This window comes from Pantherophis guttatus, chromosome 4, assembly GCF_059756535.1.
Source record: "Pantherophis guttatus breed Tessera chromosome 4, ASM5975653v1, whole genome shotgun sequence".
NCBI lineage: Eukaryota > Metazoa > Chordata > Lepidosauria > Squamata > Colubridae > Pantherophis > Pantherophis guttatus.
In genome coordinates this window covers 158,344,040-158,413,607 of record NC_142066.1, presented here as the reverse complement: position 1 = coordinate 158,413,607, position 69,568 = coordinate 158,344,040, and the positions used below count along the sequence as shown (strand labels likewise).

The following is a 69,568-nucleotide window of genomic DNA, read 5'->3' as shown; positions in this document are numbered from 1 at the left end:
GAGGTACTGCTAGCATTACTATTTCAGAACCTGACTGCCAAAATTCTGAGACCTGTGTTGTTTGAACATGTCCCGAAATCCGTGCTTCCTGGATTCGAACCTGGTTTCTGCCCAACTATGGTAAACTCAACTCCAGATGCTTTTGGGGGTCTTCTCTTCCTATCCGGGGGGGATCAATTGCAGTCTAACCCACCAGATTTGGGGAAGCCACGTCGGGAAGTGGATCCCAACCGTTTTTACCAGAGGAGAACGTACAGGCAGTCCTCGAGTTACGACGGTAACAGAAACAGCTGCCCATCATGGTTGTAACTCCTGATGTAGTAGGTCATTAATGTGCCCGGGGCCGATTTTAAGGTGGTTAGGTGAATGCTGTGGTCATTGAGGGACCACCTTGGTTGCAAAACAAACACTGTCGTCGTTCAGAAAAACTGTCATTAAACAAGGTCACGGGACTGTTGGAAATTATCATAAACACCGCTCAGGTGTTAAACGCCCAAATTTGGTCATGTGATCGGGGGGGGGAAGGCCATCATGCGAATTTTGAATATAAGTCGTAAGTAAACACCTCCCCTCCCCCCCGATAGGCCCATCAGAACTTCAAACAGTCACTGAATGAACGGTTGTAAGTTGAGGATGATGCGTCCTCCCATGGTTATGGGAGCAGCGTGGCGCTCCCATGTAACACCCTTTCTGCGCGAGCTGCACTGGCTCCCGGTGGTCTTCCGGGTGCGCTTCAAGGCTTAGGACCTGGGTATCTACGAGACCGCCTTCTGCCACCAATTGCCTCCCACCGACCAGTACGCTCCCACAGAGAGGGGTTCCTCAGGGTGCCGTCGGTCAAACAGTGTCGACTGGCGGCCCCCAGGGGGAGAGCCTTCTCGGTGGGGGCACCCGCCATCTGGAATGAGCTCCCCCCGGAGATACGGAAGATCCAAGACTTACGCACCCTTCGCTGCGCCCTCAAAACATTCCTATTCCAGCAGGCCGGCCTGGCCTAACCTCTTTTTTAAACTGTTTTTAAATTTTTTAAATTTTATATTTGTCTTATAAATTTGGGGTGTTTTAAATTTTGTTTTCTGGGCCAAATTATTTAATTGAATTTTAATGGTTTTTTAACATTTGTATTATATGTATTTTATCTTTTGGCTGTTCACCGCCCTGAGTCCTTCGGGAGTAGGGCGGTATACAAATTCAATAAATAATAATAAATAATATTAATACGACCACAATGGAGCCCAAAATTTCAGCGGCTGAACAAGTCAGTTGCTCAATGAATTTTGCCCCATTTTTACGACCTCCCTTGCCGGCATTGCTAAGGGAATCCCTGTGGTTGTTAAGCGGTGGTTGAGTGAATCCGGGTTCCCCATCGACTTGGTCTGTCAGCAGGTCACAAAATGGGATCGCATGATCTTGGGACACAGCAACGGTCGTAAATCGGAGTCGGTTGCCACTTTTGATCACATGACCTTGGAGAAACTACAACTGTTGTAAGTGTGAAAAACTCTTAAGTAATTTTTCAGTGCTGTTGCAACAAGTCACTAAATGAATTCTTGTAAGTTGAGGACTATTGATAAGCCCCTAATAGGTCCATCTGAACTTCAAATGGTCGCTAATTGAGCGGTCGTTAAGTTGAGGACTATTTGTATAGGATGGGGAGCTTCAGGATAGCTGGTCTGAGACACAAAATCTCTCACACTTAAGAGTAGTCAAACGACCCAACCCCAAACCCACAGATGACAAAGACGTCAGGGAGAGACACACCGAACTGACATGTTTTGCCAAAGAAGGTGATACAAAAACCAACAACCACCCCCAAAACTGTAGCCACAGACCAAACACCGGACGTCACACAGAAGAAAAGCTGGTTTCTCACAGTCACTTTGGCCGACAATTGAGCTCAACAACAGGGCAATTCATAGCTAACTCAACCGATATTTACAGATACCTTGAAAGAAAAACAACCAACACCACCACAGCGATGGAGGGCAGATCTCTGCAATCTCGGAGTGTGCAAGAACTGGGGAGCCAGGCAACACAAAATCCTGCTGGGACATCACACTGTGAAACCACACAATGCAAGTGCTGGGCGTCAAGTGGAGAGCTGCCAGGACCACTGGCTTAAGTTTTTTCTCGCTCGGACGCGAGCCCTCGGCAAAGAACCAGACACGGTTTCAAAAGTAAAACAGAGAAGACGGACAGACACACCGACTAAGAACAAGGACTTGGGAAATGGGTGCGGGTGGGTGTTTCCAGTTCTGCGGAGGTGTGGGAGGACTGGGACCCCCATCTTGAGTGGGCAGGATCGAAGGACAATCAATTTGCTTTTTGCTATGGCCCATCACCATTTTGCCAACCTCTGGAGTACGTTGATATGTGTGTGTAGAGGGTATACGTCACAAAGCAGATCGTAGGGCAAGTGGACGTGGCAAAGAAATGAGTGGAATATGAGGGGGGTCTGGAGAGAGCAACGCGGGGTATTTGCAGGCCCTGTCTTAACTCCCCCTCCCAGGCATGCAAGGAGGCGCAGGGTGGGTGGGCTACAAGACCTTTGCAGCCCACTCAAGTGCAACTGGCACATGACTCTTGCACAGGAGCAGCACACAGCTTATGTGTTGGCATCCAGCAGGTGTGCCCAGTGCAGGACGGAGAAGGCAATCAACGCTCCTGTGCTCCCAAGAGTCCATTACCCCCCCACCACCCCAATGGGGCACTCCCTAAGGGCTGGCACATCCCTTTCAGCTGGGCACGGGCAACGCTACGGCTGCTCGGGTTTCAGGCCCATCAGCCCTGCTTGCGTTCCCAACATCAGGTGGTGCACGGTGGGGTTGCGGGTGTGGATTTTCTGGTGGCAGTTCAGCGACTCCTTGTAGCGGAAGTTCTTCCCGCAGGTGGCGCACTGGTAGGGCGTCTCGCCCGTGTGGACACGCCAGTGTTTCAGCAGATGGTCCCGCCGGATGAAGCTTTTCCCGCATTCTGTGCACTGATACGGACGCTCGCCCGTGTGGATCCGTTGGTGACGCACGGCTTTGGAGAGGTCCCGGAAATCCTTGCCGCAGTAGGTGCAGGTCAGTGGCCCGTCTCCCTTCCCCGCGTGGAGTTTCTGGTGAAGGAGCAGGCTCACCTCCAGCTTGAAGCTCTCCTTGCATTGGGTGCACGTGTACGGACGCTCCACCATGTGGTTCCCGGGACATTTCACTGCGCCGGGTTTTGCAGTTGGGCTCCTCTGCGGCTCAGGGCGCTTATGCACTTTGGGACGGGCAGGAGTTGGGGCCCTGTGGATAGCGAAGGGAGTGAGCTTAACCTCCGGGTTTCCTTTAAGCTCTGGCACAAAGTAAACCCCACTTCCGCCATGGGTCTTCTGGTGGCTGGCGAAGAGCTGCCTGTCTACAAATCCTTCTCCGCACTCGCAGCAGATGAAGGGGCCTGTCTGAGCTTCGGCTGACGTGACCGAATCCTCTTTCTGTGTCTCAGGCAGCCCCTGCACGGACCACTGGAGGGGCTTCTTGGGCAGGGTAACGGAGACAGGCTGGTTCTCGCACAGCAGCTCCTCTCCGGGACCCTGGAAAACTTCCGTCCACTTGTGGGGGAAGAGGTTGTCCACATCATCCTCCAGCAGCTGAGGAGCACCTGGCGAAAAACAGGACACAGGTGACAGAGGAGGGATGCGCCCAGCAGGCCTGTCTATAGAGGTAAGGTCTCCTCTCCCTTCTTCTGCACGCACCATGCTGCCATCTCCTGCTCGGATTATCATATGAGCTGAGAGATCGGCCAGGATGGAGTTCCTCAACCTTTCCGGCCTTGAAGATTGAGAGGGGATGATTCTGCACAAGTTACTGGCAAACTTAAAAAAAACTTAAAAAAGCACCCGAAGGCTCCAACTGGTCCAGAATGCGGCCACGCGGGTGGTGACAGGAGCAATGTGGCGCTCTCATGTAACCCCCCTCCTGCGCGAGCTGCACTGGCTCCCAGTGGTCTTCCGGGTGCGCTTCAAAGTTTTGGTTACTATCTTTAGAGCGCTCCATGGCTCAGGACCAGGGTACTTACGAGACCGCCTCCTGCCACCAATAGCCTCTCACCGGCCAGTTCGCTCCCATAGAGAGGGGCTCCTCAGGGTGCCGTCGGCCAAACAATGTCGACTGACGGCCCCCAGGGGGAGAGCCTTCTCTGTGGGGGCACCTACGATCTGGAACGAGTTCCCCCCGGAGATATGGAGGATCCAAGACTTACGCATCTTCCGCCGCGCCCTAAAAACGTTTTTATTCCAACAGGCTGGTCTGGCCTAACTCTCCCTTTTTAATTGGCTTTTAAACTGGCTTTTAAATTGGGTTTTAAACCTCTTTAGATAAATTTGGATGTTTTTAATCTTTGAGCCTAAATTACTTAATCTGTTTCTTAATAGTTTTTAACTTCTATATGTATTTGTATTTATTATGGCTGTTTCACCGCCCTGAGTCCTTCGGGAGTAGGGCGGTATACAAATATGAAAAATAAATAAATAAATAAATAAAAACAGTGAATGCATACACACCTCAATTTGCATGCACGGCGTATACGCGCATCCACCGCTTATGCAAATGGAGCGTGTGTGCACGTGCTCTCCTGCTGCTCACACAGGTGGGGATGCGTCTGCACCTATCACTTCTGCGACCTGGTTGCAAACACCTCACCGTGGCTCCGAGGTTGGTAACCCCTGGGGGGGGGGACTTCCTTCCTGACCACTTGGTGTGCCCTTCACTCACACATTTTCCCAGCTGGGCAAGTCACATCTAACAAGACACAGAAAAAGGCCATCTTGCCTGGTGAAAGAGAGTGCCGGGTGAGGACCGTCGAACCACCAATTCCAAATTCCTCCTCTCACTAAACTCATTGTCACAATGGCCACCTCATGCCTGCGCTTCGCATTCATTGTCAGTTTGTCACGGACCCTGGTGGGGGGGGGGAAGGGTGATAGGGAGGGGGAAGCTTGGAGGAAGTGAATCACATACCTCTCAGAAACCCTACACACTGTTTTGGACGATGGGGGGAACCAGCTATGGGAAATATCTGGGAGGGAAAAGTTATACCTAAGGATTTGGCATGTGAACCTCAGATCTGTCTTTGCTTTATTGTATTTCGCTTGTCCTTTAGTAAACTATACCTTTGGTGTGTGAACCTCAGTTCTGGCTTTGCTTCAAATAGGAGCTGGGGCTGATCCGGCGTTCCTGATTCCCAAAGACAGCCGGACACCACCCTTCTCTGGGAATGTTCCCAAGTGGTTTTCCAAATGTTTAACTGGTCACCTCCTCCTCCCTCCTTCCCCGGTGTCCCGCCTCCTCTCTTACCCATGGTGCACTCCCCAGGGATTTCTCTGTCCTCTAAAGTCCCCATGCTTTTTACGAGAGACAGATCTTCTTCCTTAATCCAGGAACTCCCACGGAGAGCAGAACTTGGTGATCCTGTTCAAGGGAGAAAAGAGAAGGATCATCACTCCTAGATCCCCATATTCCACTTCCCGTCTCCGTGTTCCATTAGCTAAGTCAGCATTTTTGAAATTCTGAGAATGCAAAGTGGGTGGATTTCAGCTCCCAGAATTCCCCAGCCAGCATGCTTTAAAATGATTGGATTTCAGCTCCCAGAATCCCGCAGCCAGAATAGATTAAGAGGGATGGACTTCAACTCCCAGAATTCCCAGCCAGTATGCTTGAAGAGGGGTGTGAAGTGGCCCCACCCACCTGGCCGGTTCCCCAATCCGGACTCTTCACGGGGGTCGGTCTGCTGTCCGTCCCTGCTGTCGGTCTGCTCCGAAACCTCTCCTTGCTCAATCCGGGCGAGGAGTTCCGGTTTGGAGATGGCCGTGTCTGCGGAGGAAATGACAGCATCACAACCGTTCATTTAGGGACCATTCATAGTGACGTCCCTGAGGAAAATAACTTATGACCGTTTTTCACACTTATGACCCTTGTAGCATCCCCATGATCATGTGATCAAAAATTTCAATGCTTGGCAAACTGACTCGTATTTATGACGGTTACAGTGTCCCAGGATCACGTGATTCCCTTCGGCAACCTTCTGACAGGCATAATCAACGGGGAAGCCAGAGTCACTTCATCACTTAATGACGCTGTTACTAACTTAACAACTGCAACTTAACAATTCACTTATACACCGTGGCAAGGGATGTTGTAAAATCGGGACAAAATTCACTGAACAACCGTCTCGCTTAGCAAAGAAAATTTTGGGCAGAATTGTGATTGTATGTTGAGGGCTAACTGTCTACTGGACAACTCGCTTTGGATTCAGAAGACATCAGAATGGGGAATGGAGGTCGATGGAACCCCAAGATGGACACCCAGGGCCCATTTCCGAGTAAAGATACACAACCATCCTGTGATGGGAGAACCCAGCCACAACACCACCGAGCCGCTACGGATCTGTGCTCCGATCTGCACGCAGCCGCCTGGCAAGTTTGAGTCGCGCAGCTGATCACTGTGGGCCCAGCCCTGACGACCAGCCCGCTCTTACCGACGGAGACCACCGCCTGGTAGTTGTGCATCATGATGTGGCGGTACAGGTCCTTCTGGCTTTCATTGAGGCCCCTCCACTCTTGCTCCGAGAAACTGCAGGCGGCGTCATCAAACAGCAACGGGACCTGCAACAAGGCAAGGACACGGAGTCATCAACAATTGGGATCAGAGTTCAGCAATGTTTGCGGTTTTGCGGCGGGGAGGAGAGGGGAGATGGTGCTACGCGAGTGGCCAACAAACGTGCACACAGCTCATTTGCACAAGCAGCGTGCACGCGCGCCAGCTGCTCATTTAAATGGAACAGGCATGCGCTCGCCCACTTCTCATGCAACCGAGGCTGCAAGGTGCACCCGTGTGGTCGCCAGAAATTTCTGCTGCTCGGTTGCAAACCGTTTGCGACTCACAGGTTGTGGACCCCTGATTTAGAGGAGGGGAGAGCAGGGAAAGTCATCAAATTTGCAGACGACACCAAGTGGGCAGGAATAGCCAAGCCTCCAGAAGATAGGCTCAAGAGCAGGGGTGAAATGCTCCCGGTTCCGACCGGATCGCCCGATCCGGTAGCGATGGCAGCGGGTGGTTCGGAGAAACAGTAGCAAAAATCCCTGCGCCCCCCCCCCAACATGCTCAGCTGAGCTGCAGGATCATCAGAGGCTTTTTTTTTTTTTTACTTTTAAAAGCATTTTTTCTACAATCTCTTCCGACGAAAAAATGCTTTTAAAAGTAAAAAAAAAGTCTCTGATGATGGTGCGGCTCAGCTGGGATCCTCAGAGGCGTTTCAAAGCATTTTTTTCTGCAACCTCTTGGCCGAAGAGGTGGTGAAAAAAATGCTTTGAAAAGTCTCTGAGGATCCCAGCTGAGTTGCGTAATCGCCAGAGGCTTTTCAAAGTATTAGAAAAAAATGCTTTGAAAAGTTAAAAAAAAAAAATGGCCGTGCCTACCCCAGTCACATTACCCCCCACACACACCACGCCACGCCCACAGAACCGGTAGTGACACATTTTACATTTCACCCCTGCTCAAGAGCCAAAAAGATATTGAAGGACTTGAACCCAGGGTCCTATCCAACAAGATGGAACTCAGCGATGAGAAAAGTAAGGTATGTGATTCAACAGTAGTAACTGCCAGAGGGGTCCAGGAGTCCTAGTAGACAATCACTTAAATATCAGTCAGCATTGTGCAGCAGTTGAAGTCTTCCGTTCTTAAAGCAGGCCGGCTGTGGAATTCTGGGTCTTGAAACCCACTCCTCTTAAATTTGCCCAGGTTGCGAAGACAAACTCTATTAAACACTCGTGTTGGCTTCATTCGCACCACACCCTAAACTCAGGGGTGGGTTCTAAATATTTTTTACTACCGGTTCTGTGGGCGTGGCTTATTTTGTGGGTGTGGCTTGGAGGTCATGTGTCTAGGCGGGCGTGGCTAGCTGGTCAGAGTCATTTCTGGAAGGTCCTCGCACTTACGACCAGTCCTCGCACTTACGACCCAACTCATTTATTTTTTTATTTTTTTATTTTCAATTTATATACCGCCCTTCTCCCTGAGGACTCAGGGCGGTGCACAGCCAGAATTAAAAACATGAAATACGAATATTAAAAACAATTAAAATCTATATAAATTTGGCCCAAAATTTAAAAAACCACAAACCAATTAAACATTTAAAAATTTAAAAAAATTTCTTCCTAAGCCAGCCCGGCTTGCTGGAAAAAGTGGGTTTTAAGGGCACGGCGGAAGGGACTGAGGTCTTGGATTCTCCTTATCTCTGGGGGCAGCTGATTCCGGAGGGTGGGTGCCCCCACAGAGAAGGCCCTCTCCCTGGGGGTCACCAGCCTGCACTGTTTGGCTGATGGCACCCCGAGGAGGCCCTCTCTGTGGGAGCGCACGGGTCAATGGGAGGTCATCGGTAGCAGCAGGCGGTCTCGAAGATACCCAGGCCCGATGCCATATTTGCAACATATGGATGCAACATATTTGTTTGCTTTTAACACTGATCAGCTGTAGGGCGGCCCTTTGAAGCCCCACAGCAAGAGTTTAGACAGTATTTTTCCCTCTAGTCATCAGCTGGGACTCAGGAGGCAGCAATAGGTTGGGGGTGGGACCAAATAAAAGGAAAGAATAACGTGGGTGGGGGGGTGGGAGGCCGGGAGGGGAGAACCGGTTCGGTGACGTCATATCGTCACCGCTACCGGCTCAGCCGAACTGGACCGAACCGGGAGGAACCCACCACTGCCTAAACTCCCGTCAAGGACGTCACCCTGCCAGCACGGCAAAAAAAAAAACCCCGGCAGTGGTTGACCGGCAACTTCCATTATTCCCTGACCAATCGTCAGGCTCCCCAACCCCCACAGGACTCAAACCCCGCCACCCCTCACCTTAGGGGCCTCCCCCTTGGCGCCTGGTGGGAAACGTAGGATCCAGAAGTTACGGTTCTTCAGGAGGTTCTCCATGTTCTCCAGGCGCCGCTGGAGCTGCCCGTATTCCTGGATCAGGGTGCCCAACGCGGCCCACTTGCTCTCCAGCTGGTTGCCGAACTCCACCGCCGTCTTCTCGCAGCCGTCCAGCTTGGTCTCGGCCATGCCCATCCGGCCTTCCAGGCTCATGAGCTGGGCTGCATAGGCGTCCACCTTGCCCTCCACCGCTTGGATTTCCGCCACCACCGTCAGGGAGAGCTCGGCCGTCTCGGGGAGGACGTCTGCCGTGGGGTTTTCCTCGGGGAGGCCGAGGGGCTGTGCCGTTGCCGGGTGGTGGGAGTCCATGTCCCACTGAAGGCCCTGTTGGCAAACCGGCGGGGGTCACCAACCCGGAAAGGATACAGCCAGTCCTCGACTTACGATCTGTTCGTTTAGTGACCGTTCGAAGTTTATTTATCCCTTTGTTCTATTTTGATCCCACTTGTATTAGTTGGGAAGTCATTCCAGGCAGAGAATAATCCTGAATAATCCTTCCTCGGCTAATTTTCCCATTAACAGCAACCATGTGAGGTGAGACTAGAACTCCCTGTCTCCCTGCTTCTAGCCCCTCCACCAAACAGCCTCTCAATTGCAAGCGATGCAAAAGCCAGACTTTTCCAGCAAAAGCAGACATTTTGAAGCACCTGCAATCCTCTTCTGGCACCGGGTTCGAATTCCAACACCCCCCCCAGGAGATGAGGGGGCAATCCTTTCGGGGTGCCCCTGGACCCCATCTCCTGCCCAGTCCAACCACCAAACCCAGATTCCAAGCTAAGAGGAAGGCAGACCTTGCAGGACACCCCCCCAATCGCCATCACTGGACAGGTGGAAAGGGCAGCACGAGGCGATCGCTTCCCATAAACTGAGCAATACAAGGGGGCAATTCAAGCTTGGGAGGGGTCCAGGTACCCCCACGCCAGCCATCAAACCCAAGATCCAAACCTTGAGGTGGCCAGACCCCAACAGGATTTTCCCCCACCCATCACCACCAATGGACAGGTGGAAAGGGCACCACGAGGCGATCCCCACCCAGCAAGTGAGCCTCCATCCAAGCACGGGAGGGGTCCAGACCCTCCCCTGTCCAAGATCCAAACTTCTGAGTGGGTGGATCTTGCAGGACACACACCCACACACCCAATCACCACCATTGGGCAGGTGGAAAGGGCACCACCAGGCGATCCCCATCCGGCAAGGGGGCAATCCAAGCTCGGGAGACATCGACCCTCCCTCAGATCCAAACCTAGAGGCGGGCAGACCTCGAAGGAGCCCCCCTCCCCTTCCCAGCATCCCTGGGCAGGTGGAAAGGGCACCACGAGGAGATCCCCGCCCAGCAAATGAGCCTCCAGCGAAGCTCGGGAGGAGTCCAGACCCCCCCAAACAGACCCAGGATGGGGGATTCATCCCCCTCCCGGCTAGGAGACCCCGGCCCCTCCCTTGGGGTGGGAGTGGGGGGGTCAGATCTCCCCCCCCCCGCAAAAGGGACTCCTCCTCCCCCCTCCAGCCCCGCCCGGACTGCGGCAAGCCCCCCCCTCCGCCTCCGCCTCCGCGCTGACCTGGGCGGGGCTCCACTCGGCCATGGCCCGGCGGCAACGGTCGGCAAGCGAGGCGAGGAGGGGACGGGGCGCGGCGTGGAAAGGAGCGGCCGGGGCTGCGGGTCGGCTGCTGGGCGATCGGGGCGCCAGTCCGGTCCAGGAAGCCGCGGGCGCCGCAGGAGCAGCGGCGCCGCTTTCCCTGCAGCGACACCCGACGGCCGGAGGTCGGCACTGCAACCTCGGAGAAGCGCTGCGCTGGCTCCGGCGGGAGAGGGAGAGCGGGGGGGGGAGGGGAGACGCGGCTCCCCACCTTTGGGGGTCTTCGCTTTTGGGGTCCCCACTTCTTAATCAACACTTTGGGGTCCCCCACTCTTGGGGTCCTCCACTCTTGGGATACTCACTTCTGAGTGTCCACTTTTGGGGTCCCCATTTCTGGGTCTCCTCTTTTGGGGTCCCCACTTCTTAATCAACACTTTGGGGTCCCCCACTTTTGGGGTCTTCGACTTTGGGGTGGCCGCTAATCTTTATTTTGGGGTCCCACTTCTTAATCTCCACTTTGGGGTCTTGGCCTTTGGGATACTCACTTCTGAGTGTCCACTTTTGGGGTCCCCATTTCTGGGTCTCCCCTTTTGGGGCACCCACGTTTAGGAGGAGGGAGGGAGGAGGAGGAAGGGAGGGAAGAGGAAGGGGACAGGACTGGAGGGGGCCCCTCCTCCCCTCCCCTCCGTATCTCCATCTCCATTCTTGTCCCAGCCTCCCCCCCCCGCACCCCCCCGCGGGAGAACCGTTCCGTTGCGTCGGTTGCAACTGCGGGAGACACAACGGCGCCCCCTAACGGCCAAATCAGCCGCTCCACGCGTGGTGGATTCAGGGGGTCTTTGGGGGCTGAATTGTCCCCCTTTCCGACCCCTCCCAGTTTGGAAAAAGGGGGAGAGAAGCAAAGGCGGGGGTGGGTAAGAGGGAGGCACCCCTTCCCCTGGGGGTCCCCAAAGGGGCTGGATCAGGCCCCCACAGGAGTTGGGGAAGCAGCTTATCTGGTCTCCCCCCCCATTCGAAAGGTGAGTATGAGGAGAGGGTCTTCGGGTCCTGCCAAAGCTTTTCCTCCACCGCAGAGAGACCCCCGCTGCCTCTCCCCAGCTTTGAAATTTTATGAGGGGTGGGCTTCAACTTAAAGCATGTTGATGTGGCAATTCTGGGAGTTTAAGCCTCTTAAAGCACAGCTGGTTGGGGGATTCTGGGAGTGGAAGTCCTCCCCTCCCAAAGCATAGCTGGCTAGGGAATGCTGGGAGTTGTAGTCCTCCCCTCTTAAACTTCAACCTGTTTCTTTCTTTCCATCCTCAGTGCTTCAGCCTCCAAACAACCACCCAAGCCCACCCACCCTCATTTCCAGAAAAACACCCGGGGTGGGGGGCTCTTTCCCACCCTCCCCCGGCCCGCCCACCCACCCAGCCGAGAAGGTACTGCCAGTTCCTGAATGAACCATTGTTCGCCTGCCCCGCCTCTCGGCGGGCACCCCATCCAATCCCGGGCAGGGAGAGATGCTCGAGAGACAGGCAGGACCAATCGGTGGTGGGAATGTAGCCTGGCAGAGGCTGGGCAGGGCGAGGGGAGGGGTCCCGGGGGCAGGCCGGGCGAAGGGGGCCGAGCCTCCCCATGGCCTGTCTGCCCTTATCTTCCGGCGACCGAGCCAGGCCAGAGGGGTGTCTTTGGGGCCTCCCTGCCCGCCAGGTGATGCTCGGCTTCCAGCATCCTTTCTCCACCTTCATCCCTCCTTCATCCTCCGAAGGGACCGGTCCGTTACCGTGAGCAACCGGCTGGAGAGGTGGAAGGGAACCAGGCCAGGCCAGGCCGAGCCAGCTACCACCAAACCCCTCGTCCCCAGCCACACAGACTTGGTTGAAACTCAGGTGAGGTCGCATTGCATCCACCTGGGGAAACATCAGGGATATATGGAACTGGGCGCTGGGTTTGGGGAGAAGAATGGAGCATGTGCAGAGTGCCTTCCTGCTTCTCTCCCCCTCCCCCCCATATCCTGGCATCCAGCCCAGGGATGGGGAGTGGGAAGTGGCTCTGGAAATTGGGAGTGCTCGCAACAATGGAGGTTTTTCAGAAGGGATCCGACAGCCATCTGTCAGGAAACGTCTCCTGCTTGAGAAGGGAGGGGTGAACTGGATGACCTCCAAGGTCCCTTCCAACTCTGTTATTCTGGACATGGAAGGGAGCTTCTGGGAGGGCCAAGCTACTATGCCCATTGTCCCCAGCCAGTCCAGTGGAATGAGTGGAATTTAAGTCCTGCCTCCTGCATCAATAATGCCTGCTAATTTAAATTCCCCTGCTGGCATGCTTTAAGAGGGAAGGACTTCAACTCCCAGAATCCCCCAGCCAACTTGGTTTAAGAGGGAGGACTTCAACTCCCAGAATCCCCCAGCCAACTTGGTTTAAGAGGGAGGACTTCAACTCCCAGAATCCCCCATCCGGGATGCTTTAAGAGGGGAGCACTACAACTCCCAGAATCCCCCAGTCAGTATGCTTTAAGAGGGGAGCACTACAACTCCCAGAATCCCCCAGCCAACTTGGTTTAAGAGGGAGGATTTCAACTCCCAGAATTCCATGCTTGTTTGGGAAATCTGGAAGTTGCAGGCCATTCGTCTTAAAAGTTGCTAAGCTTTTTCCTCGTGGATTTCCCTTGAACTTTGAATGGTCGCTAAACGAATAATTATAAGCTGAGGACGACATGTGTAAATTTTTTTAATATTCCTATTATTTGTGCGTCGCGCAATGAGGCAGGGTGGTCCCTCAACATGACAAACCAATAAATAAATGCAGGCAGTCCTGGACTTACGATGGTTCACTTAGTGACCGTTTGTAGTTACAACTGGCTTGAAAAAAGGGACTTGCGGCCATTTTTCACCCTTGTGACCGTTGCTCCACAGTTACCTGATTCAAAATTCAAACTCTTGGCAACCGACTCGTAGTTATGATGGTCGCGGCCTTCCTTGGGGGGGTGGGGGGTTTCACAGGGTCTATTTTTGCGACCTTCTAACCGGCAAAGTTGAGGGGAAGCCGAATTTGCTTCCCCGCCGTGCTACATACTAAACAGCTGCAGTGTTTTGCTTAACGAAGGTGGTTGTAAAACGAGACAAAAACTCATGAAACGAATGCCTCGCCGAATGACCGAAATTGTGGGCCGCAATGGCGGTCGTAAGATGAGGACTACTGGTAGAGAGACATTCGGGGATGCAACCGGTGTGACTTCTCCCTTCTGCCGATATGTGGGGCCAAAGTTGAGGGTGTCCTCCTTCGGTTCCTCGCAGATCCGTCCGGCTTCTGAGGAGTCCCGGCATCCTGGCTGAGGAGCCTGCTGCCATAGAAGATCTTGGCGATACCTCCGACGAGGCGGTGAGGATGATGAAGGAGATGGAACGGGACCCGGAGAACTGCAGCTACCAAGGAGTTGGTGGGTCTCTCAGCTGATTTGACTCTTCAAATGTCTTTTTTATTTTTGGCGCTTCGCAAAAATGGTTCAGACCACGGCCTGATTGAAAAGATATGTGCCAGGTGGAGAAACGTGGCTTAATTTGGAGAGAAGAGAGGATTTGCAGCTTGGGATTGAACTGGGGGGTCATTTTTACAGACATTTCATGACCCAACTAGATAACAGCATCAGCGTTAAAAGGAAAGGGGGTTGTGGAGAGGAGGATGACTGTGGGGCAGGGGTGAATGCTCCCGGTTCGGATCGGATTGCCCGATCCGGTAGTGATGGCGGCGGGTGGTTCGGAGAACCGGTAGCAAAAATCCCTGCGCCCCCCCACACCATGCCCAGCTGAGCCGCACAATCATCAGAGGCTTTTTTTTTTAACTTTTAAAAGCATTTTTTTCTACAACCTCTTCAGCCGAAAAAGTGCTTTTAAAAGTAAAAAAAAAAAAAAAAGCCTCTGACGATCGCGCAGCTCAGCTGGGATCGTCAGAGGCTTCTAAAAGCATTTTTTTCTACAACCTCTTCAGCCGAAGAGGTTGTAGCAAAAAAAAAAAAAACGCCTTTAAAAGCCTCTGACGATCCCAGATGATTTGCCTGATCGTCAGAGGCTTCTAAAAGCATTTTTTTCTGCAACCTGTTAAGGTTGTAGAAAAAATGCTTTTAAAAGTAAAAAAAAAAAAAAAAGGCCACGCCCACCCAGTCACATTACCCCACCAAGCCACGCCCACAGAACCCAGTAGTAACAAAATTTAGATTTCACCCCTGCTGTGGGGTCCTTGGTACTCTCTGAGCTGAGTGGTTGTCTTGCAGACATTTCATGACCCAACTAGGTAAAACCATCAGTGTTCGAAAGGAGGGGGGTTTGTGGAGAGAGGAGGAGGAGGAGGAAGGACTGTGAGGTCCTTGGAGCTTCTTGGTTTCTTTGTAGACATTTCATGACCCAACTAGGTAACTAGGCCTTGGGGCGGGGTGGGGTGGGTGTCTCTGAGGTTGATGGGTTTCTTGCGGACATCTTGTGACCCATCTAGGGAACGTCATCAGTTCTAGAAGGGAGGAGGAGGAAGAAGGACTATGGGGGCCTTGGGGGTCTCTCTGAGCTTGGAGGGTTTCTTGCAGACTCAACTAGGGAGCTTCATCAGTGCTAGAAGGAAGTGGGGTTGCAAAGAGGAGGAGTGTGGGGTCCTCGATGCTCTCTGGGGTTGTGACTCAACTAGGGAACGTCATCAGTGCTGGAAGGAGTAGGAGAAAGAAAAAAAGGGAAGGAAAGGAAAGAGGGAGGGAGGAAAGGGAAGGGAAGGATGGAGAAGGAAAGAAAAGGGAGGGAAGGAAGGGAAGGAAAGGATGGAGAAGGGAAGGAAAGGAAAGAGGGAGGGAGGAAAGGGAAGGGAAGAGAAGGGAAGGATGGAGAAGGAAAGGAAAGAGGGAGGGAGGAAAGGGAAGGGAAGAGAAGGGAAGGATGGAGAAGGAAAGGAAAGAGGGAGGGAAGGAAGGGAAGGGAAGGATGGAGAAGGGAAGGAAAGGAAAGGAAAGATGTGGAGGAAGAGGAGGAGGAAGGACTGTGAGATCCTTGATAGTCTCTGAGCATGATGGATTTCTTATGGATGTTTCAGGACCTAGGGAGCTTCCTCAGTGCTAGAAGAAATGTAGGTATGTGGAGAGGAGGAGGAGGAGGAGGAAAAGGACTGGGGGGTTCCTTGGGGCTCTCTCTGAATTTGGTGGGTTTCTTACAGATGTCTTGTGACCCAACTAGGTAACACCATCAGTGCTAGAAGGGAGGGTGGTTTGCAGAGGAAAGAAGAGGGGGAGGGGGAGGAAGAGAGGAAAGGAGGGGGAGGGGCGACCGTGGGGGTCCTCATGCTCTCTGAGCTTGGTGGTTTCCTTGCAGACGTTTCATGACCAAACTAGGTAATATCATCAGGCTCTGCCCCTCACCAACTCTCAGAAGGACAGGAAATTCCCCTTCTTCTTCTTCTTCTTTTCCTTCCCCAGAAGAGACCTGGCAGCCGAAAATCATTAAGCAGGAGGAGGAGGAAGATGACGGGCTGGAGATGCATCTTAACCAGCTGGAGGCTGCCACTGCCGCGCAATGTGCCACCAACGGACTCCACCAGGGTGCGCAAAAACCGAGCAGCCCCGAGCCCATTCTGCTGGGTTCCGGGGCCGCCAACGAGGAGATCCTATTGGTGGACTACCGAGCGAGTCCTTTAATTCGGGGGTGCAGACCCCAGCTGGGGGAGCTACCCCACTGGTGCCTGGAATGCGGCAAAAGTTTCAGCCTGAAATCTGAGCTGGAAATTCACCAGTCCAAGCACACCGGGCAGAATTCCTACATCTGCGGTGACTGCGGACGGAGCTTCATGGAGCACATGGCGCTGTCAGGGCAGGGCGCTTGTGCCGCGGGGCACCCCTTCAGCCCTTCCGGGAGCCGGAGAAAGGGACCGTCCCTGCCTGGTGAAGCTGGGGTTCAACGCAAGGAGCGTAAGGAACTGTCTCTGCAGGAGAAAGTCCGTGTTCTGGAGATGCTCGAAGGGCCCAAGGTCTCGCAGAGTGAACTGGCCAAACGATTCGGGGTATCCCAGCCCCAAATTTGCCGTATCATCAAGAACAAAGAACGCATCCTGGCCGAATGGGGTAAAAACGCCAACCCGAGTCGCAAACGGAAGCTGGAAGACAAAGGCCCGGCTGGCGGCGACCGATCGTTCTTGCAGTGGTTCGAACGCAGCTGCGGACACCCATTCTCCGCCGAGGGGAAACTTTGGCAAGAGAAAGTCACCTTCGGAGGCGGGGAACCAGGCTTGGAGACCAGCCTCCAGTGGCCAAACAGCTCCCCGGCCAAGCCGAAAACTGGCCCCAGGAGGTCCCTCCCAGAGAAATGGAGCCGGGAACTTCTGGAGGAGGAGGAGGACGAAGACGAGAATCGCTGGGAAAGTACAACGCTGCCCTGTATCCTCAGCCACTACGACCTTCCCAACGTCTACGCTTGTGGAGAGACGGGGATGCTCTTTAGAGCGACCCCTGAAGATCTGGTGGCCCGGAGAGGCGGCGAAGCCCATGACCAGCTGACCATCTTGCTCTGTGCCAACATGGACGGGTCGGATAAAAAGGACGTGTTGATTGTGGGCAAGGCTGCGCGGCCGTTTGGTGGCCTTCAGGGATTGTCTTCTGCAACCTACAAGACGAACAGTAGGGCCTGGATGACCCCCACCATCTTTTCCGAGTGGCTTCAGAAGTTCAACGAGGAGATGAAACAGCAGGAGAGGCGGGTGGCGCTCTTCGTCACGCAGTGTGGCGTCCATCCCTATGCCGAGCTCTCCAACGTCCAGATGGTCTTCATGCCTCCTCACCTCGCCTGGCTGCCTCCCCTGGAGCAAGGGGTCATTCAGAATTTTAAGTGCCACTACCGGAGAAGGATGTTGACCCATCTCTTGGTCAAGGACCACGGCAAAGTCTCCAGCCCCACCAGCAAACTCTCCAGGTTCCTCACCCTTCTGGATGCTGTCCACCTGTTGGTCCAAGCGTGGTCGGAGGTGTGTCCTCAAACCATAGCAAACTCTTTCAAAGCGGCGGGCTTCAGCGCAAATCCCCGCCTGCTGACCCCTCCATTGGAAGTAGTCCAAGCGTTGGGCTGCAAGGATCAAGACCAGTTTGAACAGTTCGTGTTGATGGACGAAGGGTTGGAGTGTTTTGGAGACCAGGAGAGCGTGGACCCAACAAAGGAGGTCCCTCAACCCCAAGAACCCATCTCGGGGAGAGCAGAAGAGGAGGAGGAGAAGGAAGAACCGGCCCTCTTCTCCTGTCCCTCCAAGACCGACATCGTGGACAGCTTGGCGAAGCTGCGGCGCTACCTGGAGTGCCACTCAGTGTCACCCAACACCTTCCAGACGTTCTACCAGCTGGAGGACCTGATCCACGCCCTGGCTCTTTCCGACATGCAGTTAGTCAGAGCCAAACCCTGCCAAGACTGACTCCCAACATAGACCTTGAACTGACGGAGCACTCCGGATCCTGAAACGGGTGTCCAGAAATCCACCAAGGCGTGCTTTTTGGGCTTCTGGACACCCTGTAGAGTCTCCAAGTAGTTTTTGGCATGTAGTATCGAGTGGGATCCTGCCGTTTTCCTACTGAGAGTTAGAAGCCTGCAGAGAAGAACAGCAGAGTAGCAGGTTTCTAGTGAGAAACAAGGGGGAGAAAAATAATTTCTGGACGTAACTGCCCACCCACCTTCTTGCAGAGAATCTGGGGAGGGGGTGGTGGACAGCAGGGGTCTTCTATTTGACCCGTCCTGGCTTCTGTTTACACACCACGGGAGAGTTTGTTCTGTGTGTCCAGTTGTGGTTTCTAGACCATGGTTCAGCCTAGGTACCCCTCGCCGATAGTGGTTAACAGCAGGTTTGCAAATGTAGAAGTGTGTGGATAACAGAAAGGTCTGGGGATTCCCAGGGGAGGGGCCAAGCCATGCCACACCCCCACATGCACATGATGGGAGTCAGTCCCCCTGCAACGGATGCAAAGGAGAGCCTCTGCACCCCTCATACAAGGGGCTCAGGGCCTCTTCCTCAGTTGTACGGGACTCCGTAGGTCAAAGGTGTGACATCGGCCCCTCGGCCTGTACAGGCAACATAACCCTGTAGAGAAGGAGTATCACGATCGGCGATGTTGGGGGGACTTAAGGCTTACCAGTTGGGGAAAGGGGATGTTACAGGTCACAAGGTCCGAAAGGAAGTTCTTCTGCTGAGGTCCTGAAGGACGCGGTGATCAGGCTTAGGACGCCACAGCAAATTGGGGTGATGGAGGTCGCTTAATGCCAGGACGGCAACAACCGAAGCTGACCCACTGCTCTGGGGAGCTTCTGTGGGACCTCAACCTTGGGGTGGTATTCCATCTCAAGCCCTGCTTGGCCACCAACAGTGGAACAGACCACCCCATGAAAGAGCTCTCCTTGGAGGAGGATGAAACCCAGAGGCCACAGGAGGGCAACAGCGACACTGAGAGGGAAAAGCTTTCGAGTTTCCCAGAATTCCCCTGCTTTTGGAGAATAAGAGGGAGGGGTGTAGGTGCTCAGTCTTGGCGTCTGAAGGGCTCTCACTTTGCAGATGGAAATGGTCTTCTGACCGGATGCCAATAAAGTGTTCAAAGGCTGATTTCCGTAGTGGGTGTGTATGTACGTTGGGGTGTGGCTTTGCCCACATAGACACAAGGGCAGCCCCATTCTGCATCACAGTAGTAATTGCACGACTTCGTTGTCACACTCAGGTTTGCTTCGTTCTCTTCATAGCCTCACAGCCACAACACAGATTTTTATCCATCCTACCTACCTACCTACCTACCTACCTACCTACCTACCTACCTACCTCTATCTATCTATCTATCTATCTATCTATCTATCTATCTATCTATCTATCTACTTACCTACCTTCCTATCTCTATCCATCCATTATCCCTCTACCTACCAGTAACTAATCTACTATCCATCCATCCATCCAATTCATCCCTCCTTCCTTTGTGTTTCTATCTGTCTTATCTCTCATCTCTATCATCTGTCTCTCCACCCATCCCTCATTTATCCATCCAATTCATCCCTCCTTCCATCTTTGGCTTTGTCTTCTATGTCTGTCTATATCTATACCTACTTACCTATCATCTGTCTCTATCCATCTCTACCAAACTACTGTCGATCCATCCATTCAATTTATCCCTCCGTCCATCTCTCCTTTGTGTCTGTCTTTGTCTTTTCTCTCTCAATCTCTCTCTCCCTATCTCTCCATCCATCCATTCTCCCAATTCATCCCTTCTTCCATCTGTCCTTTCTCTGTGTGCCTACTATCTCTTGTTCTCTCTCTCACTACCTACCTATCTCTCCTATTAATCTATCATCTATCTCTTCTATATATATATCATCTATTATCCATTGAATCATTCACACATGTACATAAATATGTACCTATTATATCAATCTATACCATTTAATGAAAAGAAGGACTAGGGGTGACAGGATAGCAGTCTTCCGATATCTCAGGGGCTGCCCCAAAGAAGAGGGAGTCAAGCTATTCTCCAAAGCACCTGAGAGCAGGACAAGAAGCAATGGGTGGAAACTAATCAAGGAGAGAAGCAACCTGGAATTAAGGAGGAATTTCCTGACAGTTAGAACAATTAATCCGTGGAACAACTTGCCTCCAGAAGTTGTGAATTCTCCAACACTGGGAGTTTTTAAAAAGATGTTGGACAACCATTTGTCTGAAGTGGTGTAGGGTTTCCTGCCTAAGCAGGGGGTTGGACTAGAAGACCTCCAAGGTCCCTTCCAACTCTGTGATTCTATTCTATTCTATTCTATTTATCCATTCCATAATCCGTCCAACCTTCCTTCCATCCCGTTCCTCCATCAATTTCTCTTTTACCTATCTATCCATGCATCCGATCATCCCTCCCTCCCTTCTCCCCATCTATTCATCCAATCATCATCTGTACATCTATACACAGCTGTCTGACTCCCTTAACAAATGCCGTGATTCACTTAACAACAGTGGCAAGAAAGACCGTCAAATGTGACAAACCTTTTTGCAACCGTCTCAAGGACTAACTGCATTATAGTGTTCAACTGGTGACAAGGTTTTGGGGTTTTTGTTTTTTTTAATTCAAGGTAAACCAGCAAAAAAAATTGTTCCGAACAGAAGTTAACAAAAATTTATTGTCTCCGAATTCCGAGCTTTCTTTCTTTTTAAAATCAAACAGACTTTTGCAATTTGCTTCTTGTGAGTTATAACGGTGTTTGCAAACGTTTTAACAATCCCAACTCAACAACTTTCTAGATCAGAGGTCTTCAAATTTGGCAGCTTTAAGACTTGTGGACTTCAAGCTATGCTGGCTGGAGAATTCTGGGAGTTGAAGTCCACAAGTCTTAAAGCTGCCAAGTTTGAAGACCTCTGTTCTAGATTATCATGTTTCTCAACTTTGGAAACTTTGAAGGGAAGATGGACTTCAGTTCCCAGAATTCCCCAGCCAGCACGTCTGCCCAGGGAATTCTGGGAGTTGAAGTCCACCCATCTTAAAAGTTACCAAGTTTGAGAAACATTGTCCCGGGGCACTGTAGGCAATGAACACTTACAAAATCCCAACTATTATTCATATATGCAGATTTTTTTTTTTAAATAAACGAGACATATTCATTAGATCGTGCCCGAATCAAAATAAATCTTTTTTTTCCAGCAAAAGAGCAGCTGATAGAACATTGCAAGACCCCAAAAAACAGATTCCCACTGCAAAATCTGGGCTTATTCACGCTTGGCACCAAGGACTTAATGTTGAACCGAAGAGCTGGAGGGAACTCAGAGGTCATCTAGTCCAACCCCTGCCCTGGTGCAGGACTCCATCGCCGTTTCTCTACCTGATGCATCAGTTGCTGTTGTCTGTCGTTTAATGAGCCCGTAATCCCTTGCTGGGTGGAATCAGGGCAACTGAATGAAGCTATGCATTTACTGGCCGGATGCCCTTCCTGTTGCCAATGTGGGTTTTTGCAGCAGATATATTCTCATTGTGCCCAGAGAATTATCAGCCTCTCCCTAGGATCGAACTCATAGCCTCCTGATTGTGAGGTGAGAGGAGCTCCACCTCTAGGCCACCCCACCACTCTACCTGATGCTTCAATGAAGCTTTGAAATCTGCGTTGAAGTGACAGTGTTTCACCACCGTTGCCCCTTTAAGACATGCGGACTTCGACTCTCAGAATTCCGTGCTGGCTGGGAAATTCTGGGAGTCAAAGTCCACACAGCTTCGTAGTGGAGAAGCGCTTCCTGAAAGGGACAAATCGAGAAGAGAGATGGACTGTCTAGCATTCCTAGTCTTTATGGACTTTTGTGATCAGGATCCACCTCCTCAATTGCAATGGGACCCGAGACCCAGGACCCAGAGCAGCGACGGACTCAGGAGTACCCTGGTTGCAGACGGGCTGATGGGCTGGAGTCTCCCGACTCTGACAAACCTGGTTAAGGGTTGTGACTCAGGACAGAATCTGTGTTTTACATCCCTGCTCCTCACTCTGTGTAGGGTTCATCAGATGCTGGACCTAAACCGGGCATTTTCTCTTATGACAGTGGCTCACAACCTTTGGGGCCACAGTCCACTAACCAGGCCTTGAGCCATTCGGAATCAGGGAGTGGAACTGGCGGGCAAGCGTGCACATAATCCTCACTTGCTCGAGCAGTAGCCGAATGCGCACATGTGCACTTGTCCACCGCTTGGGTGGAACCACCCCCTCTCCGCCCCTCTCTCAGCCAGTTCACAATGCAGGGAAGTTTGGGGAACTCCGTCTTAAGACGAAGTTCTCCTTCGCCATGTCCTCTGGCCACGGAAAAGTGGAAGAACGAGAAATACACTTGTGCTGTCCACTTTCTTCAAACTGTGCAAAAGGTTTTCTGCCAGCAAGGCCCTTCTCGCCACCCCCTCTGCAAGTCTGCTCTTCGTCCAACCAGCATCAGAGATGGTGTCACCAAAAGGTCCCGCCTGTGCTTTCAAACTCGCATCTTGTTCAGTACGGAAACGCCGCCCTCATTGGTGGCTCTTCCGATGTAAGGCGAGATATTTGGACTGCGTAAATGTCCTGCTACAGTCAGTGCACACAAAGGGTCTCCTTGGGACAAGGGTGGGGAGATTCTGGTTCACTCCTGCCGCTTTGTCCACAGGCTCGGAGTCCAGTGGGGTCTTTTTCAGCTGGATGGGAAGTGATGGACTTGGGCTGCCGTCCCCAAGACCCTTCCAATCCTTATGGGTCCGGAGGTGAGCCTGCATGATGTTTTCATCGCGGAAGTGCTTCTCGCATTTGGGGCACTGATACGGCTTCTCCTGCATCTCGCGTGCCTTCCTGAGGGCTAGAGCTTCGCCGTTACTCTCCGCGAACAGGTGCTGCTCGCCACGGTGAACTCGCTGGTGGCTCTTGAGGTGCTGCAACTGGCTGCAGGTCTTCCCACACAGCAGGCAACGGAAGGGGCGTTCGCCCGTGTGTATCCGGTGGTGGATGGTCAGCGTGGTCTGATTACGGAATGCCTTCCCACATTCGTGGCAGCCGTACGGCCGTTCACCAGTGTGCACCCGCAAGTGGTTGATCAGTGGCTGCTTCTGGGCGTACCGCTTGCCACAGGTGGTGCACGCGAAGGGCTTCTCGCCCGTGTGCACTCGCCGGTGAGTCTTGACGTGTTGCCTTTGACCGAAACACTTCCCACACTGCATGCAGGAGAAGGGCCGTTCCCCGTCATGTACCTTCAGGTGGGACAACAGGGTCTGTTTGAGCCGGAAGCTGCACCCGCAAACCGAACAGGAGAATGGACGTTCCGTCAAGTGTGTCACTCGATGCTTGCGCAGGTCCTGCTGCCGGTTGAAGCTCTTCTCACACTGTGTGCAGCCGTACGGCTTCTTTGGACCCGAGGTCACCCCCAGTTGGTGCAGCAACTGCAGCTGGGCGGTGAGAAATTCCGTGGCCTTAGGGAGGGAACCCAGGTCGGGAGGGTCCTTCCTGCGTAGATGGGTTTTGAGGTGACGTCTGAGGTCGCTCTGGGCGGGGAAGGCCTTGGGGCAGAGGTGGCACTCAAACGGGCGCTCCCCAGTATGTGTCCGGATGTGGATGGTCATGGCCACATTTGTGAGGAAGGTCTTATCACACTCGGGGCACTTTGGTGGATTTGTCTTTGGCATCAACCATGGGAGACACCCAGTGTTCGAATTGGACCCTGTGGATCTAGTCTGCCTCACTGGGGTCTCCGCTCGCAGCTGTGGGGTCTTTTGCCTCCTCTTGCCCTGGGGCACGCACTGCCTGATTGGCCTCTCCACTCCTCCTTCCTCATCTTCAGCCATCAGGATCACATCGCCTGCTGGGAGGACAGTAGAAGAGACAAACCCACCATCAAGTCAGCGCTGCAATTCCCAGCACCCGCCATTTGGGACGAGAACACAATTCTAGGAAAGCTGGTACACTCCTAACCTTTGCATCCTGTAGCCCAACAAAGAAGAAAAAGGACAGGGAGACGGACAAGCAACTGAACCCGGGATGGATCACCGGAAGCATCGCGGCGAGACAGTCGGGGAATTAGCGGGCTCCGATGAGCTCCGCGAAAACCCAGACTGACAAACCGCTGTCGAGCGGTCTTTGGACCAGAATTGTCCTGTAGGAACGGGGAAGAAGGAGAGGCACCTTGGAGACTGAGAGGAACAGGGAAGTTCCTCGAAGGTCAGAGGAATCTCTCTCTAAATCGGCAGTGGGGGTGGCAGCCATTGCAGCTGTCACGAAGCTGGGGCAACCAGGCCAAGCAACGAGCAGGAGCGGTGAAAGGAACGGAGTTTGAAGCTGGATGAGTGACAGCCAACCCAGATGAAACAACAAGACTAAAATGCTTTTAAATTTGGAAAAACCCCAGCGAGAAATTGGCTGCTAAAAAGCACAGGGGAAAAAAAGAGGAGGTCGGAAGCAGAATTTAAAGGGAAAAAACCCGAAAAGAAAATTGACTTTTGGAAGGAAATTATTTGAAGAACATCAAAGATTAGAAGAAATAACCCTAAATATGGAAAAAGGATTGGAAAACATAAGCAGATCCTTTTTTCCTCTTTTTTGAAGGTTAAGATAAACAAAAGAGAACTGAAATAAGCTCCTGTAACAGAAGTGTTTTTATAAATTGAACAAATATAAAGAAAAAAAGAGAGAGAAGAAAGTATTGCTTAATTGGGACTGGACTAGATTGAGTGGATATTTTTAAAGTGAAAGAGAAGAAAAGAAACTAGTAAAATTGTTAACTGAAACAAAACACCATGTTAAATTACCTATAAGAATTGTGGATTGTAGAGAGACATCTTTAGGAGGAAAAAAACGGTGCAACTTGTAACTTTTGTTTTGGAAAATTCCGAACTCTGTTTGAGATAATAGTGGTGAGAACTTTGGGGAAGGATTTTTCTGTTTGCAAACGGCTTGACTTTGGAGGGAAGAAAGAAAAGAAAAAGAGATCTTTAATGAGACTTTTAAAATTGGAATAAGACTAATTTAGAAAGAGTAAAATGGAGCAAGAAATCAGAGAGATGATTATAATGATGTATTCGACTTTGAAATGGAAATAAGGGAAATGAAGACATTGTTGCATGGAAAATTGAAATCTGAGAACTTCATAACTCAGATAGAACACGTTCAATCTGACAAGGATTTAAAAATAGAGATACAAGATGCAGAGATTGAAAACAAAGAAGAAGATAAAGACAATGTGATTAACTATGTAAAATTAACTGAACATGAGGACAGTAACAATAAAAAGGAGATTTTTGGAGATTATATTGAAATTAAAAATATGGGAAAGATAAAGAGGATAGGAAGGGCCTGGTAACTCAGCAGACTGATAGCATTGTGATTAACACCAGCTGTCTGCAATTACTGCAAGTTCGAATCTCTCCAAGGCTCAAGGTTGACTCAGCCTTCCATCCTTTCCAAGATAGGTGAAATGAGGACCCGGATTGTGGGGGCAATAAGCTGACTTTGTATAAATATACAAATGTATGAAGGCTATTGCTTAACGCATTGTAAGCTGCCCTGAATCTCCGGAGAAGGGCGGCATATAAATCAAAAAAAAAAAAAAGAGAGAGAGACAAAGCTGGATAGAGAGATGGAATAGAAAAAACACAAAAAACTTAGATGATTACACTGGGATTAACAGTGGAATGACAAAAAAGAGAGAAAAAGGTTGGAAAATACTAGGAAATAAAGGGCAAAATAGAAGAGCCCAGGACTTTGATTTACAAAATGATTACATGGAGGTTAACAATGGTAAAACAAGAGAAAGAGAAAACAATGGGACAGATAGGGCAAAATAGGGGAACTCAAGAAGTTAGAACACAAAAGAAAAAACGGGGAAAGAAAAGGGTAAAAGTAAAAAAAAGGAAGAGAAAGGAAGATAAGAGAAGATGAGAGAAGAATATGTTACGGATACTTAGAATTGAATTATGGATTGAAGCTAAAATATTTGAAAATTAGATTATGTAAAAAGAAAAGATATTAACGGACATAATGAATTAATTTTTATTAAGATGTTGGATGGTATTATTTGAGAAAATTGATGGGTATAATAATTGGAATATCGTTTAAATACCTATAACAATTGTAATAATCTGAATATTCTCAACAATACATTTATCTAAGCAAAAAAGAAAAGAAAATTGAAATGATATAGGATTATGATTTAATTAAATGAGACTTATTTAATTGGCTTTTATATAAATGGTATTGTTAAATAGACAGAATTTAGGGAAATAATTGGGAATTGTATTATGTTGTATTATTTGAATTAAGAACTTTGTTTAATTGTTAAATTGGTATATTTTTAAGATTAGAGATAAGATTTAAATTTGATGAAGTAATAATTAAATAAAGATTTAATGAATAGTATATGAAGTAATAAAATGTAGGGAAGTTTTAGAAATTGAAATAAGATTCAGAAATATAAATATGTTTGAACTGTATTGTTAATAGTGAGAATTTAGGGTGAGAATTGTGAAATGTATTATGAGGTATTATTTGAATTGAGATTTAAGGTGGATTAATAGAAGGGTAACCATTTTGATTAAGTTAATATGAGTAGCTTACTATAAAATGGTAATAGTTGAGATATGTGAGCCAAGATTAAGAAATAAATGTTATGGCAAAAATAGAATATATAAAATTGTGTTAAAGATGCAACAAATTTATGACCGGATCAATGCTCTGTTCTGAAAAGATGTATTGCATGTTTTGTCTGTGTGTTTTAAAAAAATAAAATAAAAAATTTGCAAAAAAAAAAAAAAAAAAAAGCAACTGAACCTGGGACCAGGAGGCCCCTCCAATAACAGAAGACCCCACCCACTAAGAGACCACTCCTCAACAATTTTTAGACGCACGTGCATTTGGGAGGGAGGAGCGTGAGTCTCAGTGGCTGCAGGTCCCAATGGCTGTTGATTAGCCCAAAATCTCTAGTCCAATGATGGCAAACTTATGACATGTGTGTTGAAGGTGACACGCTGTGACATTTTGGGTGACATGCTAGAGTTCAACAAGACCTACAACAACATCTACAGGTCACCCTTGACTTACAACAGAGCCTTGGTAGTACAGTGGTCTAAAGCACCCTGTTATTAAGACCAGCTGCCTGCAATTACTGCAGGTTCGAATCTCGCCAGGCTCAAGGTCGACTCAGCCTTCCATCCTTTCTAAAGTAGGTAAACTGAGGACCCAGTTTGTGGGGGCAATAAGCTGACTTCGTATAAATATACAAAAGGATGAAGTCTATTGCTTAACGCATTGTAAGACGCCCTGAGTCTCCGGAGAAGGGCGGCATATAAATCAAATTAAAAAAAACAAACAAAAAAAACCCAGTTCTTTTAATGACTGTTCAGGAAAAAGTGACTTATGACCAGTTTTCGCATTTATGACTGTTGCAGCATCCCCATGGTCACGAGATCAAAATTCAGACTTTTGCAACTGATTCATATTTACGACCGTTGCTTTATCCTGGGGTCACGTGATCCCCCTTTCCGAGCTTTTGACCAGCAAAGTCAATGGGGAAGCCAGATTCAATTAACAACTTGTCATTAATTTAAAAGCTGCAGTGACTGACTTAACTGTGGCAAAAAGGGTCGTAAAACGGGACAACCAAATTTACGTCACAAATGTCTCGCTTAGCTACGGAAACGTTGGGCTCAATTGCGATTGCACGTTGGACTACCTCCGTATATCAACGGTGTTCTCCCCATTTCTCTACAGCTGATCCTCACCTTATGACCCCAATTCGAAGCAGAACTTAACAGCGGCAAGGATTCACTTAACAATGGGGAAAAGATGTCGTAAAATGGAACAAAACTCACTTCAAAATTAATTGAAATGCATAAGAACAGAAATTTTGGGCTCTATTGCGATTGTACGTCGACAAGGACCCGGAACTCAAATTTTAGACACTAGGGTGAGGAGGGAGTAATCCTTACCCAGCGACGCCACTAGCTCATAAGTTTCCACCATCACAGCTTGGTAAAGGTCCCGCTGCCAGTCGGTCAGGCGGGCCCACTCGGCTGCCGTAAAGTATACAACTACATCCTCAAAGGTCACCTACAGAAGAAGCGAGAGAGTGAAACGCGCTAAAATATCTGCCCTAGAATGAGATTTGTGCATCGCACAAAGTTGGACCGCACCCCAGATTATTTCCCCCCGCTGTCGAGAACGCTAACACCCCAGGATGACACAACCAAGCGGCCGGATCGCCATTGTGACCAAAGGGCACGCAATTCCAAATCTTGTCAGTCTACCGCGTCTGCGACACAGAAAATATTCGTTCACGCGTCCCGACAAGGAAAGGAGACAACTGTCTGTCCAAACTTTGTTGACTTTCTTCCAAATTTGGGGAAATGGACTATTATGATTATTACGGGTAGTCCTCGAATTACAACGGTTCATTTAGCGACCAAAGTTACAATGGTGCAGAAAAAAATGACGTTCTGACCGTTTATCACACTTAAGACAGTTGTAGCATCTCCATGTGATGAAATTCAGACCCTCGGTAACGGACTCACATTCATGACGGGTCATACTGCCCCGGGGTCATGTGATCCCGTTTTGAGACCTTCTGACAAGCAAAGTCAATGGGGAAGCCACTTAACCAACGCGTTGCTAACCCCTGAGGTGATTCACATGACAATGGTCATAAAATGGGGCAGAACACTTCATTGCCTCGCTTAGCAACAGAAATGCTGGCCTCAATTGCGGTCGTAAGTCAAGGACTATCTGTATAGATTAGTGTTTCTCGGCCTTGGCAATTTTACAATGTCTGGACTTCAACTCCCAGAATTCCCTAGCCAAAATGGCCGGTTGGGCAATTCTGGGCGTTGAAGTCCAGAAATCTTATACGTTGCCATAGTTACAGATGAAGGAAATAAAAGGTGTCCAATTAAATTCTTCCATTTATCCATGTCAGTAGTCTTCGACTTACGACCACAATTTGAAACCAAAATCCCCACTAAGTATGGTGGTTGCTAAGTGAGTCGGGTCTGATTTGACCCCCTTTTTTCCTTTGATTGTTAAAACAAATCACTACAGTTGTTAAATGAATCATACGGTCATTAAACAAATCTGCCTTCCCATAATCATTGTGCTTGTAAGAAGTTGGCGTGTGAGGTCGTAAGTGACGATCACAGGACTCCGAGATGCTGCAAATGGAAATACAGGGGATCCTCGAGTTACGATCACAATCAAGCCCCAAATTTATCTTGCTAAATGTGACCCATTTTACGACTTATTTTTCATGGTTGTTAAGTGAATCATTGCATTTGTTAAGTGAGTTACACGGTCGCTAAGTGAATCCGACTTCCCCACTGACATGGCTGGAGAGAAGATTGCAAAAGAGGTTCATGTGACCCCTGGACACCTCGACCGTCATAAGTATGAATCACTTGACACACTTCTGAATTTGGATCACATGACCGTGAAGATGTAGTATGGTTGTAAGTGTGAAAAACGGTCATAAATCCCTTTGTCCAGCATCACTGTAACTTTGAACGGTCATTAAATGAACCATCATAAATATGAATCGCTTGACAAGCATCTGAATTTTGATCCCCTGGAGATGCGTAAGTTTGAAAAACAGTCGTAAGTCTCTTTATTTTCAGTATTGTTGGAATTTTGAACGGTCACTAAATAAAGTGTCATAAGTCGAGGACTAGATGCACAAGCCAGTTGCAAAGCACCCAAATTGTAATCACGTGACCAGGGAGAATGCTGCGACGGTCATAAGTTCGTGGAGCAGTTGCACATCCCTTTTTTCAGTGCCTCGAAAGGTCAAATGGTCGCTAAACGAACCCTTGGGAAGCCTGCTCGTGCTGAATTTTTGCAAGTTCTTCCAAGTAGTCCTCACCTTAGAACAATCCGCTTAGTGACGATTATGTCACTTAGTTACGACGGCACAGAAAAAAGCAACTTGTGAACTTATGACTGCAGCTGCATCTCCGTGGTCACATAATTTAAGTTTGGACGACTGACAACTGACTCATCTTTATGACGGTCGTAGTGTCCCAGGATCACGTGATCCCCTTTTTATAGTCTTCTGACGCGTCAATGTGGAAGACGGATTCACTTAGCGACCGGGTGACCAACGTTAACGACTGCAGCCATTCACTTCCCAAACGGGGGACGGAAAAAGCCGTGAAATGGGCTGACACTCCCTTAACAAAGGCCTCGTTTAACGACGTAACTTTGGGGCGCCATTGCGGTCGGGCGCCAAGGACGACCGGTAAACTGAAGCCCAACAGGAGATAATCCACTCCATCCGGGTAGCCAGTGCGAATCCTGACGGTTGCCTCAAGATTTCCCTCCCCCCAAACAGGAAGATTCAGGGAGGGGGCCTGCCCTGCCCCCCCCTCCCGCCCCCCCCACCAACCCCACCTCTCTTGCATCCATTCTCAACCGCCTTTTCTCTGGAGAGAGTGGCAAGTTCAAATCCCACCCTCTTGAAAAAGGGGAGGGGGCATTTCTCCCCCTAAACTGGAAAAACCCTTGTAACGAAAAACAGCAGTGAACTGAAGCCCACCTCCCCCCACAAAAAAAAAAATCTGGTAGGATCCAGAGGGTCAGTTCTTCAATAGGGTCTCCCCCTCCCCTAAATTGGAGGGGAGGGAGAACTCTCCCCCCTCTGCCTGCCTAGGGGAACCCCCTCCCCAAGTTCTTTGACCCCCCCAACCCTCTTCCCCCAACCTTTCCTTCCCAAGTCTAGACCTAAAGAATTAGAAGGGGGTCTGCAGTGTGGAAGCGCCCCAAAAGTCTCAAGGGAGACCCCCCCCCAGATACCCCTCCTCTTCCCTTGCAATGAAGCCCCCAGCCCCTCCTCCTCCCCCAAAGGACCCTTCCCTGGAGGGTTGATGCGGGGAAGCTGGGCGGGGGGGGGCGGCTCTTGCAGCCAGTCCCGGGCATTGAGGCGCTCTGCATATGCTCAGAGGCACCCTTGCCAGGAATTCCTACCGGTGTAGATGCAAGCCCCTCAGCCATCTCGGCCCAGGATAGAAGTGGAGGAGGAGGAAGAAGAAGAAGAAGAAAAAGAGGAGGAGGAGGAGGAATAAATAGAAGAAGAAGAGAAAGAAAAAGAGAAGGAGGAGGAGGAGGAGGGGGAAAGGCAACGCCCCCCTCGGAGCATGCGCTCTTGCCCGCTGCCCCAGCTTTGCTCCCAGGCTGACAGCCCCGCCCCCTTTTCAAGGAAGCGGAGCGTGCTGGGAAATGTAGTTCGAAGAGGGTGGGCTTCTGCCACTCAAGCCCCAGGAAGTCCTCCCTTCTGATTTATTTTATTTATTTATTTATTTATTAAATTTATATACCGCCCTATTCCTAAGGGACTCAGGGCGGTGAACAGCGAACGATAAAAATACATGTAATACAAAAGTTAATAATAAAAAACCAATTAAAATATACTAAACACTCTGGTCCTAGATAATTCAAGACATCCCAGTTTAAAATAAAATCAAAAAAGCAATATAAAGGGAAAGTTAGGCCAGGCCGGCCTGCTGGAACAAGAATGTTTTGAGGGCACGGCGGAACGTGCGCAGATCCAGAATCTTCTGTATCTCTGGGGGGAGCTCGTTCCAGATGGTGGGTGCCCCCACAGAGAAGGCTCTCCCCCTGGGGGCCGCCAGTCGACACTGTTTGGCCGACGGCACCCTGAGAAGCCCCTCTCTATGGGAGCGCACTGGGCGGTGAGAGGCTATTGGTGGCAGAAGGCGGTCTCGTAAGTACCCCGGTCCTAAGCCATGGAGCGCTCTAAAGGTGGTAACTAAGACCTTGAAGCGCACCCGGAAGACCACAGGGAGCCTGTGCAGCTCGCGCAGGAGGGAAGCCACATGGGAGCGCCATGCTGCTCCCATAACTACCCGCGTGGCCGCATTCTGGACCAGCTGGAGCCTCCGGGTGCTCCTCAAGGGGAGCCCCATGTAGAGAGCATTACAGTAGTCCAGGCGTGAAGTGACGAGGGCATGAGTGACCGTTTTTAACGAGTCCCGATCCAGAAAGGGACGCAACTGGCGAATCAGGCGAACCTGATAAAAAGACCTCCCGGCCACAGCCGTCAAGTGTTCTTCTAAAGACAGCCGTGAGTCCAAGAGGACGCCTAAGTTGCGAACCCTCTCCGTGGGGGGCAATGACTCGCCCCCAATAGTCAGTGATGGCACCAATTGACTATATCAGGATGTCGGAAACCACAGCCACTCGGTCTTGGATGGATTGAGCCTGAGTCTGTTCCTCCCCATCCAGATCCGTACAGCCTCCAGGCACTGGGACATCACTTTAAGGGCATCATAGGGGTGATCCGGGGTGGAGATGTATAGCTGAGTATCATCAGCATACTGATGATATTTCACCCCAAAACCACGGATGATCTCACCCAGCGGCTTCATATAAATGTTGAACAGAAGGGGTGAGAGAACCGACCCCTGTGGCACCCCACATACAAGGGGCCTCGGGGTCGACCTCTGCCCCCCTGTCAACACAGACTGCAACCAATCAGAGAGAAAGGAGGAGAACCACCGCAACACGGTGCCCCCCACCCCTAACTCTTCCAACCGGTGCAGCATGATACCATGGTCGATGGTATCAAAAGCTGCTGAGAGATCTAACAGGACCAGGACAGAGGAGCAACCCCTGTCCTGGGCCCTCCAGAGATCATCTACCAATGCGACCAATGCCGTTTCTGTGCTGTACCCAGGCCTGAAGCCCGACTGGAACGGATCTAGATAAGCCGATTCATTCAAGTACTGAGGAAGCTGTCGCACCACCACACTCTCAACAACCTTCACCACAAAGCGAAGGTTGGAGACTGGACGGTAATTAGCCAACACTGCTGGGTCCAGGGAAGGCTTCTTGAGGAGAGGCCTCACCACCGCCTCCTTCAAGGTGGCAGGGAAGACACCCTCTCTCAAGGAAGCATTTATAATCCCCTGGAGCCAACCTCGTGTAACCTCCCGAGAGGCTAGCACCAGCCAGGAGGGACACGGGTCCAATAAACATGTGGCCGCGCTTAGTCTGCCCAGTATCTTGTCCACGTTTTCCGGAGTCACAGAATCAAACTCTTCCCAGGTAATATTCTCAAGACTTGCCTCCATCCTCCTTCCCGAATCTACCCAGTCAGAGTCCAAATTTTCCCGAATCTGAGCGATTTTGTCATACAGATATTGTACAAAGTCCTCGGCTCTACCCTCTTCTTAAAGCATCCCGGATGGGGGATTCTGGGAGTTGAAGTTCTCCCCTCTTAAAACATGCTAGCTGGGGGATTCTGGGAGTCAGAGGCTCTTAAAGTTGCCGAGCCTGAGAAACACTGCCGTATTCTGACGAACCAGGACGTTAAACGAGACCAGCCCATTTTAGCTAGTCTACCATGTGAATTTTGCCCTTAGCTTCTGTTTGATGTTGGCATAACCACAACCCAGCAAATCTGTTCACCAAAGAAAGCCATTTTTTTCCAAAATTCGAATTTCCTGCTTTTCCGCAACCCTTTACAAAGACTTACGACTGTTGCTGTAGTGACCATTCAAAGGCACTTTAAAAAGCGATTTGTGACCCTTTTTCACACTTACGACCATCACGTGATCAAAATTCAGACTCTTGGCAATTGATTCATACTTATGACAGTCATAGCGTCCCGTGGGTCAGACAGTCAACGGGAAAGCCAGATTCACTTCAGGACCGTGAGCCTCCTTAACCAATGCTTAAATGATTGACTTAACAACTGTGGCAAGGAAGGTCCACCCCAACGATGCCCTTGAAGTGATGTCCCGGTGCCTGGAGGCCGTACGGATCTGGATGGGGAGGAACAGGCTCAGGCTCAACCCATCCAAGACCGAGTGGCTGTGGTTTCCGACGTCCCAATATAGTCAGTTGGCGCCATCACTGACTATTGGGGGCGAATCGCTGGCCCCCACGGAGAGGGTTCGCAACTTGGGCGTCCTCCTGGATTCACGGCTGTCTTTAGAAGAGCACTTGACGGCCATCAAATGCTGGGAGGATTTTTCATCAGGTTTGCCTGATTTGCCCGTTGCGTCCCTTTCTGGATCAGGACTCCCTATGCACGGTCACTCATGGCCTCGTCACCTCCCGCCTGGACTATTGTAACGCTCTCTACATGGGGCTCCCCTTGAGAAGCACCCAGAGGCTCCAACTGGCGCAGAGTGCGGCCGCGCAGGTGGTAATGGGAGCGACATGGCGTTCCCATGTAACACCTCTCCTGCGCAAGCTGCACTGGCTCCCGGTGGTCTTCCGGGTGCGCTTCAAGATTTTGGTTACCACCTTTAGAGCGCTCCATGGCTTAGGACCTGGTTATTTACGGGACCACCTGCTACCACCAATAGCCTCCCACCGGCCAGTACGCTCTCATAGAGAGGGGCTCCTCTGGGTGCCGTCGGCCAAATAATGCCGACTGGCAGCCCCCAGGGGGAGAGCCTTCTCTGTGGGGGCACCTACTATCTGGAACAAGCTCCCCCCGGAGATATGGAGGATCCCGGATCTGCGCACCTTCCGCCGCGCTCTTAAGACCTTTTTATTCCACCAGGCAGGCCTGGCCTAATCTTTTCCCTCTTTTTAATTATGCAAATTTTAATCAGTTTTTAAATGATTGGGATGTTTTAATCTGTCTGGGCCAAATTGTTTAATTTGATTTTACTTTGTTTTTAAATTTTGTATCTATGTATTTTTACTGTTTGGCTGTTCACCGCCCTGAGTCCTTCGGGAGTAGGGCGGTATATAAATCAAATAAAGTAAGTAAGTAAGTAAGGTCGTAAAAAGGGAGAAAAACTAGCTTCCCACCTGTCTCGCTAAACAACGGCAATTTTGGCCTCAATCATGGCCATTAAGTTGAGGACCGTCTATAATAACGGTCTGTAATAAAGAAAATAATAAAGAAATTTCTTTTCCTAGTACAAATCAAATTCCATAATAAATTATTATTTCTTTCGCTGATCGATCCCAGATAGATTTTGAAAACCTCCTGATAGTTTGGGAATGAAAATGCAAATTTCACGGAAATTCAAACTGACCCATTTGGAAAGCATCCTCGTTTTATGTCCCATGTCAATCAGTCACAGCAGCCCTCAGTCCTGATTGGAGCAGACTGTGCAGGAGAAGTCTACCTTACATTATTTTCAAGCTTAAAATTTAAGTTAAAACTTGAAATTCTCTTCTTTTTCATAGCTTTTTCCCCCCTCTGAATTGTGGCTGAAAAAAGGAAGACAATCAAGGAGTCACCTTGGCCTACACAATATACAACCACCAGCAGCCTGGAAAATATTAGAATGTGCAGAAATGAACAGATTAACCCTGGCAATTAAGAAGAAAGAACAAACTGAATATTATAGGATTTGGGAATTATTTTATCAATGGTTAGAGAATAAAAATGGAAATTGGAAATAAAGGAGATTAAAGAATAGAAAATATGTTAATATGTTAATATGATAATTGTTAGTATTGATTATTATGATTATTTATGCTTATTATTATTATTATTAGAAGGTACGTTAAGAGGGGAAAATGAATAAGTTTACTATGCTCAATTGCTTAATACATTATAATTGTAAGATTAGAGAATTAATATAAATGTAGTGAATGATGTTATAAATTCTGATGGATATTGCAGAGATATCCAAACGACAGTTTAAGAGAAGATGGAATGTTTTTTGTTTTTTTTTTAAAATAAAAACTTTAAATAAATAAATAAAAAAAACAACCAGTGGCCTGTGTGTTTTGTGTGTTTGTGTTTTCAGCGCCATCTTGATTTTTTCGCCCTCATCTGAACCCTGGCATGAATCTCTTACCTTCATTTAAAAATTATATTCCAAAATAATGTATCGTCAAGGGACAGGCAGTTCTCAATTTACGACCATTCGTATAGGGACCATTACAAGTTACGGTGTCCCTGAAAGACGTGACTTAGGACAGTTATTCATACTTACGACCATTGCAGCCTCCCCGCGATCAACCTTCAGACGCTTGGCAATCGACTCGTATTTATGACAGTTGCAGCGTTCCAGGGTCAAGAGATCCCCATTTGCGATGAGCAAAGTCCACTGATTTGCTTAATAACGGTGTGACTTAACTGGATAATTGCAGCAATTCACTTAACAACGGTGGCCGGAAAGGTCATCAAATGAGGCAAAACTCACTTCAGAAACATTTCGCTGAACGATGGAAATTGGGCCCCGAATTGCGCTCGTTAAATTGAGGACCGCCTGGATTTGTGAGATTGTATGCGTCTCCCTCTTGTCAAAGTGAGGCTGACAATATTTAGAAATTCTTGACAGATGATTCAAATCCAATTTAAAATACGTAGGTAGTCCTCGGCTTAACGACCATTTCATAATGATGACACAAAATTAGAACATCCTAAGTGACTCACAACTGGTACCTACACAACCATCGCGATGACCTCAAAGATATCACAATTTGGGCACCGGGCAACCAACTGGCATTTATGTTGTGACATTTTGTGAGGAAGTTTGGCATTTATGTTGTGATGATGTGTAGATTTGGCATTTATATTGTGACCTTTTGTGTAGATTTTTTGACATTTATGTTGTGACATTTTTTGTGGATTTTTGGGATTCATGTTGTGCGGATTTGCTGTGACTTTTGTGTGGGGTTTTTGCAATTACGTTGTGTGGATTGTCGGCATTTATGTTGAGACATTTTGTGTAGATTCTCGGCAGAAAAATGTCCCTTGGAGAAGTTGGATGACTGCAGTGCTTTGGTTAATGACACAATCGGCTTAATGACTGCGGCAATTTGCTTAATGTCCACAATAAAAATGGTGGGTAAAATGGCGGTAAAATCAGGTCAAATTCAAACTAATGATGGAAATTCTGGTCTTACTTGTGGTCGTAAATTGTGATTGTAAGTCGTAAAACGAGGACTATCTGTACCAGCTGTTTCTCAGGGAAACTCCTAAAATCTCGGGGTACTTTGATCTTCACCCCATCCATTTGGGGAAGAAAATGAAAGATGGGGTTCCTTGTTTGTTGGAAAAGACAACCCCTCCCCCCACATACACACAACAGAAACACACCCAACACAAGAGCCATAAAAATGGTGATTTTTATCCCCCTTTATTAGCTTTAATCTAGATTGTAAAAAGGTTGCAGGACAAGTAACAACCACTGGCCTATCCGAGCATTGAGAGTCACAGGTACATTTCGAGGGTATTCCCAGCAGCCCTTGGGGCACTCAAGGAAATCCCAGTGGAAAGAGCTGACTTGCGCTACCCCAAAAAGGTTGCCGATTCACATCCGAAATTTGTCAAAACGCCCCATTTCAGGAGAGGGGCAGTATTACCACCTGGCCTGTGGCTCACAATCTGTCCCTTCCCCACTCCGCGTGAGCATAGCCACCTCCCTCTTTCTTGCACGGAAATCATGGTTACGTGCCCAAACCTAGATGATGGCATCTATGGGAGTGAATGAGGCGGCTAGGCTCGTTCCAAACGAGAGAACAAGACTGTTCCTGTAGACCACAGGTGTCAAACTCGAGGCCTGCAGGGTGCCTAGATCCGGTCTGCGCTACCACCCTGGATACAGTGAAGGATCGGCCCGTGGTGTGCTTCTGTGCGGCCCTACCGTGCTCAGTTTTTGGCCGCCACGGCCTCCTGCAGTCCTCTGTCAGCGAAAGCAGAGGTTGGGGAGGCCGCAAACAGCCCTCACAAGCTCTGTTTTTGCTACAGGAGGCCGTCGCGGCTGAAAACAGAGCCTGTGATGTGGAGCTGCCCCCCGCCCCAAAGTCAAACACAACCCTGCTCTAGCCCTCAATGAAATTGAGTTTGACATCCCTGTTGTAGACTGACGAGAGGTTACGTTTGACCTCTTTTGTCAGTCGTCAGAAACAGCCTTGTTCTCTCATCCGGAATGAGACCAGCCTTCCCATTTGCTCCCATACACGCCACCATCCCATCTTTGACCAGAGAAGCCCCCCTCCCTGGTTAAGGAGTCCTCTCAGGAAGGCGTTGAGGTACTCCTTCAATTGGCTGCTGCTGCCTTCAATCCACAGCCACGTTTCTGATGTCATGCATCTACAAGAACACAGGCGCTATTCCCATACGGCGAGATACGGGTGGTGTTCACCCCGGGTCTCACTTCTGGCGGGCTCACCAAATGGAAGCTGGGAGGTGGCATGCAGGAGGATAGGCTAACGAGCTGGCGAGAATGCTATGTATCCTCTCACCCTTGTTTTGGGGGAGGGGGCTTCTAGGCCACCGAACTGGTCCTACTGAACAGGAAACATAACAAGTTCCAGAAACCTAGTTATGACTCTGTTTGAGTTTCCCCTGCTCGGACAATCCTAGCGAGAGCGGGGTCCCCCCACCTGGACAAGCAGCAATTCAGGGAGCACAAGATGAAACACCCCCAAAACAAATAGGAGTATGAAAGTCTTCAAAACGCTGCCTAACCCTCTCCACCGTTCTTGAATCCCGATGTTCAGCTCGTCTCGCGTCATCATCCCAAGCGCCTGGAGCTGATCACCAGCTGCCCTGTTCTCAACGGAGTGGACAAAATCCATCCTTGCGTGTGAACCCGGTATGGTCAGGTCACACGCACGGCCAAGATCATCCGCGCCACACTGTCTTCAGGCGTGCGACCAACATGCTTCGCCTACGGCTTGGAGGAAGAAACAGGGTGCTGCCTCTCCCACTGTGGTGGGGCAACGCCAACCACAGTTGAGCCGGCTCTGGGAAGCGAGAGGTGTCACAAGGGATAAATAGAACTTTATTTAAATAAACATATCTCAACATCTTTGTACAAATTACAAGTCCTCGGGTCCACATCCTAGGCGCTGAAGTTGGCAGAAGGGCCTTTCAGGAGGTCCACCAGGATATCCAAAAGCTGGCTGTGTTGGTGGTGGAGGTCGCTGGGAATGGCCGCCATCTCGTAGCAGAGACAGGTTTCCACCATCCGGGAGAGGGCCACCCGGAAGTCGCGGAGCAGCCGTATGGTGTACGAATCGCCTTCCAGCACCAACAGGTCACTGTCCACCAGGGAGATGGTGGCACGCCAGCCGTCGTCTTGGGGAAAAGAACGAAGAGAGGTGAAGAGGCGGTACTTAAGGATGCGAATTCTTCATATATTATGTGTTTAAAAAAAATCCAATCGTATGTGGTGGTATGTCGACTTAAAGGAATTCAATTAGTGGCCGTTTGAATTTACGACGATACTGAAAAAGCTGATGGCCGATTTGGATATTTACAACCACTGAAGCATCCATGCGATCAAAATTCCGACACCTGGCAACAGACTTGTATTTATGACGGTTGCAATGTCCCGGAGTTGCGTGATCTCTTTTTGCAACCTTCTAACACAGGGGTGTCAAACTCATGTCGTCATGGCATCGTCATGTGATGTAATGCAACTTTTCCCCCCTTTGCTAAACCAGGTGTGCGTGACACATTTGGCCAGCGAGCCGCGAGTTTGACACCCCTGTTTTAACAAGCAGTCAATGGAGAAGCCAGATTTACTTAATAATAAGAAGAAGAATAAGAATAATAACAACTACTACTTTATTGTCATTGTACGTGAATACACAGTATACCCATACAACGAAATTCACTTAACACCCAAAGACCAGGTCCAACACACATAACAATCCCAAGACACACCGTTACTAACTTAACACTTGCAGTGATTCACTTAACCATCATGGCAAGGAAAGTCATAAAAATGGGCCAAAGTCTCTTAACAGTGTTTCACTTAGCAACGGAAATCTGGGGCTCAATTGTGGTCGTACATTGAGGAATAACTGTGTACGGGAGGACTTGCTTTGGGTTCGGAAGAGCTCAGAATGGGGAACGCTGGTCAATGGGGAAGCCAGATGTACTTGAGAACCGTGTTACTAATGTAAAAACTGCAGCGATTCACTTAACAACCATGGTGAGAAATGTCGTAAAATGGGGCAAAACTCGCTTAAGAAGAGCAGGTTCTCACAGGCATGTGCAGCTGGTAGGCTTCTGCAAAGCCCTAACCAAGTCTCTCAAAAGGTGCAGACAAGCCCTTGATTCAGAACCACAAGGGAGCCCAAAATATCCGTTGCTAAGCAAGACAGTGAATGTTGACCTCTCTTGCCACAGCTATTAAGCAAATCCCTTCCTTTAAGTTAGTCACACGGTTGTTAAATGAATCAGGCTTCCCTGTTGACTCTGCTTGTCAGAATGACCCTGGGATGCTGCGACTGTCGTAAACAGGAGTTCGTTGCCAAGTGTCAAAATTTTGATCACATGATCACGGGGATGCTGTAATGGCTGTGTGAAATACGGTCGGAAGTCACTTTATTCAGCGCTGTTGTAACTTCGGTCACTAAACGAACCATTGTTAAGTCGAGAACTATCTGTAGGTGGGAAGGACAGAGGAAGGTCAGCAAGAGGGAGGGATGAAACCATTAGTTAGGGTGAGCTGGACAACCCAACCAAGGTCGGGGGGGGCGGGGGGGGGGGAGAAGAGGTGTGGGTGTGTGTGAGTGAGAAAGAGAGAGGGGGGGGAGAGAGGAAGAGAGACCACCTTCTGATCTATGTGGCAGCGAGGGAACTGAGCTGAGAGATAAGGGTCCAATTCCTCACCCCGCACATAGATGTCCGTATCGGTCATCAGCAGCACAGCAAGTGGATGCACCTGCGAGGAGTCGCGCACGAAGACACCCCCGTTAGATTTGACCGCCATGAAGTAGGTCAGCCAACGGCTGTACAGCTTGGAGGACTCCCTGAGGGGGATAAGGAGAGGAGTGTCTCACCACCATCTTGTGGCCATCCGGACAACCGATTGGCATCCCAGGAGGGACCGACTCGCCTACCTGTTGATGGTTGATTTATGTAACAGGACAGTCCCCGCCTTGGTCCGGTACGTGTAGCTGTTCGGTTTGAACTTTCCCTGTCTGGTCACCTTCCCTTGCCGGACCTGGAAGAAGAGGGACATTTCTTAGGGGCTTTTCCAAGACATCGGAAGGACCTCCCGGATAGGACACCGTAGGCCGTTCTCTGCAGGAATCTCGAGGGGAAAGAAGACGACTTCCCATTTCTCAAGATTCGGTGAGAACAACGCAGGCCACTGACCCCCTAGGGTGGACTCAAGGAGAGCTAAAGATGAGATTCCACAGGGACCATCCACAGACAAGACCCCCCTGATGAGGCAAGTCTCTAGGACAGAAAAATAAGAGCAAACCCCCACATCCTTCTGGCACTGATGTTGTAGCCCAGATGGGTCATGAAACGTCTGCAAGAAAACCAACAAGCTCAGAAAGCAGCAAGGACCCCACTGTCTGTTACTCTACCAACAACCTCTTTCCCTTCTAGGACTGATGACGTTCCCTAGTTGGATCATGAAACATCTGCAAGAAACATCTCCAAGGTCAGAATGTACCCAGGACCCCACGATCCTCGTCTTCGTCCTCTTCTTCCTACGCTCCATAACCCCCCTACCTCCTAGCACTGATGATATCACCCCATTGCGTCACAAAATGACTACAACAAAACCACCCAGCTGAGAAAGCACCAAGGACCCCACAGAAACAGAAACCCAGAGAAGCAGGGATTGACACCAGACAACGAAGCAGACAACAATACCACAATTTCCCACCAACAGTGCCAGGGCAAGGAACTGTATATAGAGACCAAACACACACACTCCAATCCATCCAGCAGCGATGATGTTCCCTAGTTAGGTCATGTGATGTCTAACAGCAAATCCACTAAGCTCAGAGAGCACCAAGGACTACACAGTCCTTATCTTTTTCCTCCTCCTCCTTCCTTCTAACACTGATGATGTTCCCTAGTTAGGTTGTGAAATGTCCGTAAGAAAACCACCAAGCTCAGAGAGCACAGAGGACCTCATTAAGGTCTCTCTCTCTCTCTCTCTCTCTTACCTGGATGAGGTTAGGATACAGCCCGGCCATCAGGACTCCCTTCACCAGTTCCTCCTCCTCGCTGTACTGGTTGCAGACGGACGATGGCAAGAGGCAGTCGGAGGGAGTCGGCACTAAGTAGGCTTCGTAGAGGTTCTCGGAAAACTGCTTCACGAGGCCTGCGGGGCAGAAAACCACGGAGGAGTAAAGACCCAAGGAAAGAAGCTCCAATCCAGCAAGGGAGTCTCCAAACTCGACAACATTAAAAGACCGGTGGACTACAACTCCCAGAATGCTCCAGCGAGCAGATCGTAAATCCACGCAGGTGGCCAAACACAGGTCGTCTTTGCCTTACAAACGTTTGTTTGGTGGCCATTTAAAGTCACAACGACACTGGAAAAAAAGAGACGTTCGGCCTTCCAAGATTGGCAAAATGAGGACTCAACCATCTCCCACCTCCCTCCTTTCCTTTCTATCTCCTTCTTTCCTTTCTTCCTAACTCCCCATCTCCTTCCTTCCATTCATCCTATCCCCATACTTCCTCTCTCCCTCCTTTTTCTTTCCTTTCTTTTCTAAGTCCCCATCTCTTTCCTTCCTTTCATCCATCTACTCTTCCCCATCCATCTCCTCCCTCCCTCCTTTCCTCCCTCTACTTCTTTCCTTTCTTCCCAACTTCCCATCTTCTTCCATCCATCCACCCTTCCCCATCCATCTCCTTCCATCCATCCTTCACCCATACATCTCCTTCCTCCCTCACCCTCCCTCTCCTTTTCCTTTTTTCCTAACTCCCCATCTCCTTCCTCCCACTCTCCCTCCTTCCCTTCCTATCTCCTGCTTTCCTTTCTTCCTAGCTCCCCATCTCCTTTCTTCCATCCATTTCCTTCCTTCCTTTTTTCATTCCTCCCATTTCCTTCCTTCCACCTCCCTCCCTCCCTCCCTTGCTCCCTTCCTTCCCTTCCTTTTTACTTCCTTCCTTTCCTTCCTTTTTTTCAACCCTCTCTCCCTTGCTCCCTTCCTCCCCTTTCCCTTTTTCCTTCCTTCCTCTCTCCCTCATCCATCTCCTTCCTTCCTTCCTTCCTCCTATCCATCCATCCTTGCACTGGAAGGCGAGCCGTGGGAGCGCAAGGTGTAGAATGTGAATATTACAGCTCCACTCTGCTCACTGACAGTAGTTCGATCCTGAGCAGCTCAAGGTGAACTCAAGCCTTGCGTCCTTACATGGTCGCAAAACGAGGACCCAGATTGTTGGGGGGAAGGGAGAGGTGACATGCCTACTCTCTAAAACTCTTAGAAAGGGCTGTAAAGCACTCTTGAGGTATATAAATCTAAGGGCTATTGCCAGTGCTAAAACGGGAAAAGAGAATAATGGACGGAGGGCAATTGCATCGCTCAAAAAAGTGAGCCACTCACCGTTGATGAAGCGCAAACTGGGGGCGTAGAGTGAGTAATCCTGCAGATAGTCATCGCGAGCCCGGCTGTCTCGGCGCCGCAGGATGTCCTCCCAACCGGCCACGGCCCGCACGAAGGCCAGGTGATCGCTGCCGCTCTCTCGACTTAGCACGGCCTTGGCCTAAGGGGCAGCCATTGCAAAGAATGAGAGAATCACGGAGCCAGAAGGGCCCTTCAGGGTCATCTAGTCCAGCCCCCTGCTCAAGCAGGAGACCCTTACAGAATTGTACAGTTGGAAGGGACCTCAGAGGTCCTCTAGTCCAACCCCCTGCTCGAGCAGGAGAAATCATAGAATTGGAAGGGATCTCGGAGGTCATCTAGTCCCACCCCTTGCTCTTGGAGAAAGCCCCCTCCCCACAGCGGCTCCCTCACCTTGTCCACCTCCGTCCGGTTCTGCAGGCTGCTGCTAAAGGGGTCCCGGGTCAGGCAGGAGACGATGAGCAGGAGGGGCTGGATGCAACGGTAGATGGAAGCCAGCACGATGGCCTTGGCCAGCCGGGGATCGGTGGAGATCTGGGCCAGGCGCTTGCCCAGCGTGGTCAGAGACTCTCGGGAATCCAGCACTCCTGGGAAGGAAACTGGGCGTGAGCAAACCGAGAGGTGGAAACGAGAATCGCCGAAGCCGGTTCCCAGCCCTCCCTCCCTGGAAACTCACCGATCTCCTGCAGGAGGATGACGGCCTCGTCCACAGCTTTGATGTCGGGGCTGTCCAGGGCTTTGGAGAGGAACTCGACAGCCTGCAGAAGAAAAGCAAATACAATTCAATTGAATTGAGAATGGAGAGGGAAGGGACCCTGGAGGTCCTCTAGTCTGACCCGCTGCTCGAACCCAAGACCTAGAGCCTTCCGGACAAGTGGCAGTCCAGTCTCTTCTTATGAGGCTACAGTGATGGGAGAGCCCACAGCTGGATGTTATTCCAGGATTGTGTAAGGGTCTCTTGCTCGAGCAGGGGCGGGGGCTGGACTAGATGCCCTCCAAAATCCTTTGTAACTGTGATTCTGTAAGGGTGTCCTGCTTGAGCAGGGGGCTGGACTAGATGACCTCTAAGGCATCTCCTAACTGTGATTCTGTAAGGGTCTTCTGCCTGAGCAGGGGGTCAGACTAGATGACCTCTGAGGTCCGCTCCAGCTGTGTCATTCTATGGTTCCGTAAGGCTCTCGTGCTGGAGCAGGGCGATGACCTCTGAGGCCCCCTCTTAACTGCTGAGATTCTATCATTCCCTAAGGGTCTACTGTGTGAGCAGGGAGTTGGACTAGATGATCTCCGAGGTCGCCTCCGAACCTTTGATCCTGTCATTCTGTAAAGGTCTCCTGCTCGAGCAGTGGGTCGAACTAGACGACCTCTAGGGTCCCTTCCAATTGTGTGATTCTGTAAGGGTGTCCTCCTTGAGTAGGGGGGTCAGACTAGATGACCTCCAAGGTCCCTTCCAACTCTATAATTCTGTAAGGATCTCCTATTTGGCCAAGGGGCTTGGACACTAGTAGGGTAACCCTCTGTCCTTAAGCGAGTCTAAAACATCAAAAAAAAAAAAAAAAACCCACTAGGAAGCCCCTCGTGTGCCCTTCACACATTCCAAAAGATCTCGGCTCATTTGCGGCAATGATCTGAAACGGGGAAACGAACAGACAAGGACTGGCCCAAATCTAACCGTCTTCTCTGGCTGGTGGATCTTGGTTTGTACCACCAGGTTCTCCAGGGGCGTGCGCAGGATTTCGGGCACTTGGTAGGTGGGCATGCGGTCCAGGCGGCTGTGAGGGAAGAGGTGGTAGGCGAACCCGGATTGGCAGCGCCCGGCTCGTCCTCGTCGCTGGATGACGTTCGATTTTGACACCCAGACGGTCTCCAAGCACGAAACCTGAAAAGTGGGGAAGACGGAAGGAAACTCGTCGTGCAGAGAAAAACAATCCTAACCCTAATCTTAAACCTAGCAATAAACTTAGCCCTACTCCTAATGCATCACCCTACTTCTAGCCTAGCCCTAGCATGTACCCTAACCCTGATCCTAACCCTAACCCTAGCAATAACCCTAACGCTAACCCTAATGCATCACCCTAACCAAGTCCTAACCCAAACACTAAGCGTAACCGTAACCTTAACTCTAACACTAGCCCTAATGCATAAACCTAACCCAGACCTAACTCTAACCCTAATATGTAAACTAACCCTAACCTTAAACCTAACCCTAATGCATAACCCTAAATCTAACACAGACAATCCACAATCGCCCGGTGCGTTCCCACAGACGGGGCCTCCTCAGGGTCCCGTCGGCCAGGCGGTGTCGGCTGGCGACCCCCAGGGGGAGAGCTTTCTCTGTGGGCGCTCCCACCCTCTGGAACCAACTTCCTTCGCTCGTCCCACCGCGATTTGAAGACCTGCTTGTTTCGCAGCCTGGACTGATGGGTTTTTTTTTTTTTTAAATGAATTTTAAATTTTAAATTGTTTTAAATCGGAACTTTAATTTTATATTGTTTTAACGAGCAACTATGCATTTTTACTGTTGTGAGCCGCCCTGAGTCTTCGGAGATAGGGCAGCATATAAATTAAATTAAATTAAATTAAATTAAATTAAATTAAATTAAATTAAATTAAATTAAATAATTAAATTAAATTAAATTAAATTATTAAATTAAATAAATTAAATTAAAAAATTAAATTAAATAGTCCTAACCCTAACCCCGCACAAACCCTAATCTTAACACTAACCCTAATTCATGACTGCAACCTAGACCTAAGCCCTAACTTTAAACTTAACCCCTACCTCTAACCCTAGTCTTAATGCATAACCCTAACTCAAACCTTAACCCTAGCCGTAGCAATAACCCTAGTCCTAATGTGTAACCCTAACTCAAACCTTAACCCTAGCCGTAGCAATAACCCTAGTCCTAATGCGTAACCCTAACTCAAACCTTAACCCTAGCCGTAGCAATAACCCTAGTCCTAATGTGTAACCCTAACCCGAGATTCCATCAGAACTAGGTGGTCAGAAAGCCTCTCCTGACTCCGGAGAACCCCATAAGAACCGCACCCAAGCACGCGCATGTCTCCCAGCGCCTACCGATTTAATCCCACCCCCTCTTCGAAGAAGAGCCCCCACCCAGTTCACAGAGTCAACCTTGGTTTTCAGATCGTAGCGTTCCTCCTTGTGGGTCCCGCTGTCCACAACGTGCACGATGTCATTGATGGTGATGGAGGTCTCGGCAATGTTGGTGGCCAGGACGATTTTTCGCACGCCGGTGGGAGGCCGGGGGAAGATGCTCTGCTGGTCCATCATTGGGATATTGGAATGAACTAAAAAGAAAAAGGGGTGGGGGAGGATGATGATGAATACAACCATCCATCTCGAGTTCTCGTTTACCTGGATGAACCGTGTCTTTTATAATAGCACACTTTACAGGGGGAAGGAGAGAAGGGGAAGGAGAGGAGGAAAGAAGAAAGTAGAAGAGGATAGAAGAAGGGAGGGAAGGGAAAGAGAGGAGAAGGAGAAGAAGGATTGTTGTAAAATAAGGGAGATGGAGTGGTAGAAGAGCAACCCCGAGTATACTCAAATTTTTTTAGGATGAAGAATGAACTAACATGAGAGTTAAAAGAGAAGATGTATGATTGACAATGGATAAGAGACTGTACATTTAAGACATGTTTATGAGAAATAAAAATAATAGCACGTTTTATAATAGAACACTCCAAAACATTCCCGCCGGCCTCGGCTCCAGGCCGACCCCGGGGAGCAACGGAGGGAGGGACTAGCCTCTTTTTCACCTGGTAAGATAAGGTAGCGGCTGTTGTGAGACCCCAGGATTTCCAAAAGACGTTGCTGGACCCCTTTAATTTCCTGCCAGCCCGGAAGGAAGCAGAGGATGCCACCTGCGAAGAGAAGACACAGTACATCCAGTTTCATGAAAAGAAGGAGGAGGGGATAACATGATAGCAGTCTTCCCATATTTGAAGGGCTACCCCAAAGAAGAAGGGGTCCACCTGTTCCCCAAAGCATCCATGAAATCCTCCTCAAATCACCACCGGTTCCCTGCCCACGCATGAGTGGTGTGTGCCAAAGATGCACTTTGCGCGGAAAAAGATGATTTCACTAGGCAAGTATTAACAGGAAAGGGGGGGAACGGGACGACAGCTAGGCCACGTGATTTAGCTTCGCTAGAAAGCAGGATTTCCTGCTTTCTAGCAAAGCTAAACCGCGCTGCACAGCTGATCATCGGAAATACCGGTTCAGACGAACTGGTAGCCTTTTTTTTTTTTTTTTTTTTTTACTATTGTTTCGCCCGAACCGGTAGTTTTTATCACTCTGCCTGAAACGGAGCAAACCGGTAGCATTTCACCCCTGATCCAAAGGCAGGAGAAGAACTCACTGAAGAAAGAAGTCACCTAAAACTAAGGAGAAATTTCCTACGAGTGAGAAGAATTAACCAGTGGAACTCCTTGCCACCAGAAGAAGGTCTGCAAGGAAACCACCAAGCTCAGAGGGCATCAACGACCTCACAGTCATTGTCCTCCTCCTCCACCTCTTCTACACAATCTCCATTCCCTTCTAGCTCTGATGGTGTTCCCTAATTGGGTCATGAAACGTCTGCATGAAAACCACCAAGCCCAGAGTCCCAAGGACCCCACAGTCCTCCTCCCCCTCCTCATTTTCTCCCTCTCTCCCTCCCCCTTCCTTTCTCCTCTTCCTCCTCTCCCCGTTCCCTTCTAGCCCCGATATTACCTACGAGGAAACAACCAAGCTCAGAGTGCTCCAAGGACCCCACAGTCCTTCCTCCTCTTCCTCTTCTACACAAACCCCACACCCTTCTTGTCCCTGATGATGTTACCAAGTTGGGTTGTGAAACGTCTAGTAGAAAATAACCGTGGTCAGAGAGCACCAAGGGTCCCTCATCTGAGCCCCAAGCTACAAATATTCTCCTTTATTGCTATTATTATTACTATTATTACTATTTTATTATTTATTACTATTTTTATTACTATTATTTATATTATTATCATGATGATTATTATCTCTTTTATCCATTAAACATGAAAGTCAGTTAACTGAAAATTTAAAAATGTTTCACAAATATCATTGACTGCGCTGATGGTTGATACGGGTTGTTGCCAGCATCCTAGATATCAACCAAGTATCTTCATTCTTATTCTTACTAGTATTAGTATTATTACTATTCTTATTACTATTTTTATTTTTATATGATTATTTTCCAATTGAACACGTGGTTGTCCACATCCCTTCGCAGCCCCATTGGTCCTGCCCTCCAACGCAACCCCCTTTTCTCTTGTGACCCCCTCCCCCCACCCCCGGGAAAACGAACGGCCCTCCCCTAAGATAAAGCCATGGGATTCGCCGGTTGTACTAACCAGGATTGGCTGAACGAACTGTCACTGGTTCTCTCCAACTCAAAGCAAAGCAACCCCTGTAAATTCTGCCCCGCAAACCCAACTTGGACCCCTTCCTCTGGGGACCCCCACCATGGTTGAGCGCAGAGGGGCCACCCACCTGGTTCACCGTGGGCATCGATCTGAAGGACGAGATCGGCAATCAGCTCAAGGTCCACGATGCATTCGTCGTCCGATTGCTGAGGGGAGGGTGAAAGAGAGAGATGGGACGGGCAGTCCTCGACTTACAACTAAAATGGATTCCAATATTACTGTCACTAAGCGAGACACGGATAGCTATATGTGTGTGTATATCTATTCATCCATCTATATTTATGTATCTTTCTGTCTTTATTTGTATCTCTCTATCCCTCTCCATTATCTATCCCTCCCTCCCTCTTTTTCTTTCCTTTCTATCTCTATCCCTATTAATCCATTATCTAACTTATCCATCCATCCATCTCTATCTCGGTCTTTGTTTCTCTCTATCCCTATCTATTTATTATCTACCTACCTCTCTGTCCATCCATCAATCCATCTCTATTTATCTATCTCTTTATTTCTATCTCTTTATTCATTATCTGCCTATCTATCCATCCATCCAAGTTATCTTTTATTTCTATCTTTCTATCCCTATCTATTTATCCACTATCTCTGTACCTTTCCGCCTGTCTGTCCATTCATCCATCCATATTTATCTCCGTCGGTCTTTATTTCTCTCTATCTGTATCTGTTTATCTATTATTTACCCATCCATCCATATTTATTTCTGTCCATCTGCCTTTATTTCTCTCTCTCTATCCCTATTTAACCATCCATCCCTCCACGTATCCATCCCATCACCCAACCACATCGATTGCCTGTTTTCACCCGAGAGCTAGGGAAGTATCTCCACCGTGTCCCGTCTCCCCCTTCGATCGCTGCAGCGCCCACCTTGATCTCGTAGTGACGATGTCGGCCGACCATGGACATAATGTCCTCCAGGTAGTATTCTTTGACCGGATACATGAAACCTGGCACTTTGACCACAGGACAGTCCCCAAAATACTGCGAGAAACGTTGGTTGTCCCCCGTGGCGCTCATCAGCACCAGGCGCAGCTGCCGGTTCTGCTTCTGAATTCCCTTCAGGAGGATGAGCAGGAAGTCGGTGTTGACATCCCGCTCGTGGACCTCGTCTACGATCACGTGGCTGACCCCTTCCAGCCGGGGGTTGCCTTGCAGTTTCCGCAACAGGATGCCCACGGTGCAGAAGAGCACGGCGCCCCCACGGGATGGCGGCTTGCTCTCCAGCCGCACCTGGTATCCGACATTCCGCCGCATGCTGGGCCCCAGCTCTTGGGCCACGCGCTGGGCCACAGAAATGGCGCTGATCCGACGGGGCTGGGTAACCACCATGTTGCACTGGGCGCCGCGGCCTTCCAGGATGAAGTGTTCAAGCAGCAACTGGGGGATACGGGTGGTTTTCCCGCAGCCAGTATCGCCGGCGATCACCACCACTGGGTGCTGCTCCACGGCCGAGAGGATGGCTTCCTTGTGGGAGTCCACGGGGAGTGGGTGGCTATCCTGCCACAGGCTCCCCCGCCGTTTCCAGAGCGCCAGGAGGTTCTGGCTGAGACGGACCTCTTCCGATTCGGAGAGCGGGATGTAGGTTTTGCCCGTGATGGCATCGCTCAGGGCGCCGCCACTCTCCTTACTCAGGTTCATTACATCGTCTGTCAGCCGGGGCGGTCGAGAGTCTCGGGAGTCGACGGGGTACTGAAGAAAAAAGGAAGAAAGGGTTTCGTGATTCTTTTGCAATATGGCAAGGCCTGGTAGAGGATGGGGTTGTTCCATCCTGAATACAGGTGATCCTCTTCTTACGACCGTTCGTTTAGCAATTGCTTGGAGTTACAACGGCCCTGAAAAACGCGACTGAAGACTGTTTTTCACACGACCGTCGTTACATCCCGTCAGGTGACCTGTATATGTATACAAACACACACACAAAATCTATCATCTATCCATCCATCCATCCATCATCTGTCTATCATCTGTCTATTTCTTTCTTTCTGTCTCTTTCTATCATCTCTCTCTCTCTTTAATCCATCTATATCTATCCATCCATCCATCCATATTTGTCTGTCTGTCTGTCTCTGTCTCTCTCTTTCTATCATCTCTCTCTCTCTCCATCCATCTATTTGGATGTACAGCAGTTCATTTAGGGACAGTTCCAAGTTGCAACGGCGCTGAAAACAGTGACTGAGGACCTGTTTTCCCATTTACGACTGTTGTGGTATCCCTAGGGTCACCTGAACAAAATTCAGACCCTGGGCAACCGACTCATATTTACGATGGTTGCAGCATCCTGGGGTCGTGTGATCCCCTTTGGCGACCTTCTTCTCCCAATGTGGAACCTGGATTCACTTAACGACGGTTCGACTAACTTCACAACTGCAGCGGTTCTTCCCTTAATCGCTGTGGTAAACTGCCGTAAAACGGGATGAAACTCACTTCGCAAAGGCAGCCCTTGGCAGAAATGTCGGGCACCTGTGCGGTCGCAAATCAAAGACTCCCTGTATTATCTGTTTCCCATCGGCTTGGACCCTCCGCTCTCAGACCGACTTACGTGGTTCAAGTAGTTCTCGATCTTGCGTAGCGTGGCTTCGGGGACTTTGATGTGGCAGGGCTTCCTCTGGTTCTCCCCCAGCTCCCGTAGGGACGTCATGTTGTACATGGCATGGCTCAACGGATTGTTGTTCTTGTCAACTAAACCGAGACTCTGGGGGGGAGGGAAGGAGGGACAGGTGAGGAAGCTGGAGGGCTGGGATATTATTCTGTAATATCCTGTAAAATTCCAGTATAATTCTGTAATTCTGCAATATTCGTTAATATTTATTAATATTCTGTAATATTTGGTTAATTTCTTTAATATTCATTAATATTCTGTAATTATGCAATATTCTGCAATTCTGCAACATTTCATAATGTATAATTCTGTAATATTCAGTAATTTGTTAATATTCGTTAATATCCTGTCACATTCTGCAATATTCAGTAATTCTGCAATATTCTATAATATTCTGTAATTCTGCAGGATTATGTAACAGCAACATTCTATAGTATTCTGCAATTCTGTAACATTTCATAATGTATAATTCTGTAATATTCAGTAAATCATTAATATTCCTTAATATCCTGTCACATTCTGCAATATTCAGTAATTCTGCAAAACTCTATAATATTCTGTAATTCTGCAGGATTATGTAACAGCAACATTCTATAGTATTCTGCAATTCTGTAACATTTCATAATGTATAATTCTGTAATATTCAGTAAATCATTAATATTCGTTAATATCCTGTCACATTCTGCAATATTCAGTAATTCTGCAATACTCTATAATATTCTGTAATTCTGCAGGATTATGTAACAGCAACATTCTATAGTATTCTGCAATTCTGTAACATTCGGTAATTCTGTAATATTCTGCTATATTGTGTAGTAGTCTATATTTTCTCCATGTGGCCGGCGGGTGACTTACCTTGAGCTTCTGACATGCCAGGGCAGCGGCCTTGTTCTCTGCTTCCACTTTGCGACGTCCCTTGGCGGCGAAGGTCATCGGGCAGGGCCAGCGTAACGTCAGTTTGCAGATCTTGATTTTGGTGCCAACGGTGCGGAACTGCATGTACTCCTGTGAAGACGACAATTCGGGTTTGTATCCTCCGGTTTGTCTGAAATCCGCACGCTGAAGCACGCGCGCACGTGCCCCTTTTGGGTGGCAACTCACCTTGACGGTGGAAGACGATGTGGCGATCTGGATGACCTGGGCTAGGAGGTTTTTCGGCAGGGGAAACTGAGTCAGGGCACGCAGGGCAGTATTGTCGTCGGTCATTTCCATCGAGAACGCGTCCCTGCGCGGGAAAAGAAAATGTATCTGTGTGTCTGTTTGCTGCAGTCGCCTGTTTTATTACTGGGAGTGTGCAGGGAGTCCTCAACTTACGACCTTTCGTTTAGTGACCGTCTGGGACTGGGAAAAGGGATGTGGGACTGGATTTTCGCTCTGAGCTGTGGAGAGTTGGAGCTCGGGGGTGGTCATTAAGGCGAGAACTAGCCTTGCTTCAACCGTGTTTGAGAGCTGGGCATGAGAGGTAGTCCTCGCTTAACTATCAATGGTTTAAGGACTGTTCAAAATTACAACGCCCTCCCCTTCCCCGTCCCCAATGTATGACCACAATTGAGCTCCAAATTCCTGTTGCTAAGCAAAATGTCTGTTGAGTGACTTTTGCCCCATTTTATGCCCTTTCGCGCCACAGTTGTTAAGCGAATCATTGCAGTTAAGTTAGGAACACAGTCGTTAAGCGAATCTGGGTTCCCCATTGGCTTGGCTCGTCAGGAGGTCGCAAAAGGGGATCACGGGGACTCCAGGAGGCTACAACCATCGTAACTATCAGCCAGCAGCCAAGTGTGTGAACTTTGATCTGCAATGGTCATAAATGTGTGAAAAACGGTCCAAAATCACTTTTTTCAGCCACATCATAACTTTGAACAGTCACTAAACGAATGGTTGTAGGTCAAGGACTACCTGTATTAAAATCCTCGTGTCCTACTCGCAAGTCAACTGGAAGAAGTTAGTTACTCATTGAGCTTTCATTGAAAAGTGACTTTGAGGGCCATTTTCCACATGTATGACAGTGACACCATCCCCGCGGTCACATGATCGAAATTCCAACGCTTGGCACTGACTCATATTTATGACGGTTGCTGTTGTGACCTTCCGGCAAGCGAAGTCAACGGGGAAGCCATAGTGTGACTCACTTAACAACCGCAGGGATTCACTGAGCCACCGTGGCAAGGATAATTGTAAAAGGCGGTAAAACTCACCCGTCTCGTTTACCAACAGGGAGGTTGAGCTCGATTGTAGCCATAAGTCAAGGACTAGCTGACGGAAGGTTGAGACTTGGAGGCGCACGAGACTGTGCCCACCACCCAACCATACGCAAAGACCTTTCTCCTGTGCCACCCCACACAAAACCCACAACTTATTCCTTCCCTTAAACCCCTTTTTTGTTCTTCCTTCAACCCACAAACGAAGGATCGACAGTCCTCGCGGAGCGACCCACATTTCAGCGAGGCAGGGGACGATGGACTATCACCCAGTCCCTTCCCAATCAGCTCCATCATGCTCTCCAAGCAGGGTAAGGCCTGCCCATGTTGCATCACAATTGTCCAGCAGAAGAGGTGGCTGGGCCTTCTAGAATCTTCCCCGGACGATTTAGGCCGCCTTGGAGGAGGAGGGAGGCTGTCGGCTTCAAGGGATCGAAGGAGCAGTACGGTTTAAGCGGGTTCAACTTCAATTCCCAGAATTCCCCCGGGGTTTGTAAGATTTCAGAGGGGGGGATTTCAACTCCCAGAATTGTTTTCTGACAGGCGTTTCCAGGTGAACGAACCCTAAAAATTGAGCCCGTTCAGAAGTTGCGCCCAACAAACAAAAGACCAAAAGTCACCGAACGGACGGACGGTACCGACGTCGTACCTGAACTCTCTGGGCGGCGTCTGAGCACCTGGCCGCGCCATGGAGAGACCGTTGTGAAGGTCGATGGTGTCTTCTTCCAGCTCCCCCTCCTCCAGCTCCCCCTCCTCCAGTTCCCCCTCCTCCAGCTCTTCGTTTCGGAGGGGTTTGGAGAGGGGGCTGTGCTCCAGGGGCTGGACAGGGTCTTCGGGCTCCATCCGTCGCCAGCAGGTCGAAAGGTCAGCCAGGGAAGGCCCGGATTTGGAGCGCCAGTGGCTTTCGGCAAACCACTTCTTCTCGGCGCAGCCCAGCTGCTCGGCCAGAATCCGGTACTTGGCAGCGTCAAAGAGCTCGTTTCGGGGTCCCAGCAGGCCCCAACCCTGGGGTGGGTGGAGACAGAAGAAAGGAGGAAGGAAAGAAAGAAGGAATGATGGATGGAAAGAAAGAAAGAGAGAGAGAAGGAGGGAGGGAGGGGGAAGAAAGGAGGGAGAGAAAAGAAAGAAAAAAGAAAGAAAGAAAGAGGGAGGGAGGGAGGAGGAGAAAGGGAGAGGGAGGGAGAAAGGGAGGGAGAGAGAGGGAGAGAGAAAAGAAAGAGAAAGAAAGAAAGAAAGAAAGAAAGAAAGAAAGAAAGAGGGAGGGGGAGAAAGGAAGAGGGAGGGAGAGGGAGAGAGAGAAAAGAAAGAGAAAGAAAGAAAGAGGGAGGGGGAGAAAGGAAGAGGGAGGGAGAGGGAGAGAGAGAAAAGAAAGAGAAAGAAAGAAAGAGGGAGGGGGAGAAAGGAAGAGAGAAAAAAGAAAGAAAAAAAGAAAGAAAAAAGAAAGAAAGAGGGAGGGAGGGAAGGAGGGAGTGGGAGAAAGAAGAGGGAGGGAGAAAGGGAGGGAGAAAGGGAGGGAGAGAGAGGGAGAGAGAAAAGAAAGAGAAAGAAAGAAAGAAAGAGGGAGGGAGGGGGAGAAAGAAGAGGGAGGGAGAAAGGGAGGGAGAGGGAGGGGGAGAGAGAAAAGAAAGAGAAAGAAAGAAAGAGGGAGGGGGAGAAAGGAAGAGAGAAAAAAGAAAGAAAAAAAGAAAGAAAAAAGAAAGAAAGAGGGAGGGAGGGAGGGAAGGAGGGAGGGGGAGAAAGGAAGAGGGAGGGAGAGGGAGAGAGAGAAAAGAAAGAGAAAGAAAGAAAGAGGGAGGGGGAGAAAGGAAGAGAGAAAAAAGAAAGAAAAAAAAAGAAAGAAAAAAGAAAGAAAGAGGGAGGGAGGGAAGGAGGGAGTGGGAGAAAGAAGAGGGAGGGAGAAAGGGAGGGAGAAAGGGAGGGAGAGAGAGAAAAGAAAGAGAAAGAAAGAAAGAGGGAGGGGGAGAAAGGAAGAGAGAAAAAAGAAAGAAAAAAAAGAAAGAAAAAAGAAAGAGGGAGGGAGGGAGGGAGGAGGAGAAAGGGAGAGGGAGGGAGAAAGGGAGGGAGAGGGAGGGGGAGAGAGAAAAGAAAGAGAAAGAAAGAAAGAGAAAGAAAGAAACAAAGAGGGAGGGGGAGAAAGGAAGAGAGAAAAAAGAAAGAAAGAGAAAGGAAAAAGAAAGAAAGAAAAAAGAAAGAAAGAAAAGAAAGGAAGACGGAGGGGGAGAAAGGGAGAGAGAGATAAATAAATAAATAAATTAGCTTGGATGGCACAACAGAAGACAAACTAGGTAGACAGAAGCTTTGGGGTCCTGGGTGCTCTGTCAGCCGGATGGTTTTCTTGCAAACATTTCGTGACCCAACTACAGAACATCATCAGTGTTAGAAGGGAGGAGGAATTTGCTGGGAGGAGGAGAAAAGATGAGGAGGAGGAGGAAATTATGCTCTCTGTTTGGTGATTTTTTTTTTGCAGACATCTCATGATCCAACTAGGGAACATCATCAGTATTACAAGGGAGGGAGGTTTGCAAGAGAATAGGAGGAGGAGCGGGAAGAGAAGGACTGTGGGGTCCTTAGTGCTCTCTTGGCAGTTTTCTTGCAGACGTCTCATGACCCGACTAGGGAACATCATCAGTGTTAGAAAGGAGGAAGGACTGCCAGGAGGAGGAGGAAGAGGAGAACTGTGGGGTTCTTGGATAGTTTCCTTGCAGGTGTTTCCTTAACAAACTACACTGTCTCCTCCCCCTCCCAACACTGATGATGTTCCCTAGTTGGGTCATGAGACGTCTGCGAGGAAATGAAACTACACAACTGTGGCCATTGGGATCCCCTTTCCGTTGTTAATTTTCCCAAAGTCCTTCGAGTCCCGCTAAAAGGAAAAACCTTGACCTGTCCCAGAAGGGGTCTGCGCGCAAAGCCCACCCTGGAAATTCTCACCTTGAAGAGCTGGCAAGCAGCGGCGGCCGCCTGCCTCTCTGCGTCGATCTTCTTGGTCCCGTAGCCTTCCACTTCGACATTTTTGGGCCACTTGATGAGCAGCGTGACTTTCTGGGGGGAGAGGAAGACCCAGGCCTGAACTGTTTGTCCTCCACTTACGACCGTGATGGAACATTCCCGTTGCAGTCGTTAAGTGGTGACCGAAAATCATCAAGCAAACTACTGTACATCTTTTGAGTTACAACCTTAATGGAAGCTCCACATTGCGGTCGTTAAGTCATCACAGAACGCAGTCAAGAAAACTATTGTTCATCTTCCACTTATGATCCCCGACCGCAGGAGGAATGCCACTGTCTCAAAAAACGACCCCAAGTTAATTCCCCCCCGTGTCATTAACGTCGGTCACTAAGTGAAGCACTGTAAGTAAAGGACTACTATATTCTTAGGTTCGGCGGATATGAAATTTAACCAGAGCTTTGGACTTTTTAAAGAAAAAAGGAAAGTTAAATTGATTTTTTTTAAAAAAAAAAATTACCTTTTTCCGTGGCCCGTTGGAATGGATGTAGATTAATTTGTCTCTGGCATGGGAGATACCAAGGGCTCGTCCGATGACGCTGTTGAGAAGGTTTTTCGGCTGTGGGAATTCCTTCAGCAAATCTCTGGTTTCTGCCATAAAAACAGGACAAGGAAGTTGTGAGTTCAACCCGTCAACCCATCGATCAGGAATGTACGGCAACGGGGTTGGTTTTTTCTCGCCTCGGCAACACAATCTTCCAGCGGTCGGAAAGTTGAAACTGGCTACAGAAACTCAGGATGTCCTACGTTAAGCGAGGTTGGAGGTGGGGTGGTGGTGTGTGTTTCCTTGTGGATGTTTCGCGACCAAACTAGGGAACATCATCAAGGCTAGAAGGAGTAGGGATTTGTGAAGAGGGAGAAAAGGGGAGGAGGAGGAAGGACTGCGGGGTCCTTGATAGTCTCCAAGCTTGGTGGCGTTCTTGCAGACATTTCACGATCTAGCCGGGTAACCTGTTCAGTGGCAGAAGAAAGGGTTTTTTGGAGAGCAGGAGGAGGAGGAAGAAGGGGAGAAGTTAAGTGAGGGACGGAAGGAAGGACTTTGGGTATTCTCTGAGTTGAGTGGCTTTCTTGCAGGCATCTCTTGACCCAACTAGGGGACCCCATCAGTGCTAGAAGGGAGGGGGATTTGAAGGTTATGGCCACACTCCCCACCCCCAAAGATTTCCCAGTCTGGGGCCGTGCCTGTACAAGGTCAACCGCCCAAGGGCTGAAGGTCATGCAGCTGAGGTGGGGGGACCATTCCCAGCTGACTGTAGAGCCCCACGACCCTGTAATGTGGGGGGGGGGTTAAAATCCCCCCATCTGGATCTCAGCCCAAAGGGGCCTCTTGGGACTCCCCCCTCCACCTACCCCTGGGCAGCCTAGGACACACAATCCCCCCCCCCGCATCCTGCCCAAAAGGGGCGGCATAGACCCTCCCCTCCTCTTACCCCAGAGAGTCTGGGGCACAGAGCCCCCCCCTTCTCCTGGGGAAGCCTTGCATAAGATCCCCCCAGACTCTCCCCAAAGGGGGGGGGCTCAATCCCCCCCATCGTGGCCCCAAAAGGGAGGGGCATGAGACCCCCCCCACCCACCCCTGGATCCAGCTCCTCCCCCCCATCCTGCCCCACAGGGACCCTCCCACTTACCCCGAGGGAGCTTTGAGGGGGAGACATGGAGGCTGCAGCCTTCCTCGCCCTCCCGGCCCATCTCTCCTTCCCGGCCGCCTTCCTCCGCTTCCTCCGGCCCGGCAACGCGGGTGTAGCAGCGGGATCGCCAAGGGCCTACCAAGCCGGGGGCTCCCGTGAAGCCTCCCCCGCGCAGGAGCCCCCGCAAGAGCCGGCAAGGGACCGCCATGCGGAGAGAAAGAGAACCGGGGCAGCGAGAGGGAGGCCAGAGCGCCCGCGACGGAAAAGACGAGCCTTGTGCGCCCCCGAGCGGCGGGAGGACGAAAAAGAGACGGCAGAGGGAAACGAGAACGAGGCCAGAACGTCCGCAACGAAGGAGACGAGAGGAAGAGGCTCCGGTAGGCGGGGTGCAGGGCTAGAGCGGCCGCGGCGGAGATGACAGGGAGCGCCCCCGCGCGGCGCAAGGCCTAAAGGGGGAACGGCAGGGGAAAGAGAGCGCGGGGCCAGAGAGTCCGCATGGGCGGAGGAAATGAGAGGAAACGGATCCGATACGCAGGGAGAACGCCACCAGAATCCGCAGCGGGGGAGAGGAGACGGAGCGCCCTAGCGCGGCGGAAGGCGGAGAAGAGAGAGCGCAGCCAGAGAGTCCTCGACGGAAGTGACGAGAGGGAGCGCCCGCGGAAGCGAGGAATTCTAGGAAGAATGCAGCCAGAAGATTCGAGGAGGGACAGTCGAGGAGAGGGTCCGAAAGGCGGAGCGTAGAGAGATCGCGGCCAGAGCGTCCGCGAGGAAGGAGACGAGAGGGAAGAGAGCCCCCGCGCGGCTCCAGGCTTTTCAACGCCGCCGCAAGAACCGCAGCACCTCAATGCAGGAAATCCTTTAATGCAGTGTTTCTTAACCTTGGAAGCTTGAAGATGGGTGGACTTCAACTCCCAGAATCCCCCACCCAGCTTTGCTGGGTGGGGGGTTCTGAGAGTTGAAGTCCACCCATCTTCAAGCTTCCAAGGTTAAGAAACACTGCTTTAATGCTAGGAAACATCCCCAGGGCTAAAAGGGAGGGGGGATGGCGGAGAGGAGGAGGAGGAGATGGATGCTGTAGCCTAGATGGGTCATGAGACGTCTGCCAAAAAACCACCCAGCTCAGAGAGCACCAAGGACCCCACAAGTTATCTATCTATCTTCCTTCCCTCCCATCACTGACGTTTCCTAGTCGGGTCATGAGACGTCTGCAAGAACCCAAGGTCAGAAATCATCAAGGACCGGACAGTCGTTGGCTGCCTGGGGAATTCTGGGAGTCGAAGTCCTCGCCTCTTAAACGTTGGGAAATCTTGTTCTAAGGCAAGAAGAATTGATGGGTTCAGCTCCAGGTCTGCCAGACTCCCATTCCTGCTCCTTCCGAGAAGGCTGGCTAGGGATGATGGGAATTGCAACTCAACCCGCTACTAGCGTGTGATCTTAACCTGATCCTAAAGCATTCCATGATTTCCTATTTAGGGATTCGGGGAAACTAGAATTAAGGAAAAGATTCCTGATACTGCAATTACCACAAAAGAACCTTGGTAGTACAGTGGTTTAAGGCACCCTGTTATTAAGCTGGTTATTAAGACCAGCTGCCTGCAATTACTGCAGGGTTCGAATCTCGCCAAGGCTCAAGGTTGACTCAGCCTTCCATCCTTTCTAAGGTAGGTAAATTGAGGACCCAGATTGTGGGGGCAATAAGCTGACTTTGTATAAATATACAAAAGGATGAAGGCTATTGCTGAGCACATTGTAAGCCGCCCTGAGTCTCCGGAGAAGGGCGGCATATAAATCAAATTAAAAAAAAAAAATTAAGCAGTGGAACGACTTGCCATCAGAAGTGCTGGATGCTCCGTGACTGGAGGCTTTTAAAAACAAGATTGGACGGCCATTTGTCTGAAATGGTATGGGGTTTCCTGCTTGAGCAGGGGGTTGGACTAGATGACCACTGAGGTCCTTTCTGTTATTCAAAGGTTCTGGTAGGGCAAGGATTTTTACACCCCAACCCTTCTGCTCCTGGCTCGAATTGAACTCTTACCTCTTCTACATGAATTCAGGGAGAACATCTCTGGCAGACCGAAATGATCCAGTTCCTGGAAAAAAAAGGAGAGAAATTTTCACCATCAATCAATCAATCAATCAAACACAGGAAAGCAAGACAATTGTGTCCCAATTCTCCAAGAAAGGTTTTAAAATCAAGAATGAGTGAGAGAGGACATCCAAGTGCCCATGTATCCACTGGTAGTTTATTTATTTATTTATTTATTTTTTACATGTATTTATATGCCGCCATTCTCCTGAAGGACTCAGGGCGGCGAACACAAGTTAAGAAACAAGTACAATAAAATAATAATTTAATCCAAATAATTAACTAGTAGTAAATAATAAAGCCCGGAATCAGTCTCAGCCTATTTGTTTGAACAGCCAAGTCTTCAGGTCCTGACGGAAGGAGCGGAGATCAGGAGCCGTCCGGAGCTCGGTAGGCAATTCATTCCAGAGGGTGGGAGCACCCACAGAGAACGCCCTACCCCTGGGCACAGCAAGGCGACATTGGCTCGCCGTCGGAACCCTGAGGAGAGCGGCCGTATGTGAGCGAACAGGACGGTGGGAGGCAGGCAGGAGAAGGTCCTGCAAATATCCCGGACCTAAGTCATGAAGGGCCTTATAGGTGAGGACTAGCACCTTGAAGCGGACCCGGAGAACCACTGGTAACCAGTGCAGCTCACGCAGGAGGGGTGTTATATGGGAGTAATGAGGGGCTCCCGTAACAACCCGTGCGGCTGCATTCTGGATCAGCTGGAGTCTCCGGGTGCATCTCAGGGGCAGGCCCATGTAGAGGGAATTGCAGTAATCCAAGCGGGAAGTAACCAGGGCATGAGTGACTGTGCGAAGGTCATCTCGGTCCAGGAAAGGGCGCAACTGGCGCACCAGGTGAACCTGTGCGAAGGCCCCCCTGGTCACGGCCGTCAGGTGGTCTTCTAGGGACAGCCGAGCATCCAGGAGGACACCCAAGTTGCGAGCCCTATCAACGGGGGCAAGTTTTTCCCCATCTATCAAAAGTGATGGAGCCTCTGAAACCCGAGATGCCGGCATCCACAGCCACTCAGTCTTGGAGGGGTTGAGTTTGAGTCTGTTTCTGCCCATCCAGGCTCGTATCACCTCCAGGCAACGGGACATCACGGAAAGGGCATCTCTGGGGTGGAGATGTATAATTGGGTATCATCAGCATATGGATGATATCTCACCCCAAAGCCACGAATGCAAATATCCCGGTGGCTTCAAATAGATGTTAAAGAGCAGGGGGGAGAGAACCGACTCCTGAGGCACCCCACAATTAAGGGGCCTCGGGGTGGACCTCTGCCCTCCCGCCCATGCAAACTGAAAGCGACCCGAGAGATAGGAGGAGAACCACTGTAACACAGTGCCTCCCACCCTTAACCCCACAAGTCGCTGCAGTAGGATACCATGGTCGATGGTATCAAAAGCCGCTGAGGGGTCAAGTAGGACCAGGATGGAGGAACAATCACCATCCCGAGCCCGCCAGAGATCATTCACCAGAGCGACCAATGCCGTTTCCGTGCTGTGCCCACGTCGGAAGCCCGATTGGTACGGGTCAAGGTATTCCGTTTCCTCCACGAATTGTGGGAGCTGTTGAGCCACTACAGTCTCAACAACCTTCGCGATGAAGCGAAGGTTGGAAATGGGACGATAGTTATTAAGTGAGTCTGGATCCAGGGAAGGCTTCTTGAGGAGAGGTCGAACCACCGCCTCCTTAAGAGAGGCGGGGAAGTTCCCCTCTCTCAACGAAGCGTTGACAATGGCCTGGATCCAGTCTATAGTCACCTCCCTACTAGCTGAAACCAACCAGGAGGGACAAGGATCCAATAAGCAAGTGGAGGAACTAAGTTTCCCCACAAGAGCCTTGGTAGTACAGGGGTTTAAGGCACCCTGTTATTAAGCTGCTTAAGACCAGCTGCCTGCAATTACTGCAGGGTTCGAATCTCTCCAAGGCTCAAGGTTGACTCAGCCTTCCATCCTTTCTAAGGTAGGTGAAATGAGGACCCGGTTTGTGGGGGCAATAAGCTGACTTTGTATAAATATACAAAAGGATGAAGGCTATTGCTGAGCACATTGTAAGCCGCCCTGAGTCTCCGGAGAAGGGCGGCATATAAATCAAATTAAAAAACAAAACAAAACAATCCTGTCCACTTCCTTGACAGAAACAGGGTCAAACTCAATCCAGATATTATTCTCAAGACCCACCCTAGTCTCCCGATTGGATTCTGCCCAACGAAGGATGAGTCAGAGTCCAATCCGATCCGGATCTGAGCGATTTTATCATGCAGAAACTGTACAAAATCCTCAGCTCTGCCCTGCAAAGGGTCTTCCTCGACTTACGACGATTCGTTTAGTGACCATTTGAAATGACAACATCCTAGAGCCGAGGGGAGTGTACAGGAAGTCCTTGATTTACAACAGTCCATTTAGCAACTGTAGAAAAAGGGATTTAAGATCCTTGTTCGCGCTTATGCCCGCCGCACTGTACCTGTGGTCAAAATTCTCACTGACCTGTATTTACGACGGTTGTAGGGTCCTGGGGTCAGGTGATCCCCTTTTGTGACCTTCTGGCAAAGCGCAATCCACGAGGAAGCCTGATTCGCTTAACGAAAATGGAACAAACTTACCCACAGGAATGATTCACTTAAGAACGGGAGACAGCCAGGCCGTAAAATGGGGGACAAACCCACTTAACAACAGTCTTGCTTAGTGGTAGAAATGGTGGTCATAAACTGAGGACTACTCATTGTCTTTTATTAACACTTTTTTTATCACATATCCTTCACCAATGACTGTAATGGAGCCAATCCATTGCTGTCATTAAGTTGTGACGCTCATAAAATTGGCCAATCACGCGACGGACCACATAAACCCAGTCCTTAAGTGAACCCACAGGTCACAAGGGCAAGCCCATCGTGTGCGACGGGCACAACAGCATGGGTGCAAAGCAGAAGCGAGGGCTGTAATTGTGGGTTGTGTGGTCGAACACACAAAACATGTACAGCTGAGGGGGCCGAGCATCAGAATTTCGGACCTGGGTTCCAATTCTCATTTTTCAGTGCAGTCGTAACTTGGAATGGTCATAAGTGGGAGACAGGCTGCAACCTTGGTTTCCCGCCCTCCCCCACCATTTATGGATTTATTTATTAAAAGCCAAACAGGGAAACTGAGTGTGGCGGTTTGCATGAATGACGGCAGCCGAAAAGGCCAGAAAAGGAGGCCAAAACTGGACCTGAGACACAGCAATGGAAAGCATGGGTTCGATGGCGGTCGCAAGCCCGAGAACCAGCCCAACGTCTGTTAGAGGAATTTGGCACTTGGCCGAGGATTTCTCCGAGTTATGTATTTCGTGGCAATCGAAGTGTCGTCAAAGCATTTGAAATGAATATGGGATAAGTTCAGCAAGGATCAATCCTTACCTACGCGAGTGGTGTGGCGGCCTAGAGGTGGAGCTCTCCCTTCACTATCAGGACGTTATGAGTTCAATCCTAGGGAGAGGCAGATATTTCTCTCTCTGGGCCCGTTGAGAATATAATCTGCTGAATATAACTCCACATTGGCGACAGGAAGGGCATCCGGCCAGTAAATGATTATGAATCTTTACCTAGGCCATACGGAGGCCCATTTCACAGAAGGGTACAGCTGAGATCCACGGGAAGGAGTTGTACCGCTTTGTAAACCTTTAGTAAGGCCACACCAAGATTACCACATCTAGTTGTGGTCGCCACATTCCAAAAAAAGATGTTGAGATTGAGGCCCGGAGACTAAAACATACAAAAAACGGCTGCAGGATTTGGGTTTGGCCAGTCTGAAGAAAAGAAGTACATGATAAAATTCTCCCAGTATTTGGGGGGGCTGCCCCGAAAAGGGGGGGGCTCCACTTATTCTCCAAAGCACCAGAGAAACAACGGATAGAAACTAATTGAGAAGAGAAGCGAGCTGGAACTAAGGAGGAATTTCCTAAGAGGGAGGACGATTCACCACTGGAACTGCTTGCCACTGGAAGTTGCAAGGGCTCCAATGCTGGAGGTTTTTAAGAAGAGATTGGATGCCCATTTTTTTTGAAAGGGTGTAGGGTTTCCTGCCTGACAAGGGGGTTGGACTAGAAGATCTCTGAGGTCCCTTCCAACTCTATCATTCTATGATTCTGTAAGGGTCTCCTGTTTGAATAGCGGGATGATGACCTCCAAGATCATTTCAGACAACTTGCTGTCCAGTTTTTTCTTGAAAACCTCCAGTGATGGAGCTCCCACAACTTCTGGTGGCAAGCTGTTCCATTGGTGAATTGCCCTTACTGTTAGGAAGCTTCTCCTTATTCCCAGGTTGCTTTACTCCTGGATTAGTTTCTCGTCTTACCTTCTAGTGCTTTGGAAAATAGATTGACCCCCGCCCCTTCTTTGTGGCAGCCCCTCAAATGCTGGAATGCTGCTATTATGTCCCCCTATTCCTTCTTTACTATAGATTGGCCATGCTCAATTCCTGCAGCCATTCTTCCTAGATTTTGGTCTCCAGCCTTTCATTCTTTTAGTTGCTCTTCTCTGCAGTTTTTCCAGTCTCCACCTCTCTCTATATGTACAGTGTGTGTGTGTGTGTGTGTGTGTATATATATATATATATATATATATATATATATATATATATATATATATATATATATATATATATGTGGGGGGGGGTCTCCAAAACTGGAGGCATCATTCAGACTTGAATCCTACCAGATTCCTGCAGCAAACACCTTCCATGCAGGAAACTGAGGCAGGAGTCGTGCAGAGGGGGGGGTCTTGTCCCGAAATGACAACAGGTGAAGCCAAAAATCCCAATGCATCCCATTATTTTACTCCGGAGGAGTAGAGAACTGCAAATTTATAATAACAACCATTATTATAAACTGTGTTTATAATAAACTGTATTTGTAATGAACTGTGTTTGTAATGAACTGTGTTTATAATAACGGTTGTTAAACCCAGTTTAAAATTTCCAGTTCTCTGTGAATTTGGAGGTTTTCGGGTAGACGTTTCGTGACACAACTAGAGAACAGTTTCAGGGTTGGAAGGGAAAGGGGTTTGAGGAGTGTGGGAGGAAGAGGAAGGGAAGAGGAGGATAAGGAGAAGATGGAAGAGAAACGGCAGGAGGACGGAAGAGGAAAAGGAGAGAAGGAAGAGAAGGAGGAGGAGATGGATAAAGAAGAGAAGGATGAGGAGAAGAGAAGAAGGAGGTAAGAGGAGGAAGATGACTATGGCCTCCTTGAGGCTCCCTGAATTTGATGGTTTCCTTGCAGACGTTTCATGACCCAACTAGGTAACCTTATCAGTGCTAGAAAAAGAGAGGGGTTCTCTCTCTATATATACAGTCCCTTCTACCACTGAAGAAGTTCCCAAGTGGGGTCACGAAACGTCTGCAGAGAATCATAAACCGCACAGACCTCCTCCTTCTCCTCCCTCCACCCTTTCGTCACCGATAATATTACACAGCTGGGTCGAGAAATGTTTGCAAGAAAACCTGGAAGCTCAGAGAGCACCCAGGACCCCACAATCCTATCCCCTCTTCCCCTTCCTCTCCACAACCTCCAGTCTTCTTGAACACTGATGATGCTATCTAGTTGGGTCATGAGACGTCTGCAAAAAAAAAAAAAATAGCTCAGAGACCACCGAGGACCTCACAGAATTTCAATTAACAGAAGAGACCCTCTATAGCTCACTATAGGTGGAAATGCGGGGTCCTCAAGTGCTTAGTAGCCTCGGTGGTTTTCTCCCAAACGTCTCATAACCCAATTAGGGAACGGCATCATGGCTTAGGGAGATACCAGACTCAACCAATTCCCAGCACTTCCAGAGTACAAGCCCTCCCAATCAGTTCCAGGCAGCCCACCCAATATCAGCCCCCCTCCCCTCCTCAGCCCCCAGACCCCTTCCCCAAATGCACCCCCCCACCCCCACCCCCCTTCTCCAAACCCAGCACCCTCCCTCCGCCCCAAAAAACCCATTCACGGGACCCTTTCATCACCCAGCCAAAATCAGACCCCCCTCCCAGACAGAGCCCCTTCCCCTGCCTGCAAAGCCCCCTCCCCAAAATAAGATCTCATTCATCACCCACCCAGGCCCCCCACCCCAATATTGGACCCTCCCAGTCAAACCTTTAAGGAGGGGGCCCTCCAACCCTCCCCCCTCGCCCCTCCCCCGCCCAGGGGAGACCCAGGCCCGGCCTCCCCTCCCAACCCGCCCCCTCCCCCCTCTCCCAAGCCACAATGGCGGCTTCTGCGGCCTAGCCAGGCTCAGGCGCGAAATAAGGCCCACCGACCTCCTTTCCCACCGCGGGCTCTGCAGCGAGGGAGGCGCCGGGCGAGCGGAAGGGTCGCGCCGGAGTATCGTCTCTGGCCGGCCGGTGCGCTGCTTTCCTTCCCCCGCCCCCCCGCCGCTCAAAGGACGCTGGCACTACAACTTCCGGCATGCTTCGCGCGCGAGTGGACGTCGGCGTCAAGGCGGCTTTTTATCCGTTCAAAGGAGGCCGAGGACTACCATCGCCAGGACTACGATTCCCGGAATGCTCCGCGGCGCGCCTTTTGACGTCGGCGAATGGGAAGGCCCTGTTTTCTCTTCATAGGAAGCCGGGACTACGATTCCCGGCATCCCTCGCGGGGCGCGTTGGCGGTAGGGAGGTGCGACGCGAGGAGGGCAGAGCCAAGAGAGCTGCTTTCCCCCCCCCCCCACACACCTCTTCCATTCACGCTACGACTACAACTCCTGGCGGGCGGGGAGACGCGCGTGGACGTTACGTAAAGGCAGCGCGCCGCGAGGAGGGCGGGGCATGCGCGCTGCTTTTTTTTGTCCCACCTTCCATTCATAGGACGCCAGGACTACGACTCCCAGCAAGACTAGCGGCGACCGTCGACATACTCTTTTTTTTTTTTCCCCCTTCCATTCAAACGACGCCAGGACTACGACTCCCGGCGGTCTGCGAGACGGCCGGTGACGTCATCGGAAAACAGGGCGCTGCTTTACCGCCCAACCTAGTTCTAGGATGCCGGGACTACGGCTCCCGGCGTGCCACGCGGCGGAAAGTCAAATGGGCGAACTGGAGGGCGGGGCCGTCGCCAGCGAAGGTGTGGGCGTGGCCGACCGCTGCTAGGCGACGGAGCACGCCGGCGGAGGGCGGGGCCGCCGCGAGTGGGCGGGGACAGGAAGGCGGAGCAGGCGGCGGCCGGTAAGTCGAGCGAGGCTTCTCCGTTGAGCTGCGGCTCGTCAGGCTGAAGTCCGTCAGGTCGAGATCCTTCTCTCCTCCTTGGCCTTTCCTGACGGGGTGGGGGAGAAGGGGGGGTTGTTTCGTTTTATGGCGACGTTTCAGCCTGTCAGATTCCACAGAATTAGTATGGGTGGTCCTCGACTTACGTCCGTCCGTTCATGGGTGGTCAGAAGTCCCAGCGGCCTTCAAAGAAGGGACCGTTTTTCCCCCCCCACACACACACACTTAAGGACCGTTTTTTCACACTTAAGGACCGTTTTTTCACACTTAAGGACCGTTTTTTCACACTTAAGGACCGTTTTTTCACACTTAAGGACCGGTTTTTCACACTTAAGGACCGTTTTTTCACACTTAAGGACCGTTTTTTCACATTTAAGGACCGATTTTTCACACTGAGACCATTTTTCACACTTAATGACTTTTTCACACTTAAGGACCGGTTTTTCACAATTAAAAACTGTTTTTCATACTTAGTGACCGTTTTTCACATTTAATGACTTTTTTCACCCGTAAGGACCATTTTTCACACTTAGCGACCAGTTTTCACACTTAAGGACAGTTTTTTCACACTTAAGGACCGGTTTTCACCCGTAAGGACCGATTTTTCACATTTAAGGACCGGTTTTTCACACTTAATGACCGTTTTTTCACACTGATATCATTTTTCACACTTAGTGACCGTTTTCCACACTTAATGACTGTTTTTTCACCGTGAGAACCGTTTTTTCACACTTAAGGACCGTTTTTCACAATTAAAAACTGTTTTTCATACTTAGTGACCGTTTTTCACATTTAATGACTTTTTTCACCCGTAAGGACCATTTTTCACACTTAGCGACCAGTTTTCACACTTAAGGACAGTTTTTTCACATTTAAGGACCGGTTTTTCACACTTAATGACCGTTTTTTCACACTGATATCATTTTTCACACTTAGTGACCGTTTTCCACACTTAATGACTGTTTTTTCACCGTGAGAACCGTTTTTTCACACTTAAGGACCGTTTTTCACATCTAGCAAACGGTTTTTCACACTGAGACCATTTTCACACTTAAGGACCGTTTTTCACGCTTAATTACCATTTTCCACTCCTGACAACCGTTTTTCACATTTAAGTATCATTTTTCACACTTAGCAACCGTTTTCCACAATTAATGACTGTTTCACACTGAACGGTCATTTTTTTACAGTTAACAATTTTCCACACTTGAAATTTCTTTCACATTTAACCATTTTTTCACAGAACCATTTTTCCCACTTAATTCCTGTTTTTCACACAACAACCATTTTTTCATACTATTTACTGACCATATTTTCACACTTAACCATCCTTTGTCAGTCCTAACGGTGGTTTTTCACACTTAATGACCATTTTTAACACTGAATGACTCTTGCAGCATCCCCCTGCTCAGGGGACCAAAATACAGATTGTTGGCAACGGACTCGTATTTATGATGATCGCAGCGTCCAGTGGTTAGCTGATCCTCTTTGCAACTTTCGGACAAGCAGGAAGCCTGATTCACTTAACAACCGTAATACTAATTTCACAAGTGCAGGGATTCGCAAGGCAAGAAAGGGCATCAAATAGAACTGCTTTTCCCAAAGAAATGTTTCACTTAGCAACAGAAATGTAGAGCACAGTTGCTGTCATAACTCAAGGAACACCTGTATTATTGGCCGTTTTCGACGGTTAGACTCCAACTCCCAGAATTCCCAGGCTTTGGAGATTCTAGGAGTTGTAGTCCACCCATCCAAAAGTGCCAAAGGTTGAGAAACACCTCCGTACATTGATGCCTGTGTTATTTCGATCCCGAGATATTTTTAATGTGGGAATTTTGGTTTGAAATCCGCCCTTATTTGTGAATTCTCTTATTCCAGATTGAAGGTGTGAACACCTCTTGCCTGAAAATGATCTGCTGGGAGAGTTTGGTCAAGTCCAGCCAGGAGCAGTCAAAGATGAAGGTAAGCGGCTTGTCGGATTGCTGGCCTTGGAGACAAAATAATGTTTTATTTTATACACTGCTCAAAAAAATAAAGGGAACACAAAAATAAGACATCTTAGATCTGAATGAATGAAATATTCTTAGTAAATACTGTACTTTGTTCATTACATAGTTGAATATG

At 49.6% G+C, this 69,568-nt stretch overlaps 3 protein-coding genes across 9 annotated transcripts; all 3 read right to left on the bottom strand.

The window, feature by feature from the left end:
- Positions 1-1,750: 1,750 nt before the first annotated feature.
- Positions 1,751-10,965, bottom strand: LOC117673240 (zinc finger protein 783-like). The gene is made up of 6 exons (XM_087894288.1): positions 10,501-10,965; positions 8,870-9,268; positions 6,502-6,628; positions 5,712-5,837; positions 5,322-5,435; positions 1,751-3,627 (listed from the first exon to the last, which is right to left on the bottom strand). The coding sequence occupies exons 1-6, from the start codon at positions 10,522-10,524 to the stop codon at positions 2,756-2,758; spliced, it is 1,662 nt and encodes a 553-aa protein (XP_087750414.1). The 5' UTR covers positions 10,525-10,965; the 3' UTR covers positions 1,751-2,755.
- A 9,659-nt stretch (positions 10,966-20,624) lies between these two features.
- Positions 20,625-31,148, bottom strand: LOC132709479 (uncharacterized). Its single transcript, XM_060683225.2, has 3 exons — positions 30,951-31,148; positions 27,932-28,052; positions 20,625-23,814 (listed from the first exon to the last, which is right to left on the bottom strand). The coding sequence occupies exons 1-3, from the start codon at positions 30,975-30,977 to the stop codon at positions 22,499-22,501; spliced, it is 1,464 nt and encodes a 487-aa protein (XP_060539208.1). The 5' UTR covers positions 30,978-31,148; the 3' UTR covers positions 20,625-22,498.
- Positions 31,149-38,692: 7,544 nt separating this feature from the next.
- On the bottom strand, positions 38,693-66,946 carry DHX30 (DExH-box helicase 30). Of its 7 annotated transcripts, XM_087894283.1 has the most exons (22): positions 66,503-66,622; positions 62,717-62,807; positions 60,186-60,240; positions 59,331-59,462; positions 56,983-57,113; positions 56,448-56,558; positions 54,166-54,521; positions 52,420-52,543; positions 52,174-52,323; positions 51,259-51,411; positions 49,587-50,408; positions 48,775-48,853; positions 47,037-47,141; positions 46,393-46,568; positions 44,929-45,135; positions 43,936-44,017; positions 43,653-43,846; positions 43,242-43,401; positions 41,853-42,010; positions 40,785-40,888; positions 40,555-40,694; positions 38,693-39,009 (listed from the first exon to the last, which is right to left on the bottom strand). In XM_087894283.1, the coding sequence occupies exons 3-22, from the start codon at positions 60,211-60,213 to the stop codon at positions 38,774-38,776; spliced, it is 3,648 nt and encodes a 1,215-aa protein (XP_087750409.1). In that variant the 5' UTR covers positions 60,214-60,240; positions 62,717-62,807; positions 66,503-66,622; the 3' UTR covers positions 38,693-38,773. The 7 variants fall into 7 exon arrangements, with proteins under 7 accessions (XP_087750409.1, XP_087750407.1, XP_060539249.1 ...); XM_087894281.1 differs by lacking the exon at positions 62,717-62,807 and having other exon boundaries at positions 66,503-66,643; XM_060683266.2 differs by lacking the exon at positions 59,331-59,462.
- Positions 66,947-69,568: the final 2,622 nt, after the last annotated feature.

Coding starts and splice junctions, on each gene's coding strand:
- LOC117673240 (XM_087894288.1), bottom strand. CDS start 10,524: ATGGCCGAGTGGAGCCCCGCCCAG. Junction 5,838..6,501: donor CCAGGCGGTGGTCTCCGTCG/GTAAGAGCGGGC, acceptor TTTCCTCCGCAG/ACACGGCCATCTCCAAACCG. Junction 3,628..5,321: donor CCCTGGGGAGTGCACCATGG/GTAAGAGAGGAG, acceptor GTTTTTCGCCAG/GTGCTCCTCAGCTGCTGGAG.
- LOC132709479 (XM_060683225.2), bottom strand. CDS start 30,977: ATGGCTGAGGGGCTTGCATCTACACCG. Junction 28,053..30,950: donor AGGGGCTTGCATCTACACCG/GTAGGAATTCCT, acceptor CTTCTTCTGTAG/GTGACCTTTGAGGATGTAGT. Junction 23,815..27,931: donor TGAGCTAGTGGCGTCGCTGG/GTAAGGATTACT, acceptor CTGTCCTCCCAG/CAGGCGATGTGATCCTGATG.
- DHX30 (XM_034430537.3), bottom strand. CDS start 58,358: ATGGCGGTCCCTTGCCGGCTCTTGCGGGGGCTCCTGCGCGGGGGAGGC. Junction 47,142..48,774: donor CGATGCCCACGGTGAACCAG/GTGGGTGGCCCC, acceptor TTCTCTTCGCAG/GTGGCATCCTCTGCTTCCTT. Junction 45,136..46,392: donor GCTACGATCTGAAAACCAAG/GTTGACTCTGTG, acceptor CCCACTTTTCAG/GTTTCGTGCTTGGAGACCGT.